The following is a 64,910-nucleotide window of genomic DNA, read 5'->3' as shown; positions in this document are numbered from 1 at the left end:
TCCACTTCGTTCACGAACTTAATATTCGTTACTAGAGGAAAGGTTTAAGGTGCAACGCCTTTCCAAAAATATACCTGTTTTCATACGGTAGTTTAGGATATGTATTTCGGGACATGAAATGGAGCGAATTGTGTTGCATCTTTCAGCACCTTTTCGTGATATTGGGACATTTCTTCCCTTTTTCCGTCGTCTTTAACGCTTCGACACTTTTTCCTCACTTTTTATTTTTAAAAGATTGGACAGAAAAATAAATAAATAAAATAATTTCACTCTTCTTGAGCAGCTATACAAAATGCCATGCCTGATTTTGTAGAAAGATCAAGAGCTATAAAATGGTATATTTACCATCGCTGTTGCCCCAATAGTTCCCGAGATAATGTAGCAAAACCCCGAGAGAGAAAAAAAAACTGACAAAACAGTAGCGCTCTATTCTCCAGTTCTCTAAGAGTTCCGCACTCGGTATACAAAGAAGGCTTAGAAAAAAAAAATCATTTCACTTTGGCCTTGGACTCTGTGATGGATATAGTTGGTTGTGTTAATGTAGCAGTCTGAATCAGAACTCATTATTCACAATAAAAACATGCCAAAGGTTAAAAAGGAAAAGTTGCATGCACTTTCAGAAGAATTCAAGATGCAATTCATTGAAACTGGTGGTCTCAATACTTCGATGTATAAACCAGCACATCCGGTACAGTAAGCATTCAAAAAACGTTGAACTTCGCAAGTCAAAATCTAAACAAACTACCTTGATACGTGCATTTACTTCAGGAACTGAAAAGCAGCAGTCATCGATTGAGTTTAGTGCATATTTCACTATGGTATTAATCCAATCAGGAATTCTAGTTCACAAGGTGAATAATCCTGCATTCAAATCATTTCTCGAGAAGTACATTCAAACGTCAGTACTGAATGACAGCACCCTTAGGAAAAATCACATAAAGGCAATTTGCGAATTTCTTCGATAAAATAAAAAAGGTGGTCGGTAAGCATGAAGCGGGATTCATGTTACACGAAACTACGATGAGCTGCAAAAATATATATTAAATGTTTATGATGTTTCCATTATTTGGTGAATCGATGAAACCGATACTTAAGATGTACCAACTCGAGAAGACAAATGTCTGCACAATAATGCAGTCATTCAATGATTCATGCATGAAGCTGTGGCCAGGAACATACAATACAAAAAAGACAGACTTGTGGTGAGCGATCAAATACAGTATATGCCAGACATGGGCAAATGCGGCTCTTTTTGAGTTACATGCGGCTCTTGCTGAAAGTGTTAATTTCTGTTTATTATTATTATTTTTACAATTTTATTTTTATAATTTTTGAAAATATGTTTATTTAAAACATTCAATATTTGTTTTATATTATATTTATATTATATAATAGAGTACCTAAATATCAGAGTAGCGACATACGAGTCATCGCCGCCATGTTCTGTCAACTGTCATCATAAGAAATGCGAAAAAGATTCTTGTAAAAACCCCTAGTCGTTAAGTTTGTACCGAGAAGTCACAAGGCTTCACTTACCGCAATTCTCTGTCATAATCATGTGGTATACTTGGATAAGATAGGCAGTTTTCTTGTGCGAAAACTTTGATAAAATCAAACGCTTCATATATGTCCCAGATTCAACGAATGCAGCAGCCAATCAGGCCCAACAATTGCTCAACCACAAAGTCTTAGAGTTTTTTTTTTTTTTTTTTTTTTTTTTTAACTCTTTCCGCCCTGTGGGCACTAAGAGGGCCTCTTTTAGTAGGCCCATTATGGGTTCGGCCAGGCCCACAATGGGGCGACCGGGTGGTGAGGGACGGGGCCCGACATATCCGAACGGACCACCCCCCGAAAAATTCCTGGGGATTATTCGACCCGTTCGGATTCGATCCCGGGTCCCCCAGAGCGGTAGGCTGCCACCTTTCAACGAATGCAGCAGCCAATCAGGCCCAACAATTGCTCAACCACAAAGTCTTAGAGTTAGAACTTTTCGTAGTACATGGCTACAAGTATTTGCCCGATGTGACTCGAGTGCCCGAGTTTGATGGAAATTATGGAGAAGACAATTATAACACCCTTTTTTCGGTGTCGAGATAGTTTTATTTAAAACTAACGTTTTCAACCTATTCTATAGGTCAGGGGTGGCGAACCTGCACGCATGCCCAAAGTGGCACGTAAGAGAAATCATCTAACACGTAATGTATCATATGATTTCTGTCTTTTTCAATCATCCTTTCTGTTTATCACCTGATCATCTTTTTTTTCAATCAGTTTTTTACATTTATTCTAATTAAAGCATATTCGTTTAATTTCTTTAAATATCGTTATTAGAAGTCTGAAACTTTGGCACACATTAACATCTTCAAAGCTAAGTATGCTTACAATATGGCACGCGGACTCAAAAAGGTTCGCAATCTCTGCTATAGGTCATCTTCAGGTTGAAATAGATTGGAACATCTGCGTTCCATAAGATGGAATACATACATTTAAATTCAAAAAATTGACAACGGAATAAAAACAAGAAACTAACATAAGAATAACTTATAAAAACATATATATGAAATAAAAAAATAAAAAACAAACTCAGATATATTAATAAAAATAATGATTCAGTAATATTACTTTGAAAATTAAAATAAATGACTAAGATATAATTGATATAATGTGCAACTATAGACTAATGTACAGATTACGAGTTCATGGCAAACTTTTTGAGTATAGGCTTCCAAGCCGATGGTAGGTATTCTGCGTCCCTTGCATTTATGCATGCCTCTTGCATATTGGCATGATGCATGATAATCTGTTCATCGATGTAACTAGTATCAAATAATGGTAAATATATAAATAATTTTTATTAGTTTATATATTGTTATTGTTATAGACTTTATAGTTTATTATTTTATTATAATAGAAATCGATTCATTGAGATTTCTTAATATACAGTATGTATAAAAATATCGTCTCGGTAAGTTTTTTTTTTAATACAATACAATACAATACAATTATTTTAATCGAAAAATATTGTAAACAATTTTAATTTTAGTAAAAATGAAACGAAGGTAAACGAAGATAAAAGAAGCCGAATTAATGCAAAACTAATGCAGAATTAATGCATCGCTGCTAAAAACCTATAAAATAACCAATTTGTTCTCTCTTACTCCTACATCTAAACAAAATACTAAAACTTCTACTCCATGTAAACAATGAAATTAGGATAAACATTCGCTGACCGACAACCTGTTGAAATTTCTACCAAAGACTCATCCGATCGGATGAGTCATCCGATCATAATCAACAATCTACTGAAATTTCTTCAAAAAATACCATAATGGAACACCGAGTGATTATGTGTTTTTACCATCAGGTTTCTTTTGAAATCCGTCAATAAGCGGGTTAAATATATATACGTATATTTAGCCTGTTAACGTTATATATATATTAACAGTGGTGATATTCAGCGGGTTCGCACAGGTTCTGCCGAACCCGTTGTTAAAATTTTCAGTTTCCCGAACCTTGTTAAACACAAGGAACATTTCTCAGTGGTTTTGTTTTTTTTTTTTTTTTTTTTTTAATATATTAAAATATACGTATTATACTCTGTAATACTACTAAACTGGAGCCTTATACCCCGTTCGCACCGAGCATTTCAATCTAGATTGTGAGCACGGTCGGGGACTATGTCTTGGTGCGATCTCTCTCGACCGTTTCAATCTCGACCGAAACGAGGTTTAATCGCGATCGATTCGAGAGAGTTCTCGAAACTAGATCCAGTCGTAAGAGAGATCCCTCAATCTCACGAGCGTGAGATAATACAAGATGGCTGTGGAACACGTGTCGGGCTATGGACAGCGAAATAAAAAGAATATTATATTACGAGAGATGATGACATCTGTCTACTATGAGTAGTGCCATTCGGGGTAAAAAATTTCTCTGCCTAAAATAAAAAAAAAGGTCGACAACACTAATATATTATTGTTACCTGGTCTTCGCCCAGGGCCCTTACGTTCCAAATACACCACTGATTATTAGATATATCGCAAGAAAAGGTATTGTATTTATTTCTAGCCAAAACTTCCATTTTCGTTTGTCGGTGATTGTCAGGGAAAAATTTTCTGCTAGCGAACCCTTTGTTAAATATTTCGAATATCACCATTGTATATATATATATATTTCTTTAAAAAAAAACATTCGTGTCAATCAACTTTAACAGACACCTTACCGACGCCGGATGGCCGAGCGGTAAAGGTGGCAGCCTACCGTTCTGGGGGACCCGGGATCGAATCCGAACGGGTCGAATAATCCCCAGGAATTTTTCGGGGGTGGTCCGTTCGGATATGTCGGGCCCCGTCCCTCACCACCCGGTCGCCCCATTGTGGGCCTGGCCGAACCCATAATGGGCCTACTAAAAAAGGCCCTCTTAGTGCCCACAGGCGGAAAGAGTTAAATAAAAAAAAAAAAAACAACAGACACCTTACCATTTAATCCTAAATTAATATTTAAACGTAAAGATGAAAAAATAGAAGATGGCTGAGTTACTATTTAAACAATAACGGATTATATTGTTCGATATGCTTAGCATATAATGACAAAATTAAAGTCCGTTGGTAAAATATAAGAATAATAGATTGGCGCCACACGCTACAAAGAGCACAAGAACTCGAAGAAACCAAATCTCGTATTTAAAAAAAGCGTAGTCTTGTTTTTAAACTGTTTCCGCCCTGTGGGCACTAAGAGGACCTCTTAAAGCAAACCCATTATGATTCGGCTAGGCCCACAATGGGACGGCTGGGTGGTGAGGGACGAGACCGACAAATCCGGTCGGATCACCCACCGAAATCTTTTTGGGGACTTTTCGACCTGTCCGGATTCGATCCAGGGTCCCCTAGAGCGGTAGGCTGCCACCTTAACCGCTCGGCCATAAAAAAAAAACCATGGTCAAAACCACGAAGTATAACTTTAATAACGTACATTAATTAGGAAATAATTTCCAAAGCCACATTAAATATATAAAAAAACGCATTTTTTAGACCCGGTGCTATTTTAAAATCGATATTTAAATATAATTTTTAAAAATTTAGCAAATTAAAATCTGAGGTGGCAGAGTGCGCTGCGGTGCATTAATAGAAGTGGTGGCATTTACTTTTGCTGTTTCATTATAGAAATTATAAAGTAATTAGAATCTTAGAAATTTAAATTGTTGAAGTTATATGAAAATATATTTAAGATAAAACGATAGTCAATATGTCCGTGTATAAAGGTAAGGAAATAATTAAATTTATCAAGGCTTAATGCAAAATCTTACCATTCAATACACGAATAATTTAGAATAAAAATGTATTTTAAAGTTTATTACAGTCTTTTAATCAAATACGTAGTTCTAATTAATTGTGTGCGAGGTCGAACTTAAGAATTACCGTCTATTAATCCTTCTTGACTGCGACAAGAAATATGCAAACCAGAAAAAAAGATCTCAATTTTAAACACTGCATTTTTCTTTTTAGTTTCAATCGTCAAAGATTAGTGATCGTGTTTTCAATTTACCAAAAAATCTCTCAAAATTTGATATTGCCTTATATATTTGTATGATCCGTACTCTTCATTTTTGAATGTAAATCAAAGTTGGAATGTTAAGAGTGTGTTTTCACGCGTGTAATTTCTTTTAAACTAAACTAAGTTACTGTAATAAATCAAAATACCCAAATAGCCTTTAAAATGCAGTCTAATTTGTTTATGTACCAAACGTTTTTGGTCAAATTAGACTGCATTTTAAAGGCTATTTGGGTATTTTGGTTTATTATAGTAAGTGCAGTTAGAGATATAGTAAGTTCTGCTTTGATGTCCGGCGGCCGCGTCTGCAGTTGCCGTGCTTTTGACCGAGATGCCGGGATAAAATGGTTTGAGTTAGGTTACTTTCTGGATTTTTTTTTGTCGTTTATTTACAATATTTACTGAAATTAAAGGATTGGAAAAAGAATTTTTCGTTTGGTATTGCTATTGGGATGCTGTTTTACCAAAGAAAAATTCAAATTTTTAAAATCGAGTGCCACTCCCAGGGAGTAAAAAGAGCTCTGAGGAACCTGCAGTCTGTCTCCCTTCGTGAGACCTGGTCCCCGAAATTGGCCTTTGAAATGCGCGACAGGCTTGAAGTAGTATGACTCTTGCTCCTGTCGTGCTCTGGAAGTGGCATTGGCATTTCTTGTTTTGTGAACTTTTGACCGTGTCCGGTAAAGTGGAAGATGGTTGATTTTTAGCATCATTTTGAGAAATAGTTCTGAATTTTTGGCTTTAAAATTATGTCTCTGCCTGAGGTTCTTTGAAATTCTGGACATGTTGATTTTGGTTGCCATATTGTGCAAAGGGGAGGTGGCAGACTGTCGGTTCCTTTGATTTTTGTTTTTACTCCCGTGGAGCTCCGGCAAGGTTCCAGCCACCTTGTTTGGAGTTGCAATTTTACCGGTTTGTTAGCGGTTACTTATGTTTTGTGCCGGGAGTTCTCGACCTTTGTCGTTTGTCAACCTCTTTTAAGAAAAATTTTTACTTTGATTTCCTTCGAAATTATATGTAATATATATACTGTGGCTTCTTACATAATTTTAAAAAGATGTCTTCCTACATTTAAGAACAAAAAAAAGTGTAAAATTTTTAACATTTTAAAATATTATAAAATAACACATCAAAAGCACACTGCGATAAATAAGACTTGCGTCCACAACAAACCAAAAACGATGTGTAACTCAACTATACAGCTTTCACTAATGTTTTTGAGCCAACAGTTCTTCTTCAAGTGAAAAAAACGGACAAAAGAAATAAAATTTGATGAAACAGTTCTTTTTGAAAGAGTTTTGAAATGGAATTCGGAGGAAACCCATACAAGTGTCGTCATCGTTTGGGCATGCGCCTTCGTCAGAAGTAGAAAATTCTGTCTTGTCATCCATCATATATAAGAGTTTGCCACACTACTGATAAGGATAACTCATCTTTACTGTTAATACACTTATTACCCTGGACTATTTTGTGTATATAAATCGCTTCTATCCAGCGCAAATGGTGTGGATGATCTTGGCCTCCTTAAATAATGGCTGTATACCCGGATCTGTGGCATAACGTGCCAAAGCGGTTGTAAATCTCTTGTAAATAATGTTATATTATTTGCATTGTTTAAAAATCAATTTCTTTAAAAAAGATCTTTCTTTTAAAAAATAATTGATGAAACTTCACAGTTAAGAACAATAAAATGTACTGTACATGCAATAAACCAGCAATTTACATAGGAGAAACAGGAAGGCAACTTAGAACCAGAATAAAAGAACACGAAGTAGCCATTAGACTCAAATATAACCAATTACCGTGGACTAATCACTGCAGCAAGTTTGGATATACAATCAATATCAAAAGTGTAAAAATAATCCACAAAGAGAAAGACAGTTATTTACGTAAATTCAAAAAACACTTCACAATCGTTAATAAAAACAACACCATAAACTTAAATAATGGCATGGAGATTGACGAAGTATGAGAGGAAATAGGAGGGACTAAAAAGCAAGTAAACCGACAGAAAGACAGAAATGCCTTAGGGGACAAAACATCAACATCACGTAACTGGATGTCTAAATGTAAAAAAAGGTTAGTTCACTATAAATGTTAATAATAATATAATTGTAATAACTTCTTGTAACTTGTAATAATTCCACTACAATAATTACTGTAATAAATGTATTTTCTACCACTTGTAGAAATGTAACACCTGATGAGGGGTGCAAGTTACACCAAAACCTTGCACCAGAAATGCATAGTAAAATAAAGAAAAACAAAGATAACACGCAGTAGTCTTTGTCTCTGATGAAATGCGGTCCAGATAAAATAACAACGGTTGAACTTATCGTTCTTAACTGTAAAGTTTCATCAATTATTTTTTAAAAGAAAGATCTTTTTTTAAAGAAATTGTATTTTAAACAATATAAAGAAGCCGCACCATTGATATTATACTTATCTGTTACTTATAGAATATTATTTGCAGTTTTATTGATCCCCTCAAACTTTCATCAACCCCATTGTTTTATGTGATAGTTTTTCTTTATAAACTGTGATTTAAGAAAAAATTCCCGGATTTAAAAGTTCTTGCTTTTTTGCAAGAACTTTTAAATTCGGGAGGTTCTGTTTCAAATAGATTTTTTAAAATCTATTTGAAACAGAACCTTATTTATGTATTAATGTTTTTGATAGAGTTCTGTTTGAAATTTTGGCATTGATTCTCACTTTTGTCACTGTGAGTGATCACGTGGATTTAATAATGCTTTTTCTAAATTGAACACCGACAAAATTATTTTTAATTGTTGATTAAATAACAGGATATCGAGCTGTTATGCTATTTGGACCATTCTGTATATATATAGAAAATGATCTATCTCCGTGATTGTATGGCTTTTCTGTATCAAAAAAATAGTAATGGTATTCGTTGAAAACTGCAGAAACATTTTAAATTTATTTCTCGAGGATTAAGAAATTTATTTTGGAATAGTGATAGATGAATTGGGAAATGGACTTTGTAGGCTTATTTTCCAAGACCATTCATTTTAGTAATTTTCAGAGGAAGCTAAATAAATTAAAGGATCTGTTAAAGAATCTATTTAGCAATAGATCTGATTTTAAGATATTTCTGTGCTGTTTATGTGCAATTAAAAAAAGATTACATCTTTACATATCTCTACATATTACATCTTTAAAAAAAAGATGTAATATGTAGAGGGAAACAAGAGAAACTGTCTGAGCAAACGGTAATAGATTCATTTTAGATTTGTATTACCTGATCAAGCTATTGTGAGTGAAGAGCTGTGTCTGGGGACATGGATGGCATCTTATTATTAGTTAAAAGTGAAATAGTTATAGGACAATGAGAAAAATACACAATGACTTAATATGTGTAATTGTTTATAAAATATAATGTTTAGAATAAATGTTTAGAAATAAAATAATAAATGTTTAGAATAAATGAAAATAATCAATGTTTCTAAATGGCTTCTAAAAGCCATTTAGAAACATTTTCAGATATTTTAGCTCATGGTTAAACTCTGAAATTTATTTGCTTATGACAGAGTATGTCAACACAGGCAAACAAGCTTCAGACATTATTGCTCATGGACAAAAAAGACAAGTCCCTGATATAAAAATAGGATAGCATAGTTGCAGCATTTTTTTTTTAATTGTTAATGTTATGGACAATTCCCTCATGTGATTATATTTGTTACACTTTGAATAAAACAATATCACCATATCTGAAGCTTATGTGAGGAATAAGAATACAGTAGAGCATCATTTATCCGAAAACCAGTCAATTGAAACCTTTCCAGTCGGACTGTCGTGCCAAATTAAACGTTTTTGATACTAGATTAACTTCTAAAGTATAATTTTTTTGTTTTTATATTTTTCAATATATTTATTTTGTTTGTACAAAATAAAGAAATAATTTTTAACGATACGATAGCCTCGATTATTATTATAAAAATTTTTGTTAGGCTTAAAATCGACGAAAATTCAACATGAAGCAACACACAACGGAGAAAAATTTCAACATTGGATAGGTTAATATATTTTTTCATACATAATCGGTTATCCGAAAAAATCAGTTATCTGAACAACCCCAGTCCCCAATTGATTCGATAAATGATGCTCTACTGTAGTACTAATAATGCTAATAATATGGTAAAATAATAAAATAACTGTTACACATTTTAAAAAAATAAAGTAAATGAAACTCGCAAAGGATTGAACCCATATCATGTAGGTCCAGCATCTAGAACCTTATCCACTCAGCTACTGCCATTCTTGTGATACATAGAACTTCCAGACTTATAAGCTAAACACTCAATTTTCAGAGGCATGTTTTTCAGATATGCTTGAGAAGTGGGTTCTATTATTTGGACAAGGAACTATTTGTGTTTAGTACTACGCGCCTGCCAAGTTTTGTTTGAATCGGAGAGGACAACGTCTGGCTGTCTCCTTATAAACAGTAGCAGACTGGTAAATGAGCATATATTTTATTAAGTACATTGGAGCAACGGTTAGCAACTGGTGGTCTGTGGACCACTGATGGTCCGTGGAGAAATTTGGACATTGTTCAACTGAAGGTTACGTGAAGTATTACGAAAGAAATGCAAAATGCTTAGTTGCTTTTTTTCACTCTTTGGGGGTTTTTATTTGAATCTGAAACCAAATACGAAGTGACTGCTATCAATAAATAATGAACAATAAACAATATTGTGAGTGCAATTGTCGTCCTTCGTGGAAAAGCGCTAAGAATCCATAAACTTATTTCAAACATGCAGCAATGAACTTTACGATTGCATTAATTTGTTATAATTAAACATGCGAGTTTCATATTAATATAGTAAAATTAAACTTTTATGATCATTATTATACTACAAACTTTGTATCGTTTAAAAAAATTCACGATAGTGGTCCGCGGGATTCAAAATTGTGAGTTTAGTGGTACGTGAGGTCAGAAAGGTTGCCGACCGCTGCATTGGAGGATCAAACACTAACAATAAGTCATTATTCTGTGTACAAATGTACTTTCTATGTTAGTTTTTGACATAAACATTTCAACTAACAACAAAACCTTGAGAACCTAACCTGTTTGTAAGTAGGAAAGCACTTGTGTATAGACTTTAAAGCTATCCAAGTAATTTTTGATACCTAGATCTTCAAAGAAACTTAATCCAAGCTGATATATCGATACAGTAGATTCTCATTTTTTTCTCATGGATTGAAGAGCAATGAATTTTTTGGAATAACAGATTTTTTTCCAAGTCTCACCAAATCAATGTAATTTTACCTTCTTTTAGTGAATCCATTACTCGGAATAATGGATTTTTTTCCTACCACAAATTTATTGTAAACTTTACGTTTTTTCAAAGTTTAGTTAATATTTGGGTGTTTCTGTAAATTTGTAGAGTTTGATTATGCACTTGTTACATTTGGGATATATACAATTGAAGAATTGTACTGTACATAGAGAGTCAGTTGGCTGATATGATTGAGAAGTCAGCTAGTAAATACTGTCGCTGGTCCAAGTGTAGTGCCAAAATTTAGCGAGGCCATTGAGTATTTCCAAGTTGTGAAGACCTTCCTGATGAGTTTCAGCATAAACAAACAGGATGTACTGTGCATGACATTGCTAATATCAAGTGATGTTGCATTCAATAGACAGAAAAGTGACATTGAATAAAACCAAGATGGACAAGTTTTTTTAACAAATTGCGAAGTCAAGCAAAGTGCTAATGAATATGTAATTTCTGTCTTTTTTATGCTTACAGTATGAATGGTTTTTGTCAGCTTTGTCGTACACACATACGGCATAATGTACAATTATATATAGTATAATATACATGTGTGTTTCTATAGGATAAAGAATAGAGATCTAAAGAGTAATTTTAAGTACTGGTATTTCTTATACGTAGGGGTTAAAACATGGAAATTGTTTTGAATAACAGATATTTTCCTGGGTGTATGGGGAAATCCATTATTTGTGATATAACAGATTCTTGGAACAGCAGATAATTTTAGCTAGCCTGAGCAATCTGTTAAAATGAGATTCTTCTGTAACTAGTAATTAAAAGATTAGTCTCTAGATCAGTGGTTCCCAACCTTTTCTAGGGTGCAAAACACTTTTGTGAGCAATTTTCTTTAGCAAAACACTTAAGTTAATATGAAATACATAAGCTTGTCATCAGTTATTTTATTAGAATTGGGCAGTTATAATTCAAAATCACTACTTATAGTTTATGTTATTAATGCCATTTTTGAGACAAGGAAAAGAAACCTAAATAACTTTGATGGGAAATTTGTGCCTGATATTTTTTATATATTTTTTTCTATGTTGGAATGTATATAAGATAATGCCACCCTTATTTCTTCCTCTAAATTTGTCAGTCTTTCTCCTTTTTAGATTTTATATTGGTTAATATGGAAAACCCAAGTTCACATAAATATGAAGTAGAAAAAATAATAAAATTTTTATGGCTTTTTTTTTATATCAGTAGATATTCTTGTTGGACAGACATCCAGAATTCATCGAGATTTGTTTCAGTGTGTTTGATTTTCAAGGTGCAGTCAGATGAGCTCCTCTTCCTCTGGGACATTAAATTCAGAATTATTATATTCTTTTGAAATAAATGGATTCCTAACCCAGTCATATTTGTCTGTCAAGAGAAGGAAAATATTTTCTTACATTGTTTTCTAATATTGCTAAATGTTCTGATATCAAGGAAACAAAATCAGTACTATTGTTATGTATGGATGGAAACATACTGAGATTATTTTCTTCTACTCTCTTTTTCCAAAGAGTAATTTTCTTGTGTGAAAGCTGATAGTTTGTCCATTGATGTTTTCGTGTACACCTTACATGGTAGTATTCACAGTGTTCAAATAACTAATACCGTATTTTACGGACTATAAGACGCACTTTTTCTTCGAAAAATTGCCTCCAAAATTCAGGTGCATCTTATAGTCCATAAAATACGGTATGTCCATTAAATATCCAAGTTTGGCACACCACATATCATTCTTAAGATCTTCTGCAAAGCACATATTTTCTTGTTTGAAGAAAACTATTAATTCTTTTTTCAGTTCTAGTACACAAGAAAGCCACCTGACTTCCATATGAAAAATTAACCCTTCATATTTTGCTTCCATCATTGCACACAGTTGTTTAAAAATTCGAGGTTTCAACAGTCTCACTTTTATGTAATTTACCATCTTAATGACGCTAGTAAGAACACCTTTTAATTCTGTGGGTAATTCTGCAGGAAATGTTTTTGCAATAAGCACTTCCCTACGTAAGAAGCAGTGGTTTAAATAAATCTCACTGTTTCATTGCTTTGCAAATGTCACAAATCCCATGAATGAGCCTGTCATTGAAGCAGCTCTATCAGTGCAGATTTCCACACACTGTTCCCAAGTCAAATTCAACCGTTCAAAGTAAGAATTGACAGTGTTATAAATGGCTTCTCCAGTCGCTCTTTCTGATAACTCTCTGCAACACAGAAATTTATTGACTATTCTATTTTCTTAAACAAATCAAATGAATCCAGGTAAAATGGCTTTTCCACTGATAGCTGTTGATTCATCAATTTGAAGAGTGAAAGATGTTTTGTGAAGTTTACTTGCAAGTCTGCTTTCAATGTCACATGCCATATCAATTATTTTTCTGTGAATGGTATTATTTGAGACTGGTATTTTCATTACTTCTTTTTTCGCACCTTCCCCAAACTAAGTACTGGCGATTTCGCAACATGCTGGTAAAATGAGTGACTCGGCTATAGTATGTGGTTTTTGTTTCATAGCTACTAATTCTGCTATTTTGTATGATGCTATTTGAGATTTATCTGATAATTTCACAATTTTATTGAAATAGGTTGCTTGTTTGTTTTTCGTAATTAAAAGTCTATCAGAATAATTTCTACCTTTTGAAGTAAGATTTTCGTGCTTAGTTGTAAAATGTCGTTTCAACTTTGCAGGCACCATTGCACTATTAGCAAGTTTAAATCCACATACACAACACAATGGTGTTGGACAATCTTTATTGCCTGTCTATGTAAAGCCGTAATTCATATATTCTTCCATATACTGATGATTAATTTTACGTTTTTTCGAACAGCTAGGCTTTCCTTTTAAAATAGCAGCCTCTTCATTTTCATCGCTATCACTTGAATTTGTATCATGATTATTTTTCTGTATGATAAATCTATGTCATTTCTAGGGGTACAAAGTTTATTATTAAACTATAATCATGTAATGTAAAATATATTTATATTAATTTACTTAAGATTGTTTATTAATATGCACAACCGAATTTTAATTGCATACTGCAAATTAATTAAAAAGTACAGTAAATGTGTGGAAGTAATGTGTTGTTTTTATATTTGCTAACGTGCGGAAAAAGCCTCTTTGTTTGAAAAAATTGTTTTTATTATTTTTTTGAGATAATCTTTTAGTGGGCTTTAATTGAAAATAAATAAAAATAAAAAATTATAAATATATGTTTATAAAAGTTTAATGTTTTAATTTTTTGATATTCGGCCGCTTGAATATGATTGTACACTTCCGATTTGCAACTAAATCCACGGAACACTTGTGAAATGCTTACGGAACACCAGTTGGAAACCACTGCTCTAGATGGTAGTGGATAAGATGAATAATTTCAATTCATTTTTTTGTATTATATAATATAGGTATTTGGTACCATTTCTATATCTTTAAAATAATTCTTTCTAAATTATCTTTTGAGTCTTCTTGCTTCTGTGTTTACTTTTTTGAAAACATTGAGGTTGTATAATGTAGGTTGATAAAATTTCCCCAACCTTATTTTTTTTACACATCCTTTCACAGTTATTGTTTAAACAGGACTTTGCATGTTCTGGATATCTTGGTGAAGTTAAAATGCTATCTTTTATAGTTGCCCATATTGGAAATGATAATTGGCCCTCTCTTATTCTGTTATTTATTAGCATTCATTTATTTTTTGTGCTAGATTATTCTTTCAAGACATACTTTTTCAAATTGTTTCTGATGATCCTAATGTCTTCCTTTTTATATTAATTACTCATCATCATCATTAGTATTTCCTTTAATGCTGAGGATGTCCTCTGCTAAAGATTTCTTTTAGCTTTTTTCCATGTTGCTTTATTTATTGTTTTTCACTTTTTTAAAAACTTGCTGAACAATTTTACAATTTTGCTTTGCACCTTACGAGCAGATTGTTTTGCTTTCCATATTGTTGACTTCATTTTCTATCAGAATATCCTACTCAGCTTCTTAAATAATAAATCATCCAACACTTGATGCTGAGAAAATGTTTATTAAAGAAACATTAACGTTTTCAACCTAATATGATAGGTCATCTTCAGATGCAAGTAATCTCTTAAGTTCAAATACCTTCGAGATTACTTACATCTGAAGATGGTTTATCATACCATAGATTTTTATGGGAATTTCATTGATTTGTTCTGAAGACCCCAAAAAATAAAAATTACATACTTTCTTACTATGTTTATTTATATGTAATAATAAAAATACATATATACACATTCTTGCATTTCAATCAGTCATGTTTTTTTTCTATTTGTGGGGGTTAAACAATCTGTCCAATGTCGATCGCTTTTCTCTCTTCAGAATTTTTTGGAAGTAATTAATAGCATTGTCATTTTAGAGATTTCCAAGCCTATTAACTTCAATCTGGTTTGGATGCCATTTGGATGATTGTTGTTCTGACATAGTCTCACTTCTTCAAAAGATCTTTAATAGCAGATATCGGCATTAGTCCTCTTTTGTCTTCCTCTTTTTCAGAAGAGAACACATCTTGCTGAGTTTATTGGTGTCTTCATTTAAGAGTTCTTGGAGTGCTGTCATCAGATCAGTTTCTGGTTCCATTATGAGCTCTTCAGTGTTCTTTATTTCTCAGATGTAATTTTCATTACTCCTTTAGCTGCTCGAGTCTTCTTGATTATATCTTTCTTAGCTAAGATTGTGCCTGCTGTATACCTATTCAAGCCATCCTGCCTGGCAACATCAGACATCTTCTGCCCATTCTCTACCTTGGTTATTATCTCTTGCTTGGTTTCTGTGGTGAGCACAGATCTTGACACTCCATTCTTTTTAGGCTCTGTAATATTATCGGTTTTTTTAAATTAAAGGTTCAGAAAAGCACTTACAAAAATTCAGATAACAGAAATCAACTAGCACACAAAAAAATTATGTAAATGTGAGGCCCAGATGGAATTCAAAATTTAGTGTTAAAGTGTTAACAAGTATCCGATGGGACGGTTAAACTCTCTGCTTCCAAAAAGAAAAACTGATGCAAAACTTAATGAGTGCCCACTCGACAGTCTTGTGAAGACTATAAAAAATCCTTTGTCAGAAAGGTAAATAAAAGGCTGGAATTACAATGGGAGAGTTTCAAAGTTTGGAGGAATACCGTCCAATCAGTATTGCGGGGTTGAGCATTGCTGACGTCTCTTGCAGTTTGAGGCTCTGAAAGGTTTCGAACTGTCACCTGCATACAAGGGAGACCAATTGGTATTCACTGTTTTACATCACTTGTTGTGTTTGTTCTGTGAGGTGTTTGTTGTCCAAACATAAAAATCTATCGAAAAAGTTTTTGTTATCTGATTTGTTGGCAATTTGAACTGTTCATTAACCAATCATCCACTGTATTTTTTAAATTTAATGATCTTTAAACATTATAGTTTATAGATTTATTCTCAGTCTTTTCTCAATTTAAGATAAGTTAAAATATTCAAATTCCAAAAATTGACCATTATTTGAAATGACTACTGGGGTAAGTTTCATGGGTAGATTGTGGGAATCCTGTCTATTTCCAAGAAACGTTTTTCTTGGAAAAATTTCAAGATGTGATACTTCTTCCTTGCCAGTTTCTGTCATCATATTGGTAATTATTGTAACTTAGGAATCAATTTTTCGTGATAATGATCTACAAAATAGATCTAAAAGAATAGAATTTGAAAATTACCATATTAACTTAAATGTAAGATGCACCTTAATTTCTACATGTTCACTCATAGGTTTTTCTTTTGAATAGATAACTCAAGGCAAACTTATGTCAACAGAAACATTCAGTATTTATTGCAAGTAAAGTATCTTCCATGGTTTTGAAATCATAAACCTCTTCACTTGTTGTGTTAGGCCCTTCTGAATCACTGCTGACACATTCTTCACATTAGTCACATTCTTGAGTATTAGTTTTAGTCATTACACATGTGAAGTTTTAGTTTAGTAAACTAAAAATTTATACTAATCAACACTGGCTTTGATGCTTACGTCTTTCAGTATGCAATCATATTCAATGCCATTTAAAGTATTGGAAATGTGACATTTCTTGGACGAGTGCTACAACTTTTTCTGGGATTTTTATCCAAATACTTACATTACTATAATAGACTAATGAGATTGACCTAGGTTGACCTCTTATATATTTTCTATTATGAATATTGGTCTAATAAAATCATTAAAATGATACAACAGAAGTAGCAACAGAAATAAGACACATGATACTGGAAGTTGCTAATTATGATGTATTACATTGAATCTAAGACGCTTTCTATTTTCAGAAATGTTAAAACCTGAAAATAAGTGCATCTCACATTTTAGTAAATACAGTGTATTGCTATTTATACTGATATTTTAACAATTGAATCAAACTTATTGATGATTAGGAAGTCCAACCAAATATGTTGAGACTGTAAAGTGTATATGTTAAAGCTGAAAATTGGAGGTGTAATTGTATCAATGACTTGCAGTGGGCCATCATGTTCCTGCTTGTACAGACAGCATCAAAGAAGGATGCTCCAAGCAGAGAGAAAGAGAATGGGAAAGTAAGGTAATTTAGTGTATACTGTAAGTGGTAGATCCAATATGATAGGTCCATTTGCCCAAGGTATTACTGTTATCTTGTGGATTAGAGAACTGCAGTTGGCAGAGTGCCAAGAAGATCCAGTCTAGGTCAAAGGAAAAAGTTTTGCCATTGGTGTAAAACAGTTTGCATCTTCTTTTTCCAGAAAGTATCATATTTACTTGCATATAAGACAAGATTTTTATTCATTTTTCACTGTTTCAAAAACCTAGGTTGTCCTATAAGTGCAAGCAAAGGATTCTTTGCATTTTTGCAATAATTTTTGTGAAGCATGTATATGCCTTTTTTACTGGATGCTCACCCATTGGTGTTTAAAAACAAAACTATTTTATTTGGGTCATTTGAATTGTTCCTGTGTGTTGTCAGGAGTAAAGATGAATAGCAATAGAAAAAGCAAAGCTCTTGAATTGACTTCTGAATTGAAACTCCAAAATCACATGGGAGCCCAATATATTGGGATCTTGAATAAGTTCTTGTTTTCTAACAGATGGCTTACCAGAACTGCATGCATGTATTTTTAGATGGTGACGCATCTGTAAGGCAAAAAACGAGTATTTGCAGGGAATTTTATTGCACTATTTTATTCAAAAAAAAATCTGCAGATGGAGCACACAGAATTCTTGTTGAGACTTAGAACAACCATGTTCTGTCAGAAACAACATACAGAGATTGGTTTAGATGCTTCAAAAATAATGATTTTGATGTTGAAGATAAAGAACACTCTGGCACACTGAAAAGGTTTGAAGACGCGGAATTGGAGGCATTACTTCATGAAGACTCGTGTCAGATGCTAGCTGAACTTGCAGAATCATTAGGAGTTGATGACACAACAGTTTTGAAACGTTTAAAAGGATTGGGAATGATTCAAAAGCAAGGACATTGGGTTCCATATAGGTTGAAGCCAAGAGATGTCGAACAGCATCTTTTCACATGTGAACAGCTGCTTCAACGGCAGAAAAAGAAAGGTTTTCTACAATGTGTTGTGACTGGTGATAAAAAGTGGATACACTACGATAACCTTAAGTGTAGAAATTGTGGGGTAAGCCTGGCCATGCATCAACATCATCAGCAAAGCTGAATATTCATGGTTCAAAGCTGCTTTTCTGTATTTGTTGGGATCAGCTAAGTGTAGTTTATTATGAGCTACTCAAACCAAACAAAACCATCACGGGAGATTGCTATCGACTATAATTGATGTGTTTGAGCCAAGCATTAAAGGAAAAATGGCTGCTTTACGAGCAGAGACACAACAAAGTGATTTTGCAACATGACAATGCTTGGCCACATGTTGCACAACCGGTGAAAAACTACTTGGAAACGCTTAAATGGGAAGTCCTACCCCACCCGCTGTATTCACTAGACATTGCCTCTTCTGATTATCACTTGTTCCGATTGATGGCATGTGGCCTGGCTGAGCAGCTCTTCCATTCTTATGAAGATGCCAAAAAATGGGTCGATTCTTGGAGTGTCGTTTTTCCGACGTGGAATTCAAATGCTGCCAGAACAATGAGAGAAAGTAGTGGCTAGCAATGGACAATACTTCCAGTGACATGTTTTTTATGACTTTTTTAAAATAAAGCATTAATTTTCACGAAAAAACAGCGAGAACTTATTCAAGGTCCCAATAAGTTTTAATCCATTCTCATGAAAAAGATGATTATTTGGAAATCAGAATTCGGAGAAACCCGTAAGTGTGGATTCAACTGTTAAGAATTGACAAAAAAGGTTCCTGATTGTTCAGCTTTACATGAACAAATTATGTTGTCGATTTTACAAAATTTTTTCTTATACTTTGAAATGCCAGTCATTTTTGCATGACAATGTGTGCATTTATCTGCATTTGATAATATTTTATTTGTGATTAAACAAAATAAAATTAGAATTGTATTAATAAATCTAATTTTCTTTATTTTGATCTTTAAAGTCACACTTCGTCCTATATGCAAGAGCATCTTATATGTGGGTAAATACAGTATATTGTTTCTGTGCTAACGTTTTGAATGTCTTTAATGCTCATCATCAAGCAATGATACATAGAATAATGTAACTGAAAATTTCAGAAAGATCACTTATTCTAAAAGTTTAAAGATAATGGTCATGAGACATCACACAAATTCAAAACATGGAAAATTAAATAATCTCAAAATACAACATTACTTAGATTTTGAAATATATGTTATATAGAATAGAACCATATAGATTCTATATGGATCTATTGTTAACATTGTCTATTCTAAGAGATGTTAATAATTTCCCTTTCTGTGCTTTTTTCAAAATCAGAATCAGATTACCCGTGGACTGTTATGTGCTATGGGAAAAGGTTATGCTAATCTGCATAAATAGAATGATGTCTATTAATAAGTAGTTAGTTGAAATGTATAAAAAATATGAGAGATTAACTGAGAATCTTAACAACAAAGAAATTCTTACAGGTATAGAAAGGAAAGATGAAAGTTTTCAATTTAACATATTAAGAAAATTAAGAAATTTAAGTGGTTGAAGTCATAGGAAGTTAGAAGAAGCAACAGAATGGTTCAGATGATTCAAATGGCAAAAGACATTGAGGTTTGGTAGATTTTTTTTACCAGCATTTGTTAGTTAAGGAACCAGCTCCTAGTAAAGAAATTATGATCTCAGTTGCAGAAAGGTTGATTTCAAATATGAAGATGACTGATAAAGAACATATGAGATGGATTCTAGGGACAGAGTTCTATAAAGTGCCTGTGCATAATGAGAAAAGGAAATCAAAGCTAAGGCCTAGCCTTTAAAAAGAGGATGACTGAAAATGAAACTGTTTACAAGGGCAGATATAACCAGAGATTGTTACTGTTCAGAGAGGTGTGCAATACTCTCCTACAAGACTTTATGTAACAAACAAAATCAGAACAATTAGCAAGTGATTCAACAAGAAAGAAGTGATTCACCAGTTAGATAATGTTATCTGTGAAAACAAATGTGAGTAGATGGGGAAATGTCAAATGATGATGACAAGATATTGTGGTTGATAAGAAGACCAATGATTGAAGAGAAACCTGCCCAACATTTAAAATGGAAATACAATTAGCATGGTTAGAAAGGGCATTGTTTGGATATAGGTACATGATTAAAACTAGGTCAGAAGTCATTAGTAGGCTGCAGATGATTAAAGCAAGACCTGAACAAGTTCTTACTACTATTGATTTTACTGCATATATTGTACCGTAGGATTTTCCAGGAACTTGTATTCCTTGAACTGAGGAATTTTCTTTCAAAACTGGAACAGTTTAAAAGTTATGGGTTTGAGGTAATATTCTTAATGGTAAATTTAGTTGTACGTGAAAGTTATTTTGTTTTTAGTTGGAGTTGTTACCAGAAGAAAGGGAGTCTCCATTGGATTACTATTGGCAGGTTTGTAGCATAAGTGATAGCTTGGAAGTAGAGAAGGTATTGAAAACACTTGGGGAAGATATAGAGTTAATAGTAAGATATGTATAAGATGTTGATGACATCCTGGTTATTTGAAAAAATAGTAATAGCATCAACAGGTTAATAGGCTTAAACTCTGATGAAAGTTGTAGTTTGACACATTGTGAAGTTCAAGGATCAGCAAAGCAAATACATTTTTAGATGCATTGATTGAAAAAATGAGCAACACTATATAACAAAAGTTTATCATAAAGAAATGTTTAAGCTGATTTACATTTCTTTGGATTCTTGTGATCCAAGATAGTACACTAGAGCAGCCTTTAAGGCATTAGTCACCATGCAAGAGAAATATGTAGAGGAAGAAATTAACGTAATTAAGAACTTAGCATACACAGTACATGTGGCATTAACAAACCTTGGAAAGAAATTAAAAAATTTATTTTAAAATGTTACAATGAAAATTTAAAATTGAGAATTATATGTAAATCAATTACACTAAAAACCTGTTGTCCTGTGTCAGTAATATGTACACACTGCACAAATGTTTTTGCTCTCCTCCTGAGACCTGCCTGCTTCAGGTGAATCTTGTTGTTTTGTTGATAGAACAGAGTCACTGAAAAATAAAATTTCAAATGTCTGTTAATATTTGAACTAATTTAAAAAATAGAATGTGTTGGAATGCCTGCTTTAACAGCATGAAAAACAATAAAATACCATGCGTCGGTTTTGGCACGTGCAAGAGGTCCTACAACAACTAACAAATTGCAGCTGAGGGCCTGCCATATTGTAGATAGAAACAGTTCCTCCTTGTGATTGTTTGTTTGCTTTAAAAATTTCTAAGGCTTCTGAGGAATTTTAACTGACATTGGATGATGATTGTTTTTTAATGATCATTTGAATTTTTATATTTTTGGTGATTGTGTTCTATCAACAAAACAACAAGATTCACCTGAAGCAGGATGAAAGAGGACCCCAAAAAAACGTTTGTGCAGTATACATATTAATACCAGACAATAGGTTTGTAGTGCAATTTATTTATCATCCAGTGTGAGTGGTCTTTTTTCATCTATATGTAAATTTTTTGAATTATAATTTTATTTTATTATTTGATTTGTTACTAAAATAAAAATTTACATAAATAATAACTTTTATTGAATTATTAAGCTATGATTACTTTTATTTTAGTTAAAGTTAAGTGGAGTAAAGAAGTATTTCCAGATTTATTAGTAAATGCAGATGAAGAACTAGATGTTTTTAAAGCTCAGTTGTTTACTTTAACTGGTGTTCCACCAGGAAGACAAAAAATTATGCTTCGAGGAACTACTTTAAAGGTAAAATTGTGTAATAAATTTTAATTTTGATAAGCTAATTTATTGTCATACAACTGCAGATAGTTTATAATTAAAATAAATTGAGTAAAATGAGAGTTGATCAAATTCAAATTGACTATTATCGAGTTTATATTTTATTGATGACTTACTATATTTCACAAGCATTTCTGATATTAAAATCTAATTATTTGAATCTGATAATAATAATGAAAATATATTTATAGGACGATAGCTGGAAAAAAGTAAAGTTAAAAGATGTAAGTGTTCTTTTAATTTACTATATAATATAGAGAGGTTTCAAAAATTATTTTCGTTCATTTAGGAATTATCCGTATATTATTAGACTTATCAATTTTATATAACATTGCGACAGGTTCGAATCGTCTCTAAAATTTGTGTTAAAATTATTCTTTTAAAGGAAAAGAAATAGAAGCTAGAAATAATTTTTTTTAATGAAAATGCAACATGAAATTTTAAACAATAGAAGAATGTAAGACCTAAGATTGTTGGGGGATCAAATTAAACATCAATTTTGACCTCTTCTGCAATCTAAGCTGACATCTCATTACACTAACTAATGAGTGATCGACCTCTTAGAAAGTGAGAATGAGGAAAAGTGACTAATCGGAATGGGCAATCGACGATAGAAATTAATAAAAAAAACCAGGAATTCGAGGATGTAGCAACTCCTTCTCCCAAAAGTTCTGAGTGACCAATTGTTGTGTGTGTTTCGTGCCCATCTTTGTCTCCGTCTCTCTTCCTTGGATCAACATCTTCCCATCACCAGAAGTTGACCGCATCGTCCTGGAGATGTCAAGGGAACTGTAATTTGCGAAGCAGGGGCACTCCTTTATTTGGGACTATCTTGGAAAGGAGAGGAAGACTAATAGGCCATTGCTGACTTAGACTTCCGAGATTGCAGAAATCTTGTAAGCTCATTTCGTGTCAAATAAACGGTTTGTTGAAATCGTGGAGTCTGTCTTGGTGACCATTGCATTCACATATGACTCATTGCAACCCCTCAACCCTCTTGACATTTCCACCCCCTCAGCAACCTTATAACTTTATTAGCAAAAAATTATGACTGCTTCTTTTGGAAAATATGAATTCTAACTGTTGTTTTTTCAAACATTTATTTTAATATGTTCAAAAAATACTATTACAAGATCATGAAAATTTCATTAAAAAAACTGATTTTGTAAATTTTGGTTTAAAATATTGCATAAATAATTGTCAAATTTTGTATTTGAATGAAATATGAAATTAATTTCTTTTGTGTTTAGTTGATAATGAAAAATAAATTAACTTGTACATGCATTAGATTTTGAATTTTCATATAATATATTTTATTCATATAAGGTTCAATAAGGTTCTGTGCATTCAAAATTTAGTATTTTTAATTTGAATAGCAAAATTTTATGAAATCAATAAACATTTTACATTTTGTGATTTATATTATATTTTATCATTTAATAATTGGAAGCTATTACATTTTTATTAGAACAATTTTTATTTAAGTTGTTATATATTTCAGGGTTTAACCTTTCTTATGATGGGAACAAGTGAAGAATTACCAGTGGAACCAACTGAAAAGCCATTATTTGTCGAAGACATGACTGAAAATGAATTGGCAAGTGCTGTAAGTATAAAAAAATATTTAATTAAGGAAAATAATTATTTCAGTATAATTTTTGATATTATGTAAATGGTAATAATATACCGTATATTTCTGCAGATAAGATGACCTTCAGATAAGACGAGGTATAAATTTTTGTCAAAGTTTTATAGTTTTAGCATATATCTGTCCTATACGATGGAAACTATCAATGGCCTATGAATTTAGTTTAGATCAGCAATCATCATCTGGATGATAATACTGTATAGCGTATACATAATTATGTCCTATTTGTAATTTTTCGAATGAACAAATTTTGTTTTCTTGCATCTGGCAGCACTGATTCAGGCATTCGGATAATGACCTTGACTATTCACAAAAACGTTCTATGGGCTATTCTATTTTGTAGACATACCCTACTCTGTACTAGTAAATAAGTATGGTTTGTCTGTCTTTTTAAAGTTCAATCTACAGTAGAGCGTCGATAAGTGGAACCAATTGGGGACTGGGGTCCTTCCAGTTAATGATTTGTTCCAGTTTCCGACTTTATACGGAAAAATACATTAACCTGTCCGATGTTCAAATTTTTCTCCGTTGCGTATCACTTCCTGTTGAATTTTCGTCGATTTTAAGCCTAACGAAAATTTTTATAATAATCATCGAGGCTATCGTATCGTTAAAAATTATTTCTGCATTTTGTACAAAGAAAATAAATATATTAAAGAATATAAAAAACATGAAAATTATACTTTAGAAGTAAATTTAGTATCAAAAACATTCGATTCAGCACGACACAGTCCGACTGAAAATCGTTCCACTTTCCGGCCATTCCACTTACCGGCGTTCCACTTAACGACGCTCTACTGAAATTTTATGTCCTATAAGACAACCCTGGATTTTGGGGGTCTTTTTTTATGATTCAACTATCGTCTTATCTGTGGAAATATACGGTAATCTATTAAAATTGATGAATCCGATTGCTCTTGGATGAGTAAGATATGAGTATCTTATAAAAAATTCTACAGAAGTATTCAGATGAAAGCATCAATAATTAACACTTTTAAGTAATAAAATTATATATAAATAGACATATTTTAACTTTTTAAAAGACTAAAATTCATCACACTCATTTTCTTTCTCCACACACTTGAAGTCAAATTGACTGTTTGATGATTGGAGTACATAGAATTACAGAAATAAAAGATGATGTACAGCTTTTTGTCACCCTTTAAATGAGTATTGAGTTTTCTTTTTCGAAAGTAAAACCTATATTAAACTTGTGCAGATTTTTTCCAGGCATCCTTTAAAGCCACTCAAAGAAAAATTTTTCTGAACTTGATCATAAGTCTGGATGATAATAATTTGTTTAAACTGCTCCAAATTTCCTATTGATCTCCAACTATCAAAATACATGAAAAGGAAAAAAATCAGAGTGAACAAATTGGGTCTATAGATCCAGAAAGAAAAACTAAAATTTGTGATTTCAGGTAGAAAATGAATTATAAACATTTTGTTAAAAAAATTTATTCAGTAAAATACAAGAAATTAGTATAACAAATGTATAACAACCAAAATTATAGAACTGTCTTTTAAAAAAAAAAACACCACCAAAAGACAGTTCTGTAATTTTAATTGTAAAATGTGGTATGTAACGTTATTTTAATGTAAATGTGTAACAAATGTTTTCAGATATATTACATGCATAAAAAGACATATGGATAATATAACTGACAATTGTCAATTAAATTTTACAATATACTTTTAAAAAATTAGATATTTTTAAATTTAGATTTGTTGTTATTATATAGATGGAATTGCCAACTGGTTTAACTAATGTTGGAAATACATGTTACATTAATGCTACGGTGCAATGTTTAAAAGTAGTGCCAGAACTTATTCAAGCGCTAAAATTGTAAGTACTTGTAAATTTAAATGATTTAAAATTTTATTTAAAATATTTGAACTTACTAACAAAGGACTTAAACATATTAACAAGTTTTTTTAATTTGTCAAATCATCATGGCAAAATTTTGAATTATGAGTTTTAAATATTTGAATTATGATATATTTTATATTTGAAATATTTTAAGTTTATTATTCTATGATTTTTCTATTATATATATATTGAACAAGATGGTTTTATTTAATTTTATAATAATAAACAACATATAATGAAAATTTATATATAAAAAAATAATTTATGAAATGTTTATAATACATTTTTGTCTAATATGTAGATATCAAGGAACCTATTCAATGTTAGGAAATTTGACACCTTCTCAGTCTATTACAGCTGGTATGTTGACATTCTTATTTTAATCTGTTTAAATTTAAATTGTTAATCTATTAACAATTTATTAATATTAATTTGAGTAGCTATAAATAGTAAATTTATAAAACATATACATTACGAATATTGGTAGATATAAAGATTTAAATTTACATGCTGAAATGAAAGATCTGTAGCAGCAGATGGATATAAGTGATAATTGTTTTTACTATCCTTCCTATAGTTATACGTATTAGTCTGAAAGATTGGAAATGCTCAGTAAACTCAGTAAATGAAAAACAAATAACTGGAATTTCTTGGTTTGGCTTTACAGGAACGACCACAACAAGAAAACTCGTGCTCTGGCTGCTTATAGTGTGTCATGAAACAATGTGTTGTGGCTCTTTATAAGCAGCCAGGACATTATGTGAATTTGTGTTGGGATGGTTAAAAAAGAATGATCACGACAAGTTTCAGCATTATTGACATATCACAATGCATTGTTGTAGAAACAATGTGAGGTATTTTTATGACAATCTACCATCTTAACTTTATTGGGGAAGGAGAGCAGAGCAAATCCGAAATCAACTTGGTCATTTGACAGTTTTCATTTGGCATCACATTAGTGAATATGTAAGGGTTTTATCAGTTGAGCACCAGGGAAGATATATTTGAGTGGTTCTATACTCACAATGAATTTAAAACTGCTGACAACAACTTCATTGACATACATGATGTGCATTCAGGTCCACTATCTAATTTGTCAGCTTTAAATATAATTAAAATTATATTAAAAAAAATATAAATTCTGATAAAACTTTGATAAAATTCAGTTATCCTTTTTTTTTTTTTTACTTTTCCGACTTTTATCCAATTTAAATAAACCAATTTTAGAATACTTTAAAACCATTAGTTTATGTTGTTCTCTTTATAATAAAAAAGGAAAAAGTAAAAGAATATTTTGCTATTATGAAAAAATTAAAAGATAAAAATGTAAATTTACTAAAATTAAATACGGGTATAAACTATCACCAGAATCACATACGATTGTAGATGGTGCAGACACGAGAACTTGAATGTCATGGAAAAATTATGTAAAGCAGCATTTGTAAGCTTTTAAAAAAATTGTGTACTTTTTGTTTTTTGATTTTTATAATGGTATTTCTTGTTTGTATACAAAAGTAGGTTCTATGAAGTGTAATAACATATTGATGAGGATTGGAAGATCAGAATGCATTTATGAGAAAAATAAAGAAAATAACATAAAGTAATGGTTTTAAAGTCTTTTAAAATTGATTTATTTAAATTGGATGAAAAGTTGAGAAAGTAAAAAAAAAAAAGATAACTACAAATAAAGTTTTATTGGAATTTATATATTTTTAATATAATTTTAATAAATACCTGACTTTGGTAAATAGAAAAAGATAGGAATAATTTTTCTTAATCTTTTTTAATAGGTTCAAATATAATTTCTGGAAGAACTGCTTTTTTGTTCTTTTCCTGTGTGCACTAAGAGGGCCTTTTTACTAAGTCCATTATGGGTTTGGCCAGGCCTACAATGGGATGGTTGGGTGATGAGGGGTGGGCTCAACATATCTGGACAGACCATTCCCAGAAAATTACTGGGGTTTTTTTACCTGTCCAGATTTAATTCTGGATTCCCCAGATTGGTAGACTGCCACCTTTAACCATTCAGCCATCAAGTAAACTGGGCTTTGTAATATACAGTTAAGAGAGGTGTACTTTATTGATAAAAAAATGCAAATATTGTTTGAAAGATATTCATTATAATTTTAAATGTTTTAATAGTTTCTGCAAAAATAATTGAACTTTGCATCCTGGCTGTTTAAGAACAATGGCTAAATTTCTCTTTCTGGCTATTTCTGTAAAATCACAATGTATTCTATTTGTTTTTTCTATATTTGAACCTAACATACATAAAATATAGAAACTAGGCTTGACAAAGAAAATTTAAATCAAATTGTAGAAGGTAACAATTTTAAACCCTCTTAATAATATTTATTGATTCAGACATGACATCACAACAACAAACATGTCATCTTAATATGTGGAAATGTTCTTTATATTTGCAAAAATCAATTATTTGATGATTGGAATTGTCAGTATACTGATTATGATTAATTTGTGACTAGAAGCAGAATTGCTTTTCTGCATAGTATTGGGTTGAGTCTGAGTCATAAGTAATTTTTTAAAATAAATTTTAATAGACATTCTTACATAAAAAGAAATTATTTAACCAATATACATTGTTCTTCATTAAATATGACATTTTTTCATCTACAAGTTTTTTGATGAATTTCTTTAAAAATCAACACATTTTGGTCCAAAAAAGTTCCAATGTGCTTCTGGATAACTTGTTTTAACATAAAATGCTTTTCCATTAAAACTATTTTGAATGAATTAAAGGAGATTGTAATCTGCAGGTGCCAGATCAGAGTTAAAAGAGAACTTTTAATTAAGTTCTTAGGTTTTGTTGGTGGCTATTGAAACATGGCATTAAGCATTATTGTGGAACACAGGACAACTTTCAAATTTATCAAATACAAACATTTTTTGTTGAGTTTTTTCTCAAGTACTGACAGTATAAAAGAAGCATTTATTCTTTTGTTTGAATTCAGTAATTCAAAATGCAATATTTCCCTTGTATCCCATCATATACACAGCAATACCTTTCAAGGATGAAGACTGTGTTTTGGTTAGTAGCCTGTGGATCTTGTTCAGTCTTTTATGAATGACATTAACATATAATACAGTGGATGAACATTTCGGATAACAAACACTTTTGTGAAAGATATGTTTGGACAGTGAAAACGTGTTCGGATAATGAACACTTTACAGAACAAACACAAAAAGAAACAACATAAAATAACGAATACCGATTGGTTTTCCGTTGTCTACAGGTAACAATTTGAAACTTTTCAGATCACGGGAGACGCTCAACCAAATACCAATCAGATATTATTCCTCCAAATTTTGAAACTCTCCATTGTAATTCCAGCTTTTTGTTTACCTTTCTGACAAATAATTTTTTATAATCTTTGTGAGACTGTTGGACACTCGTTAAGTTTTACGTTGGTTTTTATTTACTAAAGATGAGAGTTTAACTTTCCTATCGTATATTCGTTAATGGTTTAAGACCAAAATTTTAAATTTTATTCGGGCCTCACATTTACATAATTCTTTAATTCTCCAGAGTTTTCACATCTCACTACACTTAGTCCTACTATGTAAAATTTATTTATTTTCATCTCATTCTTCAGATTTTCCAGCTTTTCAGCCTTCTTTGAGGTCCTCATGTTTCAAGGTCCAATTTTCAAGAGAGTCTGTGGGGGGTTTCACAGGCTGATTGTCTGGGGAGCCTCCTTCTTTTCCCTATTGAGCAAGGTGTTGCAATTAGAAATTGTTGTAACCCCAATGCCATTCTTCTCTCTATTTCTACTTGTGTTCACCTTGCTAGGGAGATTGCTACATTAGAAATAAAGCTTAGTAGTTTCCTATTGCTTTCTATGCTTCTTTCTCATGTTAAATCACACGTTTTTACACTTTGTTAATTAAAATTTACAAAATCTTATAAATCTGCTGAATCGTTCAAAAAGTAGACATAAGAAGATTCCCAACTTCAGTGGTCATTTATAGTCATTAATCGTAGTAAATATTTGTTGTTTATAAAGACACATTTTAAATAATTATATATTCGATTTAACACAATCTTTTTAAAAAGTTAATAACTTTTCATCGTTTAAATTCGATTCTACAATTTAAAGGTATGTGCAATTTTCAGTGTGTTGTAGGCTATATATATTAAGTTATAAACTTGTGTTTTATTTTAAAAATTGAATTTTGTCCTGGATAGTCCATTTTTGGCCAGTACCAAAAGTGGAAAATATCATCATTCAATAGAGCATACCTAATTTCTTCATCAAAGTTTTTAGGATTTTTGACAGAACTCACTTTCCTTTGTTTTAAAATGGAAATATGGGATCATTCTTTACTGATTTTAAGTGCTATTAAGAGATTGTTATTAGCCTTTTAAAATATGTACATTTTAAAAGTTCTTAGAGTAAACACACTAAAAATGTAGGACAATGGTATATTGTAGTTTATGGACCTTTATGGGTCATGTATTCCTCGTCAATTTTTGTAATTTGAAAGATAATATCAATATATATTGATATTAATTGATACAGTTACTAAAATCTAATCCTTTTTGTTTCTGCTAAAAAATGTATTATAATTTATTTTATTTTAATGAAAAAATTATCTGAATTAATTCTTACAAGATATTTTTCCTATTTGTTATATTATTTTTATTTATTTTGATTTGATATTTATGCATGATTGTATATATTGAACAAAATTGCCAATATATTCAATTCTGTCCTTAAAATGTACTTTATATATTAATTTAAAAAACTGCTTGTTCAAATATATTTTAAGCTTTTTCTGTTTTACAGTCATGAGAGATTTATATGAATTAATGGAAAGATCTGGAGCAACACTCTCTCCTTTGATATTGATTCAAGTTGTTCATGCTGCTTTTCCAAGATTTGCAGAAAGATCAGAACAAGGCGGATGGATGCAACAAGTAAAAGATATTATTCTAAAATATTTATAAAGTTAAAATTTAATCTAATCATCTTAGTAACATTAAATTAAAATAATTATCTTAATAATTATAAAATCTATGTAAAAGTGATTTTATAATTATCTTAAATATATATTTTTGAATATTTTTTATTTAGCTTTTTTTAAATTAAATGTATAATTTTAAAACAAAAACTTTTTTATATAGTTTATACTGTTAAAAATAAAGACTTCTTTACTATATTTTTTAGTATTATAATTGAAAGTTAATAATAAAGACTAAGTAATTTGCTTATAATAAATGATGATTCATAATATTTTTATTGATGAGAAATGAATGCTTTAGTTTTAATTTTCTTACTTATAAATCTTACTTAAAAAATAATTTATTTTTTTACAAGGAAATAAACATTAGGTATGAAACAATTATTTTCTATTTAGACATATAAAGCAGCTAAAATTTATTAAAATTACATTCTTGTATTTCTATGAAAAATAGTTTAGTCTTTTATGTAGGAATGAAAATATTTTAAATTTAATTAGTAATATAAGTCGAATAGATAGGAATTGATTCTGTAATTACTAATATAAATTAAGAATTATCTTGTATTTTTTAGTTTTATTGAAAGGTCTACCTATCATTTTAGAAAATGGAAGGTCTTCAAATAAGCACTTGCATAAAAATATATAATTAAACAAATAAACTGTAATAATAATAAATAATAACATTATTATGATTTTTATTTACAAAACATTTCTCAAAATTATGCAAATAAATTATTTTTGTAAATTGTAAGCGGAGCAGCACAAAGAAGCTTTAATAATGAACACAAAAGCATTGTATTGAAAGTATGCCGAAGTCATTATTAACACGTGTTTGACAGAGATATTTTTGTAATAAGAATTTATAATTAAAATTTAAGATCAAATCATCAATATAAATTGTAGAAAATACATTTTAAAATTTACACTATTTACTACTGCAGTATAAACTTCCATATGAATGAAAAATTGACTGTTATACTGATTTGATGATCAACTTAAAATGATTTATTAATGTATTTAAATTTGTAGAAATGACATAAACAAACAAATTGATTGACACTAGAAAGTGTTTTCATCTACTTAATTTAGGCTTTTTCTGTTTATATCAAGTTTAAGAAAATAGAATTTTCATATTTGCTAAAATATAAAGACAGAATATGTAAGAATATGTAAGAATATGAGATAGAATATGTAATAAAGTCATGCTGATGACTTTATTACATATTCTATCTTCTATCTTTATTATTAGATTTCTGTACTCAGGTACAGACACTAAGTTTTACTTGAAAATATTTTAATATAACAGATAATAAAATTAATTGTATTGAGATGCTGTCCAATGTACTTAGGTTGCTTTTTTTTCAAGCTCCAATGGTCCATAAAACAAAGACAAGTGTAAATAACAAAATAAATTTATTACCAAAAGTTAGGTACAAACATGGTTACTTTTTGACGTAATCACTGTGACGATTGAGGCATTTGTCATATCTGTGGACGAGCTTTTCCATCCCCTCTTCATAGAATGTTGCCACCAGTGACTTGAGATGGGTCCTAATGTTTTTTTGAAGATTGTCATTAGTCTCAAACCTCTGCCCTCCTAGCCACTTTTCCTGTTCGGGAAAGCGGTGGAAGTCACTTGGCGCTAAATCATGGCTGTATGCTGGGTGTATAAAGGTGGTGAAGACTTCCATCTCTTTCCTGAACTGAAAATGTGGCTAGCAAGACAGAGGTTTGAAACTAATGAACTAATGATGATCTTCAAACGATGTTGTTAAGGCCATCTCAATTCAATGGTGGCAACATTCTATGACAAGGGGATGGAAAAGCTTGTTTACAGATATGACAAATTCCTCAATCATCAGTGATTACGTCAAAAAGTAACTATGTTTGTACCTAACTTTTGGTAATAAATTCATTTTGTTATTTACACTTGTCTTTGTTTTATGGACCATTGGAGCTTGAAAAAAAAAACCACCCTCATACAGTTCTTAAGATTGTATAAACATCTTTTATTTTTTTAAAAGTAAGCTTGTATTTAGTATTGGCTATTCTGGTAATAAGTATATAAATACATGAAAATAATTAAATGTTTTAGAAATTTTATATTATTAATTTGGAAAATTATAGAATAATATATAATAAAATGTAATAATACGGAATAATCTGTAATTTTTTTTTTTTTAAATCAGGATGCAAATGAATTTTGGACAGAAATTATGAGAATGTTGCAGCAGAAATTACCACCCTTGAATGATCCTTCTAATGGTTCTTGCAGCGAAGGAAATCAACAAAAATATAACAATTTTATTGACCAATATTTTGGTGGTACTTTTGACGTGACGTATCCTTAATACTATTTATTAATTGTTTATTTATTATTCAAGTAATAATATAGTGAAAGTTTGGAAAAATTGCCAATTATTATTGATTACTGTATTTTAAGTGAGTTATGTCAAATTCCCACTTTTATTTTTTTAAAGATGACCTCTTGTTTTTTCAACAAATTTTTTCTCATATAGTTTAATCATATATGGATTTTTGCATAAAAATAATCAAGGAATTGCTATGTAAATAGTAGTATTTTGTTGTAAGATATTTAATAATTGTAGAACAGTGTCTTATAAAGAGGGACACGCCACACTTGAATAATATAAATAAGTAAAAAATGTTCTATTTAAAGCTTTTCTTATATAAGATTTATTTATTATTTTAAATTATTGTTGTAATAAAGTCAGGAATATACAATGCAAAATCAACATGATTAAGTAGTATTAAAAGAATTTAAGTTTTTTTTAATTAGGTGCAATAGCTTTCTTATTTACATTTAAAAAATATCATAATATAAATCTTTCTAAAGCTTGAATATTTGAAAATTCTATTATTGTATAAAATTTTAAATTATACTTTAAATTAGAAGTTATGAAAGTATATTCTCAATTTATTTGTAAAAGATTTTATTATTATTTTCTACATATTGATGAATAATATATTTGAATTATTAGTTTGTATAACAACCTAAACTTGTTATTTTAATACAATATGAAAAATTTATCATTTATTGATATAAATTTTTTTCTCATATGAATAACAGTAAAAACTTCATTAACACTTCTACATTATGCTGTGAAGACAGTCACAACAGTACTGAAAACATTAGCTGAATAATTTAAAAATTGTGCAAATAAACAACATTGAAGACACATACAAAAAAGGAAAAACTTTTGAGATCTTCTAAATGTCCTTTCACAATCACTAGAATACAGTCAACACTGGCAGATTAAACAATTTACATAAATATATGCAGGGAAGAGCCTACAATAGAAGGTTGAAACTGCCAGTGTTGACTGTGTTCTAGTGATTGTAAAAGGACATTTAGAAGATCTCAAAAGTTTTTTATTTTTACTTTCCTGGCTGTTAACAAAGGAAAAATATGGCAATTAGTCAAAAACATGACACCCCCAAGATTTTACATTTTTGGAATCTAGACCTTGAAATTTCAAGAAATGCAAATAATTTGGGGGGTTTTTCTATATGTACAGATGTTGGTGTGTTTGTGTGGCACACTTTTAAAGCTTAATAACTCCCATTTATTATTTTTGAAATTTTGCAGGGAGGTTTGTTAATTAGGGGAATTGATGCTATTAAATTTTGGTGATTAAAGGTGGTCTAGGGAGTGGAGACATAAATAGGGTCATGTGTATCTCCAGTAGGGTCAGACTTAATGACGATTTTTCTGGTTATTAGCATTTACAATCTTTTATAAAACTCGCTCCTACCCATTTTATAATAATTAAAAATATAAAAAGTTCTTTTTAATAAAATATTGTAACAAATGTTGCCAGGAAAGTTAAGCAGCTCATTCCTGGATTTTTTTGTATGTCTTCAATGTTGTCTATTTTCACAATTTTAAAATATACATTTTGTCATGGATTTGTTGTTAAAAATAATTACCTGAATAAGTTTTGATAATGCTGCTTTTGAAAGTAGTTTTTATTAATAGAAATAGTTGTTTCCAAATCTGTCTTTCCAAATCAGATAGATTTAAATTTTGTTAATTCATCACAAATATGACTAATAATGTATTGAGGTAATAAGGTGATCAATAAGTCTCTCTGTAATGGTAGTAGTAGTGAAACTTTTTAATTTTTATCTAAATACATTACTGCAATAGTGCCAGTGCTAATGGAGAAGACATTTTGGGTGTAATATTTTACATTTCTGCCAACTACTGCAAATTTTCTGTAGTTTATATGGAAAGAGCTGTTAAACTTCACAGATGTTGCCAAAACTATGTATTTTCTAATTTTCATATGTTTAACTTGATCCACTAGTAAGATGCCACAGTGGGAATTTCTGTCTGCATTCAATGAACAATTTGCGTTATTATAATACTGTAATTGAAATAAAGCTTAAGTTAACAAAAATAGACATTTCTGTTCGTCTTCTGTCAAGTTTAAACACAGTGAGTGAATAATTTGTTGAGATATTATACATTGAACTAAGTATACATATCTTTAAAACCCAATAAGTTTCCAGAAATTGTACTTCTAGGAATAATTATTCTGGATGAAAGTACTATAAAGCAATAGAAGTCAATAGAATTTTAGTTTTGTCATTATAGTGAACACAATATACAGAGATGATGATCTTGTAGCTATTTTTACATTTGCATTGTAAAAATTATGGTAACCAATAATGTAAACAAAAATGGGAGGAAAAAACAGAGTGCACGACAGTAAATAACTTAACATTAAAATAACTTAGAAATGTACAATATAGTTGTTTTTTGCCATTTAAATATTCAATACGAATAAAACACACCTTTAATAGTCCAGCAAATAAATATTAGCAATTTTATTTTATCGACCACAACTACATTTCCGTTATTTATATTTTTATCTCAGAAATCTTATTTTCATATTTACGTTCTATTTTGGTGTTCTATTTTATGTTAACCGAAGATGATCATTAAAAAATGGTCAAAAACATTTTTATATTGCTAATATTTATTCACTGGATTATTTATTAAAGGTGTGTTTTATTCGTATTATAGTTATCCAGTACGTACATTATATTTAAATATTCAGTTGAAGTAATAGATAAGTTTAGGAAATTAGAAGAAGAATTAGTTCAAAATGTGAAAAGCTTGATAAGATATTAATTATTGGAAAAAATTGGGAAATCCACATAGTATCAAAAATGCCTGAGAATTAAGTGAAGAATTTTTTTGCTTTTCTGTTCTTTTAAAGAATTGTCATAAGTTCTAGAAATGATCTTTTTCAATGATTGTTCTGATTTACCAGAAAAACAGTAATATTATATTGGTAAATTAAACCAGGTAGATATGGAGTTTAACCTTTAGGTTACAATAACTCAGAAAATATGCATCTGTGGTGTTCCAAAAACCCTAATAGTATTAATGAAGTTTCTCTACATATTAAAAGCAAGTATTTGAGTAACAGCTTCAAGACAGTGTATAAGTTAGTTATTGGGTTGTTCGGAAAGTAATTTTGTTTTTTTATTACTAGAGGAATTAGATGTATTTTTACCAGCCAATTTTATTTTAAACCACATTTTCATTATATACTTTGACAGCTGACATTTTAAGGCTTATTTGTAAAAAATTTTGTTTGATTCTGTACAATTGTTTTTTTTTTTTTTTTTTTTTTTTTTTTTTTTTTTTGTTTTTTTTTTTTTTTTTGTTGACCCATCAAATATGGAAAATGGAAAGCATCATTTTTGGCATATTTTGCTTTTCTATAACTAAAAAACCAAAATGCTGTTCAAACAAGAAAAAAATTGCGGTACATGTTTGGAGAAGACGCGTCGAGAGAAAGACGGTGCCAAAACTGGTTTACAAAATTGCGTTCTGGCAATTTTAATATCGAAGATACACCACGTTCCGGATGGCCATTCGAAGCCAACGAAATCAAAATAAAAGTACCGATCGAAGCAATCTGCCGTATAACAACACGTGAAATCACTACGAGATTAAATCTGTTAAATCGAACCGTTTATTATTACTTAAAACGAATTGGTTTCGTTTCAAAGCTCGATATATGGGTTCCACACGTTATTAACGAGAGATGCTCTGTATGGCGGGATTTTAAAGAAATTTGTTTTTGAGCTTTTACCAGACAATTTAACAATTGATTCGAAAGTGTACTGCCATGGAGTAAACAAATTGAGTAATATTATCAAACAGAAAAGACCAGAGTTGATTGACAAACAAAGCGTAGTGTTTTACCACGATAATGCCAAATTTCACACAAGTTTGGTAACTGGTCAGAAACTGTTATAGCTTAGATGGGATGGGTTGTCGCACCAACCATATTTGCCAGATTGGGCACGCTCAGATTATTACTTGTTCCGGTCTATACAAATTTTTTTTAACTGTAAGATATTTACTTGAATGTCAATGTCAAAAATCACTCGGATCAGTTTTTTGTAAACAACGATCAAAATTTTTATGAATGTGAAATCATGCTACTACCAGAAACAATGACAACAGGTATTTGACCAAAATGGTCAATATATAATTCGATAAAATATTTATTTATTATAAGAATATTGGGTTTATTTTTCTATGAAAAAACAAAATTACTTTCCGAACAATCCAATAAAAATATTTCTGTGAGCAAATTTTATATCTGTCTATCGATCAATTAAATGACAACTAAATCCAAAATTCATATTTTCAATAACAGTGTTACATCACAGTTTATTTTATGCACTATAGTGGAAGATGCCTTTGGAGAACTCATAATTTTAAGAGAAATTTCTTCACATGACCTTGCATGTGTTGATTTTACTTTTAAAAGCCACTAAAGACTGTAATTTTTCTGTAAACAAACACAATTCAAATTTTAATAAAGTGTATTTTAGCTGAAATATTATGCAAAATATTTCCAAATAAAAAATGATTGGCTGTGTCAAGAAAAAATAGAAGACACTTCCAACAATCATTTTAAATTGGTAACAATGTTAGATGTTTACTTTTATAGAATTCTAATGCGTGGTTATAAAATTTCAGTCAAATATTTTATAACTTGAGAAAACCAACTTGATGGCTTGTAATATGATACAAGTAACATACTTTAATTTTTTCAGCATTTATTTTATTATTTTTAACATTTTCAGATGTTTAAATATCTGTCTTTGGGATCCTTTTTTTTAACATCATAAATGAAATTTTTAGAGTTGGAACTGGAATATGTTTTATACAAATGAAAATTCAAATTTGAATATTCCAAATCCTGAAAATGAACAAAACTTTTAAATTTCAAATTTTTCAATCAAAGCAGGTTTATTATGCAGACTAAATTTAAAGTAAGTAAAAGAAGCATTCAGCACATAATGTAACTTTAAATATTCTGTTTTCACCTGTGAACTTTGTATATTTACTTTCGTGCATTGAAGTTCTTTGAAATTAATGCATGTTCCTTGTTTTATAGAGAAATTTCTATATGCTCTAGCATCCTTAATTCCTTGATTTCTCATACCAAACATATCATTTTACTCTCCTTTCATAATACCTGAACTTCTAGTTCCAAACCATGCATCATACATAAGATGGGACACCACCATTTGGCTGTTGAGCCTAGGTTGAGGCTTTTTCAATGTCCTGTATCTGTCCTCTCAAATCAGTACCTTATAAATCCCCAGTCTTAGGTTTAGTCACCCGATTTTGAAAATCTGTTTTGTTTGGATAATTTGAATTTAAAAAGTATATTTTTGTAGGGATTTGGAACGTTAACAAAATTTGATTTTTTATTTGCGTGGAACGTACTCCAATTAAGATTTAAAAAATTTGATTTATACCATTCAAAAAGGATTATAATGCCTGAAGGCAGACATTTGAACATCTAAGAATGTTAGCAATAATAAAATAAATTCTGGAGAAATTAAGGTGTTAATTCTATCGTGCAAATATTTTATTACTTGATTGAAATTTGGACTTTTTCGTCATCCTGTATATTGGTAATAGTGAATTAAAGCAAATTTTATTTTGTTTAGATAATTTTTATTTGTGAATATTTGATTGTATATGTGTTTGAGAATTATATTAACTTTAACTTTAATTAAGTTTAAAATGTACTGAATCTGAAGATGAACAACCAACACACAATGAAGAAAATTTCCTTCAACTTAGTTGCTTTATATCACAAGGTTTGAAAATAAAGTTTTTAAAAGATTTAAATAAAAAATACATCTGATAACTTCAATAAATTTTTATTTATCTATCTTTTTTAGATGTTAAATATATGCACACTGGATTAAAATCGGTAAGTATTATTTCGGGGAAAAAATTATCATTGCTAGATTATTCTGAAGTCTGTGTTTATTTTTATTTTTTTAAAGCGGATGCAAGAAGTAATCACTAAGCATTCCATGACTTTAGATCGAGATGCTCAATATCAAAAAACAGTAAGTGTGTCTTTTGAATTTGAGTCGTTTGAATTTTTTTTCTTTTTAAGAAAGTAATAATAAATTTATTTCAGTGTAAAATTAGTCGATTACCCGCTTATCTTACCATACAATTTGTGAGATTCTTCTATAAAGAAAGAGAATCAATTAATGCAAAAATATTAAAAGTAAGAAAGTTAACTTTTTCTTATATTTGTGTGATGCTCGAATAAAATAGATTATTGTGCGATATAAGATTTTAATGTAAGACCTGTTTTCAATATAGGATGTAAAATTTACATTGAATTTAGATGTTTTTGACTTATGTACAGAAAAATTACAACAAAAACTTATTCCGATGAGATTGCGTTTTAAAGAAATTGAAGATAAAAAAGTAGAAGAAGCTCAAAATGTAGGAATATTTTTATATTAATTCTGTTAATTTTAATTTCTTACAACGTAAAGTTGTCTTTTACAGTTGAAAATATCTAACGATGTATCCAAGTCTAAGACTTCACCCAAGGAAAAAATTGATTATAGTTTTCCCGACGGTTTGTGTTCGATAATATTTTTATTAATTAAGAGAGATAATAATTGTAGATTTAACGAAATTTATTTGAAATCGACAGATCCCGGATCCAATAATAGCGGCTACTACGAATTAATTGCAGTTCTCACTCACAGGGGACGTTCGAGCACTAGCGGTCATTACGTAGCGTGGGTTCGTCATCGAGGAGGTAATGGATTGTAAATATAAATTTTAAAACTAACGCCGAAACTCCAGAAAATTTTAACGTCGAGTGCTTTTGAATTATGTAAAATTCAGTTTATCAGTTTTATTTGAAGCATTAGATATAAAATTTTTATATTAAGAGATAAATAAAAGTAGCAATAAACAAACAAACTGGTGCTCTGTAACACTTTTTGTTATAGCCTATACTTAAAATCGTTTGGGATGACTGTACCAGGCTTAGTGAAAAATTCATTATTAAAAATTATATAATGTATTATTGAAAAATGCAGAGTAGTAAAGGGAAACAGATTTTATTCAGAAACATTATACAAATCCAATATTTAATTTTTTAATGAGAAATTTGAACACTCTTTTGTGAATATTACTTTTTAAGATTTTATTCTTGAAATGACTAAACAGAATTTCTAATTACGACTTTTTAATGATAGTTAAATTCTCTATAGCTGCCATCAATGAGGAATTTTATTGACGCGAGTAGTTTGATTCTAACAGTTTGCAAACAGGAAAAATTCTTTTATTAAAGTTTTTGTTAATTCATTTTTTCTAAATTGTATTTTGAGAATGCTAATTGTTCATTAAATGTAAATAGTACTTCCTTTTTTTCATTGAGAAATGTGATGTAGAAATTTTTTACGATGATGCAAATTGAGTTGTCCCAATTAGACTGGGGTCTAATTGAACCCAAATGATTGCCAGATTAAATTGGGCTATATTATCACTACTATTTATAATTTAAACACCAAATAATTTGGCCCAGAAGTAGGCATTGGGTGCCATCTCGTATTAAATTTAATAATTATAATTAAGTTAAAATTTATTAAATAATCTGGAAACGTCTAGAAGAAAAGAATCGGCCCGAGCGGGACTCGAACCCGCAGCGGCGACGTGCCTTGCGGATGCATTGCCGGTTATGTTCGGTCCTTTGCTTCCGGACATATTTAAGTTAGATATAACCATACTAGTTGTGGGTTTGAGTTCCAATTCTTTTCGTTTTCTTAAGCCAATAACTATCCAACAAATATGCACAAAAAATTTTCACCTCCAGAATTTTGGCCGATCAACTGTCAATAAAACTTTTTTGTATGGCCAATGCGTTTCGGAAATGGAATAGCAGAGAATGATAATTTGATCTTGTTTCCTTGCATTAAGCTGTAAACAGGTAGAATTATAGCTGGTCGAATGTTGTTAGATTCACAATTCAATATTGTTTACTTGTAGATTTTAATTCCAAATTTAAACTTTTCACATACAAGAGCTTCTCTGTGAATAAAACGTATTACTTGAATATTGATATGTAACCTTATACCTCTACAAAAAATTTTAAAGGTTTACCTTTCAACGGTTTTTTCTATTTCCATAATACAATCATTTTTTCTATTTCATAAAAACATTATTGCTTAAAATTCTTTAAAAAATTAAACTTATTATATCTTCAAATTATTGCTGTACTTCTGTGTAATGTGTATGGTTAAAGAAAAGAAACAGTCCTTGACATCATTGCTTTCATTCATCGTTTCTGACCCCATTCACAAACACTCCTACTGCAACAGAACACCTTCCCCCTGCCTCCTATTGGCCAGAACCAATTTTATGACTCCTGTAAATTTACTCCATCACTCTCATTTATTAATGTTAAAAAGATTTTTGTTTCTAACTATTTCTACGTGTTCATATAACTTTCTCTTTGTCGTATTCGTCTCCGATTGGACTATCCTTAATATATTACGATCAATTTGACATCCGTTCAACACGCTATGTCATATTTTATTGCCACAACACGTTTCACGGTTCTTCACATAATTCTCTTCCCGTCTCTCCAACGTAAGTAAATGGTTCTCCACAGTCACAATTAAATTTTTATACAACACTTGCCTTTTTTTTAATAAGCCATTAGTTTTATCTTCTTCTATTGTTGGTATTTCCCTTCTACATAATACTTGTTGTACTCTATTGATTTGTTCTGGGATCGATACTATATTTTATTGATAAAGTATTTTCTTAATTTGTTGGAAAAGTTTCTGAATATAAGTTATTTTGCACCAGTAAATTTTCACTCGCATCATACGGACACGACACGACATATAAAAAGCGTAGACACCGTTAAGCAATCGTGGGTCAAAAGGCACTCCACGGCACGCATCCCTACAACACGACCCAGGATTTTGTCGACAAAACTGCGTCAAACAGCCGGTTAGCGCGGGGATGCCTCTTTGGGGAGACGGAAGGATTCACGATTGCCATACGGGATCGGGTCATAAATACTAAAAACTACAGAAAACACATACTCAAAGATACAACACTCACAAACGACACATGCAGCAAATGTCACATCGTGCCAGAAACTATACAACACGTCACTTCCGGTTGCAAGCTCTTGGCACAGACAGATTATTTACGTAGTTATAATCTACTAGCAAATATAATACACCACGTGCTTGCAAAGAAACAAATTATTAGACATCCACGAACCATACTACAAGTACTGTACATCCTACAGACAGTTTTGGAAAACCACGCACAAAATGTAGTACGACAGAGCCATAATCACAGATAAAACAATTACAACCACAACAGACCAGACGTCGCACTCATTCAACACAATAAAATCACATACATTACAGACATATCCATTCCAAACACACGCAATGTACAAAACACAAGCACTGAAAAAGTCAGCAAGTACGCAGAACTCGTCCAGGAAATAGGGCATCTGTGGAGGATGGATAGAGTGCTTATTGTACCGTACGTCCGTTCGACACCAATATCTAAATCACAGGATAGTAACTTATCGGCGTGTAAATAACGCTTTTCATCCGTAGCCGGAACGCCGTAGGTGGAAAATTTTGCACCTGGTACCTGGTTTAATGGGCTTTTCTTTACCCTTGCAGACGAGTGGTTCAAGTGCGACGACGACAACGTCTCGGTGGTGACCTCGGAGGAAATTCTCAAACTGTCCGGCGGAGGTGAGTAACATTCTGTTTGTTGCTGATTACACGCAGTTGGGGAAAAACCCACGAAATTTTTCTCTCCACAGGCGACTGGCACTGCGCCTACGTCCTGCTCTACGGTCCTCGGGCCCTGGAGGCCGAAGAAGACTCCCGCTAGTCCGCGCCCTCCTCCCTCTTCTCGCCGATTTTGTACGTAAACTTTTTCATTCTGGTGTATTTTCCAGCGCGCCTTCGGTCCCGGAAAATTTACAATAAAATATTAATAAATTGGAAAAGTCTCTGGTGCCAGTTCCTCCCGCCGCGAGAAACCGGAAGGACGGGTAAAGGTAAAAATACCTCTACGAAGTAATCGGATTGAAAACCGTTAAAGGCGGGTCGGCCACTTCCTTTTCCGTCCGGGATCAGTTTCCCGCCCCGACGAATACGAATAAGGCGGAACGGAAGGGAAAAGACGCCAGCGGGTGACCGGTTACCCGACCTTCGCCACCCCAGTCTTCCGTTTAATAATTGCAATACGTAAAATATTTCGGACCGAATACGTCGACGGTGGGTGCAAATTATTCGCCGGCCGGAGGGAACCGGTCCACGTTAAAAGTCCGCGCAAATCTATAAGATCGAAGAACATCCGTAGACAAAAGACACTGTTAGTTTCCCTTTACTTTTACTCCGCGCGCCAAACGGGTCCGGTTTTCTTTCCTCTGCCCGGCGCCTGCGCCACCCCTACGTAAATAAAAGAAACTGCCGGACTTTTCGGCATTACCGAATTTTACGGAAAAAATAGCTCTTATATTATTAACGGTAAAAAATAAATACAATTGCGCCCGGCGCCCTCCACCACCGGATTTCGTGGTGAAAACCGTATAGTTTTAATTGTTATAAAACGGCAAAAGAATTTCCGGGATACGGACCGGGCGGGTAAAAATCGTAAATGCCAAGGAATAAAATGCGGATTTAAGTCCCACCCTCCGGAGACGGGACGCACTGACTCCGTCTCCTCCCCTCCACCATTAACCGGAATTTAATAGCGTCGACCCTTTACCCACGAGTCAAGAAAGGCGCCGAACAACGTTTTTCTAGGTCTACCCAAATTCAAGACGCGGATACGTACTGTACGTACCCACGAAATTTTTTTATCCGGAATTGGGGTCCGAAAACGCGGAGACGGGCAAAAGAGTCCGAGACAACGCCCATCCTTTCCGTGATGGCGTAGGGATAACGGTCAGCAAAGTATGATAAAAGGGACGAAGTAAGTAATTTGTCGAATTTTTCGGGCGCACGTTCCCTCCGGACCGCCCGAGTTTTACCGCGGGGGAAATCCGGGCGGGCGGGCGCCGCGAAGGGTGCCTCCGCCGCCCGATTTAAACGGAGTTTCGTCTCGGACGCCGATCTTCGCCCCTAGAGATAACTTATCTAATTAATGGCCGCCACTTCCGATTTTCGTAGACGCTCCGGACGCATTCCATACCGGCTATCTGACAGCCGGATGGCCGAGCGGTCGAGGTGGCAGCCTACCGCTCCGGGGGATTCGGGATCGAATTCGGACGGGTGGAAAAGTCCCCGGGAGTTTTTTGTAGGTGGTTTGTTCGGATGCGTCGGGCCCCGTCCCTGGCCACCCGGCGGCCTCGTCGCGAGTCCGGCCGAACTCGACGAACTGGCTATAAAGAGACCCTTTTAGTGCCCACGGGGCAGAAAGAATTTTTAAAAAATATCCCCAGTCTGCGGGGCGGGGAAGGGGGAAGTAGACTGTGGCGGAAACCCGTGGCCGTTCTTTTGTCGCCGATGTAGCGTCCGGGATAATCGGGGTTCTACCCCACCCGACAGAGGCGCGCCGGCCGATGACGTAGCGGAAACTGCGAAATATATTGTCTCCTCCGTCTTGCTCTCCGCGTAAAAAATACAGCAAGACCTCGTTTAGCGCTTCCTCGATTAACGTCGATTCGCTCGAAGCCTAAAAAAAACTCAAAATTTATGCCGATTCAAATTATCGCGGCATTTCGTCGGGCATCGTTGTTATATAAGAATCAAACTGTAGCCGGTGAGCCGCGCGTGGCTCTTCGAGAGCTTAATTGTGGCTTAACTAATAAATAAAAAATATTTGTTATTTTAAAAAATTTCTGTATCTTGTAAATACGCCGGAGCCACAGTCAACTCGTGTTTTTTTAAAAATTCGCAGTTAGCGTACCCAAGCAGCGTCTGATGTTTTTAAAATTTGATGCTAGCGCGCACTACATTTTTCCTTTACGCTTTAATTTTAATCACGCGCTTACACCGTTCATTAAAATCGAAAATTTTATTCCAACCAACGCAAAAAACCACCGTCAGTTTCGAAATTTCGTTGCCGAATTCGATTTAAATGAACAAATAAATGATTTATTGTTGTACTTCATAGTGAGGTGGTTATCAACTTACGTTGTATCGAACAGGTTTGTAGTGTTGCTGGAACCTATTATCGACTTTCTAGATTAAAAAAAAGCAATCATATCCGCAATTAAAAGATAAAGAATGGATCGAGGTCTCCAAAGGTTACATAAATCGGCAAAATCGATGAATTTTGGAAATGTATATCAACCATTTAAAAAATGCGGCGTATCGTTTACTGTCAATTTTTGGATCGACGTTAGCGAAAGTGGCAATTCGTCGTAACGCCGTACTACCCCTAAATTCACGTTTGTTTAGTGCAGTTTTGGAAAAAATATAACACGGAGGCCATAGGCATTATCGACTTGGCTTAGCGAGAATTAACCGATAAATGCACGGACGGAGTGTATCTCCTAAGTACGTACACGCAAGCTTACGATTAATAATACTCCTGGCCCTTATTATTTAGTGCTTTCGATTCTACGTTTCTATTTGCGAAAGAGAAAGTCGTGGGAATAAAACCCGTCGGGGCGTTTAAAATCGAAAGCGAAATTAAAAGCTTTCGATTTCCACCGCGTTGTTTGGACGGATGTTTTATCGCAGAAAAAGCTCGCGCAATTTATCCGACTCCCGCTAACGGTCCTAGTACTTTCGTTTTCTGTTCCCCGATACCGGTGCAAATAAAGGATTTCCCCGTCGATAGTAAGTTTATCCGCGTCTTTATTTAAGTAGGTCTACGATGTTTTCAAAACCGCGGCCGCAGTTTGAAAAAATGTCGACCTATCATTTCCCACCGTCTTTTCTTAATCTCGAGAACCGAGTTACGTCGGCCAGACCGGATATGGAAACCCGGGGACGGGAGAACCCCATTAACTATGTACGAACTTCCCGTGCAAACCGGAAGTGGCGTTATTTCCATTTAAAAATTTCCCGCCGAAAGGTGTTAGATAGACCACCCTAAACCGAATTTAACGATACGGTCGTCTATTGTTAAATTGGGTTTAATTCCCACCCGTCTTGGCTGGCCCTCCGGTCGAACCTAACCTTATTTAAATCTTTCGCTCCGCCTCTATCGTATTGATAAAATAAAATAAACCGGTCGGTGTTTTCGCTCCCGACGCGTTATTTCTTTTCCTTATCCACCGTTATATATTCTTCGCCATATTTTACCTATTGCCAATATTTCGAAACTTTCGCTCGACGGTTCTAAATGAAAAATCGGTAAGCGTAACGCCATTCGACCGTACGTAAATAAATAGAGGTGTAAACGAAACCGGACTAAACTGCGGCTTCGTTCCGGCGATATTAAAATTAGGCCATTCGTTTAATGTGTATTAATCAAATTACGACCACAATGAAAACGGCCGACGACGTGTACACCAGAAGGAACTTGACTCAAATTATACAAATGTAACTGTAATTAATATCGGGAATGCGTTTCGGGTACACAGAGTCTGGTCGGTCCTTTCGAGATTAGACACGTAGCAGTAAACACAATAAATATGTAAAATATTGTATAAAAGTAGTTTACGCATCAGTCTGTAAACTGTGTTTGCTATATGCATAATCCCGAAGGGGCCGATGACGGGTCCGCGTACCCGTTGAAAATTTGTGCGGTGGATCGGCTGCGGAAAAGAAACGAAATTATCTTAGGAATCGCACGGGATTTCGTCCGTCCATGCGGATTTCACGATTCTCTCGCGCCATTATCTGGCCACAAACGGGAGTTGCCACGGGAGCCGGTCTCGGACGAATTTTACTATGGTATTTGTAATTCCGCGGTTTTGTTGCCGTAAATCGTGACGCGTATTTTTTCACGTAACGACCCAGGAATCGGGTTACAAAAGACAAATATCGAAATACGAAATGAACTATGGAGAAATAAATGCGGTTGGTCGAACGAAGAGCTTTATTATTTCCATTTCTTCTTAAGAACCTTCTAACTTGGTCCCCGAGAAAACTTGGCCGAGTTCCACCGGACGTAGGATATAACTAGAAATGCCTCCGTCGGTTCACGTGAGGCCTAACCATTACAACTGCCAAAACACCAATCCTTTGGATTCCTCTACGGAATTCGACACTCGAAAACGCGGAAAACGCCCAATTTTCGTCCCACCATCTCGCATCTATTATCCTATAGGAGGTTGGACGGGATACCGCGATACATTGCGGCAGTGGCCATATTGGTTCCTTTGTGGTGGTGTGTACGGCGTTTGTAGAGAGAACTTGGCTCTTTTTATCGATCTCGATTAGCCGGATTTCTCGTTATCTATTTTTGTTTTTCCTCGATTTGGCGTTAGGCACCGAATTATAAAAATTCTAGGCAAAAGGTGTAAGGTTGTCGGTGAGAAAACGGAACAAAGCCGGCAGAGCTAAATGGCTTCGATATTGCGGAAGAGATACGCGGAAACAATGGACAATCCCGGGCCTTGCGAGGTTAGTGGTTGAAATAATGTCGAAAATATAAATTTACCAAGTGTTTGGAATAACTTTTGTAATGTAACGTAACCGAATCTTTAGATACACTTTGAGAAATCGCCATTTAAAAGAGCGGGCGGGAGAAAATTGCTGTCGATACACACACATAAATTGTAAATTATCATAAATAAATGTATACATTTGTAAATATGCCAGCCCTCTGTTTTAAATTATATTTGGTAAATTTTAAATTTGTGGGTAAAGCTTTCCCATAAACAGTAATAATCATCCGAACAGTAAAACGTAGACAATGTATTTTCTTCACTGTAAGTAAAATCTAGCCACGTGCAGTACTGTATGCCCAAAATCTGCACAAAAAATGGTAGAGGACGAAAAACTGCATCTGGTAACTAGATATTCTATTTACCAGATGAGAAATTGCATCTGGTAAATAATCCGGAAATATCTTTGTACTGTAATGGCTAATATCATTCACTTTTTCAGTTCAGAAATGGAGTATAGTATTTTTGTTCTGTATTCTCCAAGTTTTGACCAAACAAGTGTTTTTCAATTGTTCAATAGCGTTTGTAATTGGAACATTAAAGCATGGTTCTTGCATCGGTACCAATCTGTACACTGTTTGCGGTGAAGTTTGTTTTGTATAACAACATAATATGACTTATTAAACAATAAATCTGTTAAAATGTGCTGTTTGTGGATTGAAAACATACTTTAAAAATTTTCGTTTCAATTATTTTATTCTAAATTTTAGCCATTTAAATTAATATTTTATGATAATTGGGAGTAATGTAATATAGTACAAATTACGTATTTTAAATGAATAATTAATGTTTGTCGCTTAATAATCATTTTATTATAAAATAATAAATAAAGACGAAGTTGATATTTCTATTTGTTGGTGTCGCCTACCGTTTAATAAATTTTTACCTATTTAACTCTTTAGTTTATAGGCGTAACTTCCCTCATTTAGGAACTACGATATTATCTCTCGCAAACACTTTTGAAGATTTACTTTACTTAAAACCTTTCTTGCCAACTTTATACATTGTTTTATCTCGATCTGGTCCTCTTTACAAAAACGTTTACTCTGATATTCTGTGTAATATAAAAATTCACCTCAATACCGAAAAACAAATGTATATTTTTTCTTATTTTAACGATGATCTCAAAATCTCTATTCTGATATTGCATTCCAAAATGAAATAAATTTATCCACCAACCATCGATATAGCTTTTTATTTCGAAATATATTCAGTTAAAGCCTGCCTCCGAGTAAATGTCAGAACGAAAAGGCGTACTCTATTTGCAATTATACAAGGAATTTCGTGGCTCGAACTCGAACAACCCTGCAGTTTACTTCGTGTACGGAGCGCGACATCTATTCGTCGACCGCGGAACTAAGGAACCAAAATGGCGACTCCGTAAGGAACACGGGTGTCCCGACCTCGACCTTATACGATCTCCGGTAGCCACCGACGGAAACCAGACTGCCGATAATTCCAGATTTATTGGAGAAAGCCTATTAGGTAAAAAGTTTTAAACGAAAGACAGACACTACGTATACATTTATTGGTCGTCATTCGTAAGAGGACGGACGAGAACGGTTTGGCGGCCGCTTCTTCCGCTTTCCCGTCGTAACCGTTATTGCAGTTCGGGCGTTCCGGTGTCTTAAAGCCTCTTCGGAAACGACGGGGACGGCTCTTCCTACGCCGTTTTCGGCACTTCCGGTCGTTCGTACTCTGTCGGATGGTCGACGATTCTTAAATTATCCGGATTATAAACAGGAAAGGCGTCGTCCGTCCTCGGGAGACTCTCAAACGTCACAGGTGAATGGAATATATTTTGCCGTCCTCCGAATGGATTTTCTCCTCCCGTTTCAGATCGGGGTCGTTGGGGCCCCATTCCGGCGAGGATTTCGCGGCCTCTTTCACTTTCTGCCAACGAGAGAACCCGAATCAAAAGAAGTCCGACCAGATCGGAAGGGAAAATAGGCACTCACTCGCAGGAAACCGGTAGTCTTCTGCCGAGCGACGGTCACCGCGGCCCACAGGGGAATCTGGATCATGGCCAGTCCGGCCAGACTCCAGCCCAAGACGTTGGCCCAGGGCGGGAACCTGGGGTCCTCTAAATGGATGGGCGCGTGTTCTATCAGAGAATAGACGAAGACGAACTGAAAAAGAAAAAAGAAGTCGAGAGAGCCCGGGCCCGAGAACGGCCGTCGAAACGACGACTTACGGTCAGGACGACGGGAGCGGAAACCGTCCAGGTGATCTTCCAGTACCAACCGGGTCTGGTGCCCAGCATCCTTTCTACGTCTCGGCAGAAGCGTCCGCTACCTGTAACCGAAAAAAGACGTTAGAGAGGAATTTCCGCCGCGCCGGGGAGGACGGAACTCTTACCGTAGATCCATCCCACCGCTATACTTTCGCACACGGCCACGAATACCACCGCGGTTCCTCCTCCGTACCTGTCCATCAGCGTCAGAACGTACTGACCTCCCTGCCACGAAAGACGGTCTTTCAGCCGGGGACGACGAGAAAGAAAGAAGACGGAAGACTACTCACCCGAGTGACGCAGGGAAGTCCCAGAAAAAAGCAGCAGCAGCTGGTGACCAGGCAGAAGAGCGTCTTGTGTTTCCTGAGGACGACGAATCGATCGGCCAGGCTGGTCAATATATTTTCTAGCAAGGCGAACTGAAACGGGGACGGAGCGGTTAGAATCTCGGGAAGGGTATTTCCACCGGAAAACGGAAGAGACTCACCTCGCTGTCCAATCCCAGGATGAAGAGCATGAAGAAGAAGAGGAAGGACCAGAGTTGGGGTACCGGAAGAGGAGTTAGCGCTTCCGGATAGGCCACGAAAGCGAGTCCGGGTCCTAAGGGTAAATTCGGGTCAGGGTCATCTCCCGCCGCCACCCGCGAGACCGGCGAAGGGCGGCGGGCGGGAGATACGCACCGCTAGCCACCACTTCGGACACGTCGACTCCCAAATCGTGGGCCATGGCTCCCAGGACGGAGAAGATGACCAGTCCGGCCACCACGCTGGTGACGGTGTCCAGCACGCTGACCACCAAAGCGTCCCTGCAACCGTTCAAAAAGATACGTGACGCCGTTCCGGGAAAACGTCGACGGATTTCGCTCCGACGTGGGCTTTCTAACGGATCTTCCAACCTAAAGAGGTTTCTACGATGGAGCGACGGAGGAAAAGTCGGTTCCTTCGGCTTCCGTCGGTCGGCGCGAAGAAAGACGAAAAGATCGAAACGTCGGAAGAACGACCCTTTCGGCCCTTTCCGTCTCGGTGTTTCCGCGTACCTTCGAGAGGCGCTATTTATATGGAACAAGCCGCGACGTAAGTTAGACTACGCTCCGCAAATAATCGCCCGGGCCGTCGTCTTCCATTTGTTGGTAGACTGGCGACGGGTGATCCGCTACGCATTTTCGGCGCGGAGAAGGAAAACCGTCCGGCTTCCCCGCAATTCGGCTCGGCCGAAGTCTTTCCTCGCTCGATTCTTCTTAAAACGATTTATAATCGGTGACCACCTACCCTCGTCCGATGGCGGAAAAATGGCCGGAGGTATAGAGAAAAGATCGGCGGAGTGACTTTCGTCCTTCTGCGAGAAACAAATGGAAACTCCGCAGTGTTCGAGGCGCCGAGAAACAATCAAAATATCGTCGATTTTGTAGGGCGATGCGATAAATGTACTAAGATATCTCGGTCGAAGCGGAAACAAAAACCGGTGACCACTTCCTGTAAAATTATGCTCCTTCCAAACCCGGCAACCGCCTCTTTCTTTCTACTCTCGACTGGTAATTAAACCTCTATTTTCTAGCGTCTAAACACCATTAAATAAACACCCTTTTTCCTGGCGACGTTACCGAAACTCTGTTACTCGGGATGTTAAAAGCCGACCACCGTAACCCGTCTAGATTTTAATTCTCGGTCGCGTACGCAAAGAAACGAGAAAAATTCGCTAATTAGGGTTTGGCCCCGGAAAGCGAGGAAGAGAGGAAAGGCCACCGGCCTGTAAATGTTGTTCCGATATTCGTTGTAGCTGCTGTAGGAGATGAGAGCGCCCATGGAAATGCTCAGCGAGAAGAACATCTGTCCGGCCGCCGCCTGCCACACCTTCCGGAAGAAAAAAGTTTGGATGGCGGTCGGGCAAACCAAAAGTAAACACCGAGAGCGGGACCTACTTCGATGCGTCTCAACTTGCTCCATTCCGGGGTGACGAAGAAGAGCACTCCCTCCACCGCTCCCTCCTGCATCAGACCGCAGATCAACAGCACCGCCAGCACCAGGTAGGGAAAAGTGGCGGCGAAGTACACCACCTGAAAAAGACGGAAGGCGGGTCAACCCGTCGGGGACGGGAGGCGCGGGACGGAGAAGGGCTCACCCACTTTTCCGGAAGACTTGATCCCCTTCGCCAGACAGGCGGCCACCACCGTCCACCCCAGCAGCAGGCACAGGCACAGGTCCCATTTGATTCCTCCCAACTCCCACAGACCGTCGGTGGTGTCCAAGACGTACCTCCTGAAAGCGTGCGGCCGATTAATTTTCCGTTTCCGGTTCCCGACTCGGAATCGCGCGATTTTCCTACCACACTAAACGGGCCTTACTCCCAATACACTTGACTCGGTGTTTTCCTTTCTCCCGTGCGGTTCGTCTGCAAAACAAAAATTTGGCAAAATTAGAAACGACTAACCTAAGCCGGGAGACGACGAGTTTTTGTGCCGCGCTCGAGACAAATCTTTTTCGTTGTAATTAGAAAGACGTAAACGGCGGATAAGATTGATTTACGAGAGTTTTTACGAGGCGCCCGTCACCCGCGACTCGTAAATCTTTCCACCGGACTCTTATCGCGGTCTCTCGTCTCCCAAAAAGTCTTAGGGCTTTCCGGACGGTCCGTTCGACCGCGACCGGAGTAATAGAATTCGTCGCGTTAACTACCGCCGGAAACGACGAATTTCCGTCCACGGACCGGGAATGGTTCCTCGAGTGGCGGGAATCCGCTCGGAACCGAAATCGGAAGCCCGGCGTTTTCCCAACCGAACCGCGGATCGACGATCGGAAAAGCCCCCGAGGCGAAAGGATTTTCTCTTTTTCACCGGGACCCTTTTAGCACTTGTGTAACGACAGAAAAGAAGGAAAAGCGCGCGATGAGACTCCGACTCACCCTTTCGGATCGAAGCGTGCAGGAGGTGTTGACGGCCCATTCGGCGTCGCAGGTGCTCCAGGGTAGGACCGATTGGAAGGTGGAAGCGATGTAGAATACGGTGTAGGCCATAACGACGTTGTAATAGATGACGATGATCAGACAGACGGTCATCATGCCGAAACCCACGCCTGCCGCGGGTAACCACACTTTAATGGGAGGTTTCCGTCCCGGGGAAGCGGGCGCCGCTACTTACCTTTGGCCAAAGGGACGGAAGACCAGACGACCAGGCAACTCTTTCCCGAGTACTGTCCGAAGGCCAGTTCCAAGAAGTACATGGGTTTTCCCGCCAGCAACAGCATGATCAAGTAGGGGACGAGAAAGGCTCCTGAAACAGTGAGGGAAATTAGGAGGGAAAAAAGCCGGCGGAAGGCGGAATAAAAAGTAAACTCGCCTCCACCGTTTTCGTAGGCCAGATAGGGAAATCGCCAGACGTTTCCGATTCCGACGGACAATCCTATGCAGGACAGCAGGAACTCCCACTTGTTGGCCCAGTTTCCTCGAGAGACCACCGAGACGGTCTCCTCTTCCGGCGTCTTCCCCCTCTCCGTCGGGTCCGATACGAAACCGGGATTGTCCAGTCCGAAGGATTTTTCCTGAAAGGAGATTCGTCGTTACTTCCGGCTTATTTCCGCGGGAAAGAGCGGGGCGCCGTCTTGTTACCGTTTTTGCCGCTTCCATTTTCCGGGGCCGGTGGTCGGGACGAAAGTCGAGCGACGATTAACAACTCTTTATCGGCGGTCGGGAGACTAATAATGCCGATAAGAGGCGGAACGGCGTTCGAACGGCACGCGTATTCCGACCTTGGATCTATCGACGTCGTTCCGTTTCCGTCTCGGGTGGAGGGGGGAAGAACGAAAACGGCCCGGGACAATTTATGCCCGGGCACGCGCTTTTCCCCTCCATTTCCAATTCCTCTCGTCCCGTCGTCGCGGGAGGGACGCCGGACACGGAACCCCGCTCACCTCCGACTTCCGGACGGAGCTCAAACCGCGAGAATAATAATTAGGGAAGGAAAGAGAAATCCGACGGTCGTGTCGTTTTTGCCGGACCGGGCCGTAATAAACCCAAAGTCATTCGGAGGAAGTTTATCGGGGGTCCGGCCGCGGACGGTCCCTTCTATCGAGCGAGTTCGATATCGTACGGCGGTAGCCTATAACCCCCCCCCCCCAGTAATTGGCAATAAAACGTCTCAAGCCACCGGGGAGCGCGGGCAATTTTCGCCTTTTTTACGTCCCGCGCGATAAAAAACTGCGCTTAAATGCCGAAATTCCTTTCGGACTTTTACCGCCAACGGCAACTTTTTATTTTTGACTTATTTGCCGGGCCGTAAAAATGTCCGCTTTGCAGATTTTTCTTTCCACCGGGAATGCGGAGAGGTCAAAGTTCCTCTCTCGTCTAATCTGCAGTTATTGGCCCGGCCGCGCCTGCCGGTCGATTATCGCCATAACGACGAAAACCTCGGCGCTAGGTTGGCAAGGTGGGGTCGCTCCGCCGGAGGTGGTTATCGCTACCCGGAAACACTATATTTAAAACGTCCGACTGCTTTCGATATAAAATATTTAAAGCGCGTGACAAACAAATGTTACGATAACAAAATCCTAATTTTCTCGGTGGAAATTAGAAAAGTATTTGGCGCCGTAATCCGTTTCCCGCCGAGATTCGAACCCGCCGGCGTATTATCCGCCTAAGGCCGTAGGTAAGGAAGGCGCGGAATCCGGTGGCTTTACCGCCCGTTACCGGGAAGAGACCGGCGTTCGGGTCCGGACCATTTTCCCGAGCGCAAACTTCGAACAATTCCGAAATCTTTAAAATCGGGCGGTGGAATTAGAGATGGCTAGTTATAACGGACCACGCCGAGTCTACCAACGCCAGACGGCGATACCGCGACGCGCGGCGGCAGTCGCCATATTGGGTCTTTCGCGGTGGCGCGTACGACGTTTCTAGAGCGAATTTGGTTATTTGTCATTTTCCATCTCGAGTCGTCGAATTTCTCGTTGCCTATTTTTAAAAACGGTTCGCTATTCGGCACCAAATTGTAAAAATTCGTGTAAGATTGCTCCGTTTTCCCGCGGACAGATCCGGGAGAGCGATGATTTCGGTTAACATAAGTGCCGGTTTATTAATGATTATATACGGAGGAACCAGATTTATCAGAATTCGATAGTAATAAATTTTCATCGTAAATAAATGAAGAAATGCTGCCTTAAAGATTTTTTGTCCCGAGACGACATTTTATTGTTTGATAATGTACTGTATTCACTTTCTTAATGTACCGGTAAATTAGGAAAAACACGATCCGCTTACATTTTAGGAGCTTTTTTTAAAACAAATGTTTTTAGGAAATTAAACATCGCTTTTTCGGATTTAAAAAACAATATATTTATAACAGGAACCGCGCGATATCGTCGTAAGAGATATTGACCAGTCAATTACATTCAAAAACATCTTATTTATATTAATTAAATTATTATTTATTGCGAAGATTTCTGCCGCGCGAGATTTGTAATACAATAATAAATATTTTAATAAATAATAGTTACCAGTACTGGCTTAGAAGACTGCAGAAAAGTATTTTCCTCTTCTAGTCGATCTTTTCCTTTATCGGGAACAACGGCCGTACGAGATTGCTCGAATATATTCGATAAGAAAACATCGACCGAAACTCGGTGCATATTTTATAATTATTATTGTTTTCATAACTTCGTATTTTGATGTATGCGCTGTCATTCGGTACGAACGTGTCGCGTTTTCCGAAGTAACAGATTTAGCGAAATTGGAAAGGACAGTATCGGGTTACTAATAGAGATTTCTTTTAAATATTTTGTGGTTAGACGAAATCAAAAATCCGGTATACAAACTGCTTTAATATTTAACACATATTCTAAAATGTTTGCGGTAGGCGTCATTAAAATGGTTGTAATTAACCCCGTTTAAATTTCGTTAAAACGTGGTTCTGCGATAGCGTACTAGTCTAAGACTGTTTGGGTAAAGTTTTAGTTTTCTGACGGGTTGTATAACGACATTATGTGACTTATTAAGCGGAAATAAATGCTATAATATGTTTGTGGACCGAAAAATACTTTAAACTTTAAAATAAAATACGGTAATCGAAATAAACTTTCGGTCATTTAAATTATATTAAATTAAATTCGATTATATTTCGTAATAATCGAGAGTAATCTAACACGGTACAAATTGCGTATTGTAATGAATAATTATGTTGCTTAATAATCATTTTATTATAAAATAAACAGTAAACGAAGATGATATTTGTCGGTATTGCCTGCCGTTTAAAAAAGTTTTACAAATATACTTATTTAATTTTCTATAAAAATAATTAAATTTAGTGTTTACGCCTAACTTCGTTTAGGAACTTTGTTATTATTTTGAAGATTTGCTTTACGCGACGCGTGAAGTTTGCGAGAATGGTGTTGGGACGAAACGTTTATAAAAATCTTTCGTCGAAGCTCCCGTTTGCAGTTTGTATAATATAAAAATGCGCGTGAATATAGAAAATTAAATATATTCGTATTTTAACAAATCTCTCCAAATTTCTTCTGTAATTTTACATTTCGAAACTAAACAATTTATCCTCGTTCCGTATCGTACGGGCCAATAGCTTTTTATTTTGAAACCGCCGAACGCGTTTTTTCTACCGTAAATAAAGTGTGGACGCGTAATAAATCACAATTAAGTGTCGAGACTTCGAAAGCCGTATTATGTGTGAAATATAATTTAACGAGTTCTTACGAAAAATTCGTGACACTTTAAACGACGACGGCGATCTACTAAAAAAAATTCACTCGACCGAAAGAATAGGGTTTTTAAAGATTTATAATAGGATATATATTTATTATATTTGTAAATTCTACGCACGTTTAAATTTAAAAATATATAATACGATACAATTTTTGCGTTTTTTAATGATAAAATTTCGTTGCTCTAGAATAATTTTTACCAGACAACCACAAGACACAGAGCACGAAATTCGTACCGCGACCTCGGAACTAAGAAACCAATATGGCGGCTACGGCGAAAAATAAAAGAAGAAATTTTTCGTCTGAAAGTCTCTGGCATCGTTGGTAAGAAATTTTTCGCCTCTTTACATTCTTTACGCTTTTCTTCCCTCCCTAACGAGCGCGAAAAAACGACGCGTAGGAAACGTTGGTGTCCCGACCCGGTGTTTACAGACCTCGGATGAGGTTATAACTAGCGATCTCCGGTGATCAAGAATTTTCGTTACGCGGTTTTAGTACTATATTTGACGGCGTATTACAAATTTAATTCGCCACAAATCATTTCCGAGTTTATTTCGTTACAAACAGTTTGAAGGAATTATTATCGCATTATATTCGCTTTAAAGGAATTTTGATCGGTAACGAACGCTCCGCCAAGAGTGCGTTTGAAAGCCGAAATCTTGTTTTATTAGAAATGACGTTGGCACCGATATCAAAACCGTATTTTACGAAAATTCTGGACGGCTTTTGATGTCGGAACGATTACTCGACGTCTCCTAATTATTTATTGCCACGTCATCGCAATGCGGGGCTGCAATTTTTCGAATCACGATCTTCTCGATTCTTTTGGTAATGTCTCGCCTCTGCATATACTTTTCCTGTTAGCGATACAGTCGTTTCGGTCATTTATCTAACTCCGTTCGGGGGAAACTTTTGAACTGAAGTAACGTGACTTACGACGTAAACCGGAAGTTCGTATTTAGTTAATCCGGACCTCCCGCTCTAAGCTTCCATATTTGGTCTGGATTTTCGTCTAGCCCGTTCTCGAAATTAAGGAAGGACAGATTGTCAGTCGGAGGGACGACAGTGGGAACTTATAGGTCTACAATTTTTTCAAACTGCAGCCCAATATTTTCCCATCGATGCAATATTTACAAGAATATACTTCCCACGCAGTTTATACAATCTGTTATAAAAATATAAAGACTTTATTACAGAACAATCTGTATGACATAAAAGCAATTGTTCTCCCATTTTTACAAGACTTTTTATTTAAATAATCTTATATCGAGTCTTTCGGGCGTTAAGGTTAGCAACTTGGATCACGTGCGGGGCCATCGTAACCCGTCTAACACGAATCATTTTTCAATTCCCTTCCACAACAGTATCTTCTTTATATCGAACGAGCGGTACGGTGCCGTTCGAATAGGAAAATTACGTAATACGAGGTTCCCGACGGCACAAAATATGTTTTAAGTGGTTTTCCAGGGTGCCGAGTTTAAATATTTGGTTCGTTTTTCGCGAAATTTGATTGGTTGGCAGATTACCATTTGATATTCGGATGCGAATGGTAGAGTTTCTTAGAGTAACGTTAGGAAAAAATACGATACCTTAAAAATTTTCACCTTCCGTCTTCTTGACCGACGAAATTGTGCCATTTTATACCGTCCGAGTATGGCGATAAACGTGATAACGATAGGTTGAAATAACCAAACTATACGGTTTTCGTCTTAAAGTGTATTATAGTATTTGATATATATAACTACGAAGGTTATCTTACGTAAGGGTTTATCACACCGAGTGACCAATTAACATATTTTTAAAATTTTCTTCTTCTACCGTACACAATTTAAAGAATTTTCTAAATGCGTGACATTAGGAACTCGGTGTTTTAAAACCCTTATCTCAGATAATATTCGTAGTTATATAAATCAAATACTACGATCTTATAATATAATCGAGATGGGTTGACAATAATAATAAGCGCAGAGCTCAAACAGTTAGGAGTTGAAATTTGAAATTTGGTACACAGTTAGGGTACGTCACGAGAACGTACACAAAGAAGGGATTTTTCGAAATTCCCTCCCCGCGGGGGAGAGGGACAGGATTAAGTCTTACCGTAAAGAACTCGGCCTCTACCGTACTATTTTAGATGCCTTTTTTGCATTTATGCGGGAAATCGAACATATTTTAGTTTCTTTCATCATTATTCAATAAATATTTTACTTCAATGAGGTAAATCTGATTCGACAACTGCCCATTTCTATAGATTCAGAAATTTGGTTTAGAACGGGGACGTCCAACCCGCGGCCCACTGCACCCTAAATTTTTTAGGTACGTTTTTGTTTATTTTGGTAAAGTATTTGGTAAGTCGTAAAAATTATTCTCGTTTCACCGGATACACTTTGATGTCGTAATGACGCAATTGATGACATAATTTGTAACTGACCAATCAAAAATGTTAGCGGCGTGGTCTGTCATTTTCATTGTTTCGGTTTCGAAATGACATATATGACGAAAAAGACACGTAATCCCTCTTTTCAAGAGTGCCAGCCATTTTTAGTGACTCGAGACTAGGCCTAATGCCAAAATGGAAAGGGCAAATTTATTTTTTATAGAAATAAAGAATAAATTAGACACTTCCGCTTCGCCATTTTTTCTAATTGCTGGTATGTAATACAGACATAGGTCTATCTACAGTATATGTTTTTCTTTCGCTAACGTAATAATTTAAATATTTTCAATCTCCAATTATATTTATAATTATTTCATCGACTTTAAATTTATATTTTTAATAACTCGGCATTTGATCGTGGCATCTAATACTAAGAAAAGAAAAATTACAGAAGAAAAGAGAAAATTCAATATCTTTTGGCCAGAAAAATATTTCGTAATTGAAACGTGTAATAATAATGGCCAGGTTGAGGCCGAAGTTTTAAAGGCGAAAACGTATACGTCGGACGTTCGGGGCGCTTTCCCGTTGGTAATGGCCTTTGGAAAGTCGGTGGAATCATGGCCGACGTTTCAAACGCCATTGTCAAACTTCTAGGCTTACAGGAAAACGGCGCCGAACGTGTCACGTACACGTTTTCGCGTTTAAAACTTCGGCCTCAACCTGGCTAATAATTTAGATCAAACGGGAGTGAAGAAATAAGGAATTCTGTTTTCGGCACCCGGTCGAGCCAATCCCGGGAGCGGGAAAACGATGAAGGTAACGTAAGGAAATATGGCGGCGAAGTAACTAACCTAAAACGAAAACGTTTCGTCCCTTGATACTTTCTAATGTTGAAATTTAGTAAATACGGAAGAACCGACGGACGAGAACGTCCCTAAACGGTGGAAAAACGAGAAGGAGAGTCGGTCTTCTAGTTTATATCTTCCGATAACCGTATCAAAAATGTCGGTGGTCGTTCCAGCCAAACGCATTTCGGCCTCTTTCTTTCTTTGGTATCTACTCGTATTTGATTAGATACCGTAAGTACTGTACTTTGCACGTATAAAAACTTTGAGTATTTTTGTTTATAAAAGTGAATTTAAATGATTTGAGAGCATTTTTCACCAGAAATTTCATTTTACGCCTTAGAATGAAATTTATGGATTTACTCCGAGGAACTCGACTTCTACTATACTTTTTAGATGCGGTTTCTCGCGTTTTGGCGAGAAATCGAACATATTTTTAAAAATCCAAAAATTCTCTAATTAGTCTCGGAAGAGGAATTCTCGCGCCCGGCGAAAACGGGTAGGAGCGGCCGTAATCTAATAATATTAATCTTCGTTATCGTTACTTTTCGCTCGAGCTACTCCGGGCCCATCTTTTATCGTTCGTGACTTTTACCGGTCTCTTCTATCCCACTAACTTTCGTTTTCACTCGTGTGATTTTTCCGCACTTAGTTTCGTATTTCTTTCTAATTTCCGGATTTGTTATCCTTCTCGATCTACCTCCGACAATTCGTCTTCTTTGACGATAATTTCCTCTCCAGTTCCCTATTCGTAGTCCGTATTTCGCGACTGTAAACGAATAATAGTCTACTCTCGATAGACGATATCGATTCTTTTTTTAATAGGTTATATTCGTTTCTACCGATATCGAACCGAGTTTCTCGTTGCGTTTGGTTTCTCCTTTTGTCTTTTTATATTTTCTCTTTTGAAGAAGTATTTTTAATCGCAGAGTCTAAGTGTCGACGTCGATCGACTTTCTCAACCTTATTGTTTTCTATCGTCCGGGCCATTTCGCCGGTAGCCGAATAGATAAAACCGCCGAATACCGAATGTCGGCGGGTTTAAGCCCGGCCGACGGAACGACGGCGTGCAGTTTTTCGGGTTTTCTCGGTTTAAATAGGGATCGGATTTCCGTAGAAAGTCCTTCCGAGAGGCACCGTCTCCTCGGAAGATGGCCGATGTGTCCCGTTGCTTAAAAACGTCGGTCCAATCTATTATCCAGTCGTCGCGTCGTTTTCTTCCAATGTCGGATATTTCCTTTCGTTATAATTAATTTGAGTACGTCTTCGAACTTCTTACTGTAAGATATCCTCCCGGTCTTCGGTTTTTACTACCAGATCGTTTGCAATAATAAATTATAAAGAAATCTGTTGCTCGTCACTTGTAATTTCATTTTCCGTATTTTCGTAAACAAACCGGTACTTTACAATTCAATGAAAACTGTAGTGACGAATTAAACTACGATAATAATAGGCCTATATATGTATTTATGGTATATCTTATAACGACTATAGTACGCTTTATATTTCCGACTAATGGAAATTTATCGGCGTTGCATCGACACTCGAACGGAGAAAGGTACTGTACAGTTCGTACGCGCGTACACGCACGCGCATAAACACATATATATAGGCCTATATTGCCGCCGAATCCGTGGATGTCGTTTATCTTACGAAATAGGCAAAATTTGCTTAATTCGTAATTGGGAATACGCCAAATTCACGAAAGTGGCAATCGTTAATCGCTCGACATTTTAGTAAATTTACGAACGGAGCCTACGTCGCCCGGGCATATCTCCCTCTTATCCCTCTACATAAAATGAAAAAAAAATAATACGCCTAAAAATTTTGTATAAATTTAGGAAATTTTGCCGCCCCGGGCAAGTGCCCGGTTTGCCCACGCGGTAGCGCCGGCCCCGCTTACCAACTTTCATTCCGTTTCCGTTTTTTTGGAGTATGTAATTTCGAAGTTTTTGCCGAGAACTCACTTTTATATTATACACATTTAAGCCCTAATCTAGCAGATAAGGAAGCGCGTACCTTATTTACTTACTTATTTACTTCGTTTATCCCCCGATACCGCCGGAGCGTAATCGGGTAAAGTACAGCGTTACACAAACGAACGAGTATACATAATTACGGAGAGATAGTGGTAAAAATTGCCACAAAATTTACGAAAACGGCGAGAACGGACGAAGAGACGACCGAGACGAACAAACGCGATAATTAGCTTAAGAGTAGAATTACGTAATAAACACAACAGGTACGGTAAAAGTTAAAAAATAATACAACTTAAATGCTAGGTGAATAGGCCTACGCCAGCGAATGACGACGATCGGCTTAACGCGCGTTATATTCGTCGATAAAGTTTTCCAACGCCGGGTAGGTGTCGCGATGGTTCGGAAGACGAAGCGCGTAACGAACGCGGGAAGCGTAAAGTATTATTAATTAATTAATATTCGAATAAGATTACTTAATTACCGAAATAAATCTTGGCCTAACGTTTTCTAAGCCTTAACTCTGCCACCCAAGCGCCGGCTCGTCGCTCCCGGGACCGGGATCGAATCCCGACAAAGGAATTTTTCACCGACCGTAAATAATCCGAAGAAGAAGGGAAAAAAATGGCTCCGGAAACAATGTTTTAAACGTTCGGGTTTATTTCGAAGTGTGGGCGACGATCTCGTATTTACTCGTAGTTTAATATAATTTAGTAAAATAATAATACTTTGCTTAAGTTGCAAATAGTCAAACGATATAAATTAAAAGTACGAAAATTTGTTTCCGACGGGAAATATGAAATGGGAGTAATGTAAACATAAAACGACTTTTTGTACAAACGAAACGTTTAAAACATTCCGCGGTAAAAATGCCGGAAACGTCGGGGCCAAACGGGTAAGTTATTTCTTTGTTTTTCGGTCGACAACCAGGAAAAACGAGCAGGAAGCGGGAAGTGACTGGGTTTTATCGAATTCGTTTTTAAAGTATAATTTACGTCCGCGGAAGAAAAGTGGGTCAGCCGCCGTTATGGGTTTTTTACGCGGCCTTCGCCTCGAATTAAGCGAATACGAAATAGTCTTAAACGGAAATTATTTAATAGTAGTCGGTAAGAGTTCATTGTCAAACACTTTACCCGGTAAACAGTCATTTTTCAATTGTTTTCCGGTCGACCAAACGGGTGGCGAATTAGGTTTAAAGTGGCGCGATAACTCCTAACAGTCGTCGCGTCAAATTCGTAAATATAAATGTCACAATTAACGAACGGGTCTCGGAGACGCCGTATCGAACGAATTCCCGGCATACCGCGTCTTTCGAAACACCTCGTCCCGGTTTATTTTACGCGGTATTGGGAATCGCCCACGTTCGAGGACGACGTTACCCCGTTTACTCGAAAATAAGGGGTAAGAATTGTTTTAGTGGCAAAATTATCGGCTTCCGATTAGCGGGGCCGCGTCCGTTCCCGCCTCCGTAAAGTTAACGTTACTTTCGCTAACGGAAAATAAAATCTTTAAGGCCTCTTTTTACTAACGAAGAAAAGACATTCTACGTATTTCATCCGTCGGGCAAACGGAAGGCGAAAGAAGTCCGCCGCGTCCCGGGCCCGCCGATCGGACGACATTTATTATTTTTTCGACGGATGGCGAAGATAATCGGAAGCGATGACCTATCGGGTTACCGCCGGTGGTCGCCTAACCTCCGATTCCGAATTTCGAAGAACGTTTCGACGGGCGCCGGGTCGATAAAAACACTACTTTTAACCGCCGATAACAATTTACGGTATTACTAACGGCGAGTAATAAAAATGGAAGCGGCTTTCGTCGCGTAATTTTTCTTCGGGAGTGCCGGCGTCGATAATGGCTGGGAAATGGCGCGATAACGAAAAGAATGCGGCGATTAAGTACGATCAAAGACTATAAACGCGCGAAACTAAATACGAAATTTTAGCGTCACAAACGCAATTTACTTCAAACGTATTTGGTCCATCGTCCGACGAATAAATACCGGGAAAAACCAACACCCGCCGGTATTTAAATACAATTATTGGATAAAATTCTTAAACGGAAAGAAGTTTCCCGAGCTGGTAAAATTCCTATCCCGATGCTAACTTATATACAGTTTGGAATTTAAAACATAAAAGTAGATTACGTCTTTCTTTAAACAGGTTGCGGATGTACTGTACTTTTAATATAAACACCGGGCCGTTAACACCAGATTTTAAACGAGGAGGAATTCTCGGTAGAAAACGCCTGGGGAATTTTGCCGGGGGAAAGAAATCGTCCTTTCGACAGACTTTTCTTAAAACTCTCTTCGACCTTAGTTTTAATTTTGTGAAATGAAATCGTACGCCGACGCGAGTGATTTCGCGCCATTAATTCTTCTCCGATTTACCTTCGGGTAACCGCGATAAAAATATAACCGAATGTGATGAAATTTGATTTATAAAATTAACGACTTATAAATTATTCGAAGGTCTTCCCTATTATCGCGTTATTTATGCCTAAACGGACTGTACGGTACCTTACGGTGCACCGTACGGCGCGGCTTTCGACCTTGGCGTTCGTTTTCTCGAATATTCTCGGTCGATTAAAACGTTCGTAGGTCCGTGTTTCGCTTACTCTTTCCACCATAAAACGCCGGAAACCAACGTCCTGTCCGGCGTACAATCATAAATACGCGAACGACTCTTTCGTAGACTCGTTGCCACATCGAAAAATAAAAAAAGAAATGTAGCGACGGCGTTAATCAAATTTACGACGACCGAGTGGCCGTGCACCCTGGAAACTCCGTTCGTACGGTACGTTCGGCGGCCATCGTAGTTTCTTCGACGTTCTTTAAACTGCGGAGCGAAAAGCCCGAGTTTTTATAAAAATATTCCCAACGAAATTCTCTGTTTTTTCGGCTAACGACTAGGTATTGTTGTTCTTACCGTAGCTAATAAAAGATATTTTTCGCCAATAAGAAATCTACTCGCGTAGCGAATGGATTCTCGTCTCGACCTACGAGACGTATTTTTTGCCCATTCCGAGCCACGGGTATTCGGGGACGTAACCGAACCGAGCCGATTCGTAGCGAACGGTGCGGTCGGTATCGCGTGGTAGTATATGACCGAGCGGAAAGTGATCGAACACCCGGCGGTTCCTAC

At 35.3% G+C, this 64,910-nt stretch overlaps 2 protein-coding genes across 2 annotated transcripts; one reads left to right on the top strand and one right to left on the bottom strand.

Moving 5' to 3' along the window:
- The first annotated feature begins 5,105 nt into the window (after positions 1–5,105).
- Positions 5,106–43,078, top strand: Usp14 (ubiquitin specific protease 14). Its single transcript, XM_067279106.1, has 17 exons — positions 5,106–5,257; positions 22,016–22,161; positions 22,386–22,418; positions 23,696–23,800; positions 25,585–25,688; positions 26,014–26,072; positions 30,521–30,651; positions 32,885–33,036; positions 38,782–38,864; positions 38,949–38,980; positions 39,057–39,122; positions 39,197–39,289; positions 39,388–39,513; positions 39,580–39,652; positions 39,731–39,838; positions 42,744–42,818; positions 42,890–43,078. The coding sequence occupies exons 1-17, from the start codon at positions 5,242–5,244 to the stop codon at positions 42,958–42,960; spliced, it is 1,473 nt and encodes a 490-aa protein (XP_067135207.1). The 5' UTR covers positions 5,106–5,241; the 3' UTR covers positions 42,961–43,078.
- A 5,743-nt stretch (positions 43,079–48,821) lies between these two features.
- LOC136982579 (sodium- and chloride-dependent glycine transporter 1-like) lies at positions 48,822–53,573 on the bottom strand. Its single transcript, XM_067279105.1, has 15 exons — positions 53,475–53,573; positions 53,206–53,407; positions 53,008–53,139; positions 52,773–52,942; positions 52,216–52,262; positions 51,997–52,129; positions 51,793–51,927; positions 51,621–51,724; positions 50,555–50,679; positions 50,362–50,474; positions 50,165–50,293; positions 50,000–50,099; positions 49,836–49,936; positions 49,600–49,770; positions 48,822–49,534 (listed from the first exon to the last, which is right to left on the bottom strand). The coding sequence occupies exons 1-15, from the start codon at positions 53,490–53,492 to the stop codon at positions 49,421–49,423; spliced, it is 1,794 nt and encodes a 597-aa protein (XP_067135206.1). The 5' UTR covers positions 53,493–53,573; the 3' UTR covers positions 48,822–49,420.
- Positions 53,574–64,910: the final 11,337 nt, after the last annotated feature.

The sequence above is a fragment of the Centruroides vittatus genome, unplaced genomic scaffold (assembly GCF_030686945.1).
Source record: "Centruroides vittatus isolate TY-2023 unplaced genomic scaffold, ASM3068694v2 contig_854, whole genome shotgun sequence".
Classification (NCBI taxonomy): Eukaryota; Metazoa; Arthropoda; class Arachnida; order Scorpiones; family Buthidae; genus Centruroides; species Centruroides vittatus.
This window is presented reverse-complemented; position numbering and strand designations above follow the sequence as displayed.

Coding starts and splice junctions, on each gene's coding strand:
- Usp14 (XM_067279106.1), top strand. Junction 22,419..23,695: donor AAAAAGTAAAGTTAAAAGAT/GTAAGTGTTCTT, acceptor TATATATTTCAG/GGTTTAACCTTTCTTATGAT. Junction 38,865..38,948: donor TAGTTGCTTTATATCACAAG/GTTTGAAAATAA, acceptor TATCTTTTTTAG/ATGTTAAATATATGCACACT.
- LOC136982579 (XM_067279105.1), bottom strand. Junction 51,928..51,996: donor GGATCAAGTCTTCCGGAAAA/GTGGGTGAGCCC, acceptor CGTCTTTTTCAG/GTGGTGTACTTCGCCGCCAC. Junction 50,294..50,361: donor TCCTGGGATTGGACAGCGAG/GTGAGTCTCTTC, acceptor TCCCCGTTTCAG/TTCGCCTTGCTAGAAAATAT.